Source organism: Asterias rubens, chromosome 7 (genome assembly GCF_902459465.1).
Source record: "Asterias rubens chromosome 7, eAstRub1.3, whole genome shotgun sequence".
NCBI classification, from domain to species: Eukaryota; Metazoa; Echinodermata; class Asteroidea; order Forcipulatida; family Asteriidae; genus Asterias; species Asterias rubens.
Window position 1 is genome coordinate 4,448,948 of NC_047068.1, and position 70,954 is coordinate 4,519,901.

The following is a 70,954-nucleotide window of genomic DNA, read 5'->3' on the forward strand; positions in this document are numbered from 1 at the left end:
TAGCTCAATATTTTTATTGGACCAACTAGAAATTATTTTACACAAACAGAACCAAAATGAGTTGAACAAGCACTAAGAGAAGATCTATCTCGCTTTTCCTACAAATGTATGTGTGAACGGTGTACTTCCATACCTGCCAGAATCGAAGGATATTTATCAGACTCTATTTCTTCACAATGAGGTAGTCAATTATTATTCAATTGAGAAACAGGTTTGCGGCCCTGTGTTAAAATTGAGCCCTGATGCTGTGACTGATCAGGGTTGTATCTACATGTAGACTAATTTTAGTCCACCAAAGGCGACTTTGGATAAATAAATAAAAATATGTTTAATAATTGGGCCATTATTGCTAAAGTGAAGACAAGTTTCTAAACTGTTCATGTTATGTGGCCATGCTGAAACATTGAATGGCCTTTTGACTGTGTTCTTTCTCTGTGACATTTGATATTTCTTATCATAAACTGTGTTTTAGATCAATGCACAGTGGAGAATATTTTGAAATCTGTGCTGGGTGGCAAAATTTAGTTTTCTCAGAGTGCTGGGCAAAAGTGTGAGTCCTGGGCAGGCCCGCACAGCACTGCCCACCAAAGCTACAGCACTGGATATGATACTGTGATTGTAGTTTTTTTCCTATTGCTAGATTGTGTTTGATGATGAAATGCTTTGCAAATCTTTTACCTCTATTCAATTACATTATCATTTTTCATTAAACAACGCAATGCAATCTACTGACTCACAGATCCTCCAAAATCTTTACTGTGATTCTGCCCAAAATAGATGGATAACATGGCCATGCATAGGCTGCATGGTTTCATGCATCAGATCAACATAATGGATGTACAATTTGCATCTGGGATTAAGAACATTAAATTTGGTTTAACCTTATACACCAATGTGTGTTAGCATTGTATACTCGGTATTTAACCGAGTAATACTCCTTTGATTTGTTTTCACAGAACTCGGGAAAGTACTAAATACAGTGCTAACACACATCGGTGTACACATACATGTATAAGATTAAAACCAAAATTAACAATCTTATCGAAAGTTGCCATTTATTGAAAGATTCTGAAGGATATTGGTTTATTAGGAGAGTGACTGCTGTTTTAAATAACTCTAGTATTTAATTAATTGAGTAAGCTTTAATTACCGATAGAGTAGGCCTAAATAAAGAGAACACATTGAATTGTTTCACCATGCAAAATAGTCTCTAATACAAAAAAACATCAGTAATTCGGGCATTTTTATTTTCTACCCCATTTTTGAGAGCCACAACTTTATATGATACAAATTATTCATTTGTACAATGGCACCAATCAAATGTGTAATTTGATTAAGATTTTAACATTGATTTAATTTCCAGATCAGAGCCCAACTTCATAGAGCTACTTAGGCACGAAAATAAGCTTAAAGGCAGTGGACACTATTGGTAATTACTCAAAATATTTATTATCATAAAACCTTGCTTGGTGACGAGTAATGGGGAGAGGTTGATGGTATAAATCATTGTGAGAAACGGCTCCCTCTGAAGTGCCATAGTTTTCGAGCATGAAGTAATTTTCCACGAATTTGATTTCGAGACCTCAGGTTTAGAACTTGAGGTCTCGAAATCAACCATGTGTTTTTTCTTTCATTATTATCTCGCAAGTTCGATGACCGATTGAGCTCAAATTTTCTAGGCTAGTCTTTGACAATTACCAATAGTGTCCACTGTCTTTAACACACAAAGTTATCCTAACCCTAAGATTACCACACAACATACACATGTAGCATGCCACATGTACAATCTGTTGACTGGGAACATGCTTTCTTTTGCTTAGCAGAAAAATGGTAAGCATTTCATTGTGCTACCACAGACATTTTGCGCTTACTCTGTAAAAGGAGTTGTGACTAGGGTTAGCAAAGCTGTGCTTGCCTTATATTTCACGGATGCAATGAAGGCGATTGCCTTCATGCCCCCTTGTTATTGCCTTGGTGCCCTTGAAATGCTTTAGTACAAATTTACCATTTCCCCATAGGGTGCCCTCCGTAGGAGGAAAATGTCTCGATGACCATGCCCTTTCAAAAACAAAGCATAGAGTGCTGATGCTTGGCTGGTGCTTGGCTGGTGCTTAGCAAGCTTTCATGCTTATATGGTTTTATGAAGTTTGGGCCCAAGTCAAAGAAGGCAATGGTTTGTGTTGCCAACCATTGAATGTACTAGGTTTGATTTACTTTCCTTTAAAGGTTTCCCCCAAAACGTGTGTGCATTTAATGCAAAAAAAAGTTAATAATAGAAAAGAAGTTGACGATTTGTAAATACAAAATAATCCTGTTGGAAGTTTCCCAGTTAAAACACTGGTTGATCGTAACTGTTTTTTTAAAAACAAAATTGTACTGACTTAAATTGTGTGTTGGATAGAACAAAATAAACGACAAACAATGCAATGAAATACTTGGTTAATGCTTTGTTTATTTTTCCAATACTCTTCATTAATATCAGTTACATGTATGTCTGCACACAAATCAAAATAATGTTTTTCAGAACAGAGATACATGTACATGTATGATCATTCTACATTAAGTGTCTTTGACAACTGTATGTTTAATAAACTTGGGCTCAAACTTGACACTGGACTGCTTCCCGAGGCCAGTGATTTTAGCCTATGGCCACTAAACTAATGATCAGATAAGTCCAGTGGTCTGTGTTTTTCAGTTGAGTATAAGTCACTGTGTAATAGTTTTCAATAGCAAGAAATTGTGTTCAGATGTGAGTCTGGTATTTTTACAAGAGACCGATCCATTAAGATCCCCCACCCCCATTGCAAATTGACCAATCACAACCCTGATTGCGCAACCAAAAGTCTGACATGCGTGTGCGTATATTGTCGGGTGTTACATAGTTGTGTAGAATGGCATTGGAGAGTCTCCTATGTTCTTGCTCACACGTGCACCGTGGGCGGAGCCTAATGGATCGGTGTATTCTGAAGTATATCGGAGTATAAGAATATGCTAACCTTAAAGTCACCTGGAAGTGGTATTGTTTCAAAATAAAGCTTTTGTCACTAGTATATGTGTTTTGATGAGTGGAATGTGAATAAACAGTTAACTAAGGTTAACGAGTGAGTTTGTACGTTTCAAAAAAAAAAAAATTGTTTTTTTCCGGCAATGCCTACCAGGTGTATTGCTGCTGAATGCAGAAAAACACTTTTTGAAATGTACCAACTCACGACTTGGACGAACATGTACTTTGCACGTGTGTTTACTATACGCATTGCAGGCAAAGTCTGCCTCGATTGACGTCACAAAAGGGGTAGGCGGAGTCAGCCCCCAAACAACTTTATATATTTTTTAAACATATAAATCGTGACAAACAATTACAAAAAAAATTGTTCGTAAGCATATACTCTTATGTTTGAAAGAAAAAAAATTATATTTCCAGGTGACTTTAAGACAAACAAGATCTTAATAGATGTTAAATTTGCATCGGGATAAAGAACATTTATTTTTGGTGTTTACACATACACCAATGTGTGTAAGCACTGTATACTCGGGACTTTCCCCGAGTCCTGTGAAAAAATAACACAGGCATATTTACTCGGCTTGGATTTGAACCCACGATCCTTGCAATTCTAGAGCAGTGTCTTATTTAAAAATTAAATGAGATCTTCTTTAATATTTTGTTTTTCAAATAAAAAAACAATTTACAAGTTGAACATTGTATAGAGCTCTTTCTCATAAAGATAGTCTAGTCTAGTGAAGCCAAGGAATATGTTGGGGGGGGGGGGGTCTACCTATTATGTTAATACATTTTGTTTGGGTGCCAGTCAGAATCAACTGTGTGGCATATTAAATAAATTCAGTGTTACCTTTATTGCTCTTTCAACACAAATGAGTTCTCATAAAATCATAATCAAAACATCTTATAATCTCAGGTGACTGTGGATAACACAACATCTACAAATTTGCGAGATGTAAAAAGCATTTTTGAGAGCCGTTCCTTTTTTTCTCCAGAAATGCATAACAACAACAAAAAACTCAAAAGGAAGCACAGTTAATTAATACATTTATTCATAATTTATGAATATTTTTTTAAGATTAACCAGCTACTGGCTGTACAATTAATGATGTAAAATGACTCCAATGTAAAATAAGACTTTTCTTTGCAAGGTCAAGCGGAACTTGTGTGTGTTGTGAATGTGTAAATTGATACATAAAGTATTCACTTCAGAATTGAGCAAAGACTAGCCCAACAGTTGGGCATGGCTTTAAGCATTTCGCGGACTGGTAATAACAGCGTCATAAAGCTGTCCTCTTTACTTTTTGACGATCTGTATGACGTCTTGCTGGCAGAGTGAATGCTGAAGACCAACTCGCTGTGGACTGTATTTGACACTGCTTCCCTGTAGGTCATAATGATCAGAAGACTTATTAATAAATACCTTGGACAGTGTACAGACTCTGGCAACTAGCAAATTGGTCCGAACAAATGTAGTAATTCTTATTATACACAGAATTTTGACTGGTTATCGGGTGTTTTACGGGCATCTGGCCAGTACACCACTATTAATAGGAGAGCACTGGTATCATTTGACACAGTAGAAAATTTTTACTTTTGAAAATTGTTGATTTTGTAAACTTGTGAAACACCAAGTGAATGTCCATTAGTACGTACTCTATGTTGACAACTTTTTGTTTCAGTTCTACACTTTGTACATAAGAACAATAATAATAATACACGGCTTTTACATAGTGCTTCACACTAAATGGTCTTGAAGCGTTTAACAAGAAAAATCAATACAAAATGCCAGGAATACAAATCTAATAAATTTATGAAGCATTCACATGTACAGCAGCAGAAACAATTGAGGACTAATTGAATAAATGGGTTTGCAGCAGAGATTTAACTGATTTTCCGTCTTGGCAGTTTTGATGTAGTTTGGTAATGCCTTTTCCCACAAAATATTGCATCGGAAAGCTGCAGCTCATACTTGTTAAACTTTTTCAGAATGACTTACCCAAACAAGAGCATACTTGAAGTTGCTTACTAGTGTTCTATGAATGGCATGGCACTGTAGGTAAACAACATAAATAACAACAGCATTAGAAAAACAGGTGGATTTCCTGATAAATGGGGAAGACATTTAGCATAAGCAAGCCTAACAAAAACGTGGCACCCAAAACAAAATGCCCTATGCTTTGGCTGTTGTGCCTTCTGCATCAAGGCTCCAGTACAAACCAACATTTTCCCTATAGAAGTGCGAAAAAAAAAGTATTCTGCACTAATGTCTAAAATGAAAGCCAAGTACCTGGATCTCACTAGACAAAAAGGTAAAATTTTACTCATGCGTGCATACGTCCAAAATGTAAGTTTACCAGCGACTAACTACACTACTAGTTTAATTTTGTTGGTCGATGATGCAGGGCTCGCATAGGTGCTGTGGCGTGGGTTCTTTAGGGCAAAAGTGACGTCATTAGTGCGGGGTGCTATTGCTGTGCCCCTTCAAGAGCAAAGTTCAAGGCCTGTGTTAGGGTTAAAGAGTGCATTCATCCCAAGGCAAATAAACTATTCCAAATTTAAGTTAGCACTTATATTCTCACCACATGCTCAACGGTGCAGCCTCTCCTCATAATGATGCCGTCCTCAAAATCAGGTCGCTCTGCATGAAAAAAAAAAAATCAAAGTCAAGAGAATGAGAAATTACAACGATAGATGTTGATAAAAAAGGAGTGCATCTTTCTGAGTCATCTTCTTTACCATCCAAAACATCAGTGTTGTAGCTATAGCAATTTTAGTGGTAGGCTTTAAATCCAATTAAGTCCATCAAGGGGCGAGTGGTTCAACAAGATTATTCATGTTTAGATACTGGGGCCATCATTGCTGATGTGCAGTCTGGTGGAAATATGTGCTGAGCAGCACAGTGTATTTTGCTGAGAGTGCTGGGTGAAATTGGTGTGTTTTGGACATGCCCGACCCGGTACTGCCCACCGAGGGTACAACACTGATATCTCACCTCCACGCCTCTTCGTGTAGATACAGATGAGCCCGAGGTAGTCCCACACTGTCTCCAAGAGGAAGTCTAGATTGAGCTTCAGCTCGCAGCTGAGTACGAGGCTGTTGGGTTGACGAGCGATACGATCTATCTCCTCAATAGATGTCTGATCAATCTTGTTGTATACCTACATGTAATTAGAAGCGTGGGGAGGAGGGGGATCAATGTTAGTTATAATTGGCTAATTGAACAGATTTTTCTTTTGGAGGAGTGGGGTTAAAATCACTGACTGCAATCATGAATTACCAGAAGTTGGAAAGTTACACTCGCTTCAGACAGGCGTGTCAGAGTCTAGCAGAACCAAAGAGATTAGGAGCAACTTTAGGTCGAGCTATAAAATAAATGTTTGTTTAAGACTGTAGACAGGCATTCTTAACATAACATTTACATTAGATGCATCTCATGACAAGGTCATATCTAAAACCAAAACTTTTCATGTACTTAATTCCGAATTTGGTTTGGCGCGGCTCCGGTTCGCGTCTCTGAAACAGGTGTAATACGCATCATTTATGAATGCACTTTGCATTTGTACTGAAGAATTGTAACAGTTGTAACTTTCTTTAATGCTCTGTATCAGATACTCACATAAAGACAAGGCAGATGTATTCTATTGGCTGATATTACATCTATGAACTCATCTGCAGTGCAGTCATCTCTGAACAATACCTCAGCGTTGAAAATCTCTGAAAAGAAAACTAAGGAATGATAACCACATTTTTCATACAATTCGGCAATTCTAATCAATGACCTGATAAATCCTGCATCATACCCCCTAAACCCGTTGCATACCCTTACATGCGCAAAAGTATAGTTGCGTAGCAACTTTGTAAGTTGTATTAACAAACATGGTGTTTAGGTATCAGGTAAACAAGCCAGTTCCTCCATTGCAATTTAATTTATGTGTTCTCCTTGTTTTGTTTCCACAGTCGGGATAAAAGTGTTTTATGGTATGATAAAAACATTATTAGGTTCGGTTTAGGGTGTGATATGGACTACTCTAGTATCTGAGTCTGTACTATGATCATGTGACATTAACCCTTCCCCAACGCACCCCATACCCAACAACCGTTTCTTGTGTTTGATACACAGTAATTTGCAAAGGATACTATACTCGTGAAGAATCAACTGGATAAGTTTCTCGTTGCACTTAGTGAGCGTCAACGTCGAGTTAAATGATAGCCCACCGGCTTTTTTAACCTGCAAATACAAAATGATCAAAAGGTTACACCATGGCGCAAGTCCACTGTAAGCGCTAATGCACAAAATCAACCAGAAAGCAGCTCTGTAAAATTTGCACCAAGATATGTGGATTAAGAGTAATTGGATTGTGGTTAGTAGCTCATCAATAGCATCCTTGGAATGTCAGAGGTACTACAAATCTTACCTTGAAATATATATTCGGTTTAGGTTTATTCAGTCTCAGACCAACACTTTCCAACTCTTTTGTTAACAGTTCTCTGAATAAGAAAACAAATGGAGAGATACATTTTTATGTAAACCTTTCAATAAGGGACACTTGAAAATGCATGGGGGGGGAAAACAATCAAGATGTAATGAAAATACTAAGCAAAATAATAATAACATAGAAATATATAAACATCACAAGATTATATACAGCAAAAATGCTCACATTCATTGAGGGAAGTTCTGAAAAAGTGACGCACCAAGCAATGTGCTCACAACACCCTCCCACAAATTGTTAACCTTTAATTACTTTTTACATAATTATTTTATCTCTTAATAACATCATCAAGCTATTATGAATATTCATAAAGTTACCTTTGAACATCCCCCTTATTTGCATCCAGCATCATGACAACCAGATCGGCCGTCCTAGCAACCGCGATGACCTGTCTACCTCTACCCTTTCCTTTGGACAAGAAAAGCAAACAAAGTAGTTCATGTCATGGCCGAGCGTTCAAGCACACTGGACTCAACTCTGGTGTTTCTGATCAGCAGAGTGCAATTCAAGTGTCGATCTTTTAAAGACAATGGACACCTTTGGTAATTGTCAAAGACCAGTCTTCTCACTTGGTGTATCTCAACATAAAATAACAAACCTGTGAAAATTTGAACTCAATTGGTCGCCAAAGTTGCAAGATACTAATGGAAGAAAAAACACCCTTGTCACAAAAAGTTGTGTGCTTTAGGATGCTTGATTTCAGGACCTCAAAATCTAATTCTGAGGTCTTGAAATCAATTACAAATACTTTAGTGGAAAGTTACTTCTTTCTCAAAAACTACGCTACTTCAGTGGGAGCCGTTTCTCACATTATTTTACACTATCAACAGCTCCCAACTGCTTGTTACGAAGTAAGTTTTTATGCTAACAATTATTTTGAGTAACCAATAGCGTCCAGTGCCTTGAACCGCTATTGCTTTTTAGTCCGTTGGACGGGATGTTAAAGAACCATGTTCACTTTATCGCTTATAGAACAGGTTTGTTTCCAGAACAAAACAAAACAAAAAGTATTTCACCACAACGTGCCTTACCTTGTGAAGCTCCCTCTATGATTCCAGGCAGATCAAGGAGTTGAATGTTGGCTCCGTTGTACTGGGTCGAGGCAATAAAAACAATCAAAAACACTTGGTGGTCAATAATTAGGCTTCAGTGCGCACAAAACTTGCTAATCCTAAATATTTCACTGTGCAAAATTACTTGACCAAATCGTTCCCTGAAATGTGAGATAAACTATAGGCCTGATACTTCACATAGGCAATGAAGGCGAAAGCCTCGATGCCCCCTGGTTATCTCCTTTGTTCCCCTGAAATGCTCCAGTAGAAATTTACAATCTCCTCAAAGGGTGCCCTTTACAAAAGAAAATAATGCTTTGGTGCCCTTGCCCTTTCAAAAACAATGCATACAGGCCTGCCCTGGTCATTGCCTTGGTGCCCTTGAAATACTCCAGAAGAAGTTTACAATTCCCTCTAAGGGTGCCCATCACCAAGGGGAAAATGCCTTGGTGACCTTGCCCTTTAAAAATTGAAGGAAATACAGGCCTGAAACTCACATCAATGACCCCAGGTATACAGGTCAGCGTGGTGAAAGCATAGGATGCCGACTCGCTATGCGTCTTTGTGAGGGTGTTCAGAAGTGTAGACTGTTGTAGAGAGATCAAAGACAACAATTAATCAAGTGTTAAAAACTGCATCCAAACTGATATCAATTTGGTTGACAAACATTTCTATTTAGGAGTTACAGTAAAAGACTTGAATGTCAAGACCAAATAAAGAAACGATATGATCATATACAGCCAACGGAGTACCGACTTTCCTCGTGATCTTCACCTGAGATCTGCCTTTTAGTCCATATTCAACTTCGACCTTGCATTCATATCACATGGCATTCATGGTTCTGGAGATTTACAGTTAAATCTGACATACTTGCGTAAACATATAAAGCCAGAACCTGTCTTTATCCTAAAGACAGGGGACCAGTCTATAACACACTAAATACACACTACATGTATTTACCTTTCCTACTGACGGAAAACCAATAAGAGCCACACGAGCATCTCCTGATTTCATCACATCGAACCCCTCACCCTAAAGTTGAAACAATTAAAACCAAAAAATATCATATCAGGAAGAATTATTTGAAAACAAAGGTTTAATCCATATTTTCTTTCAATTTAGATAAAATATTTTTAGTCACAGATTAAAAGCCAATTTCATTGAACATCATCATCTTCCTATACTGTGCAGAAACCTCCTCTGGAGTAAACTCGCATACAAATTTCAATCAAATTTAGGTCGCAAAAACATCTATGAAAAGAGAAACTAAAATGGGCTTAAAAAGAAGTTTCACTTAGTCCTGTTGGTTCAAGGGAATCAAGTTTCTTACCTTTGCCCCGCTTTTTGTTGTTGGTTCCAAGAGTTGTGACCTATACTTTGCAAGTTTAGCCTTCAGTAGCCCAAGATGGTATTCAGTGGCTTGGGTGAAAACAAAAATAACAATACAAACATAATTATAACTAGAGGTTAAGAGGGGTTTCGAGTTATGAAAACAGATAAAAAAAAAACTAGACATTTTAAAAAGTATTTTTGAACAACTTTTTTTGCAATTTTTTTGGCCTGAATAATTGTTTTACATTATTATCTCAGGTTGTGGTGAAGGATGCTAAATAATTGATAACCCTCTGAGCGCTGAGAAATCTGAGAAATATCAACGGTCAGCTTGTATACAAGTAGGACCCTCTTGTTCCAGAGAACTAAAATGAAGCAAGAGGGCGCTATATCTGCCACCTTTAGATGATAAACCAAGAATGGTGGATCAAAGGTCAGAACATACCGCATACATTGTAGCACTCTATACATTGTTGTGAGAGAGGACCATAGTGCTATGTGCAGTGTCTTTCACGCGTGATCACACACAGAGCATCTGAATCATCTTCAAACTGTTGAAAAATTTTTATTTTTAACTGTAAAAAAATGTGTTTTTTACCCCGATTTAGAAGTGAACGGAAATATTTGCCATGTTGTCGTTCGACGTACTTATTTCAAAGGGCCGAGTTGTATTTTTTTTAAGTTTTGGTTTGAACTTTGAGCTGCTTTTTAACTCTTTTTTTGTTAGTAACTAAGCCGCCACTCTGGAATTCGAAGTTAAAATGGGAGGTTTAAATATAATATTTTTTAAACTCCATGAGATGCACAAAAAATGGTAAATAATCATCTTGCATATTTAATCACCCCTGCGGTGTGATGGAATCGTCCAAGTACGTCAAAAGACAACATGGCGGATACTTCCGTTCGTTACTTAATTTGGGGTAAAAAAAACTTTTTTTACAGTTAAAAATACAATTTATTCAAGAGTTTGAAGGTGATTTGGGTGCATATGACTCTTGTGCATATATTTAACGGTTGACTTATGTTCAAATGTTCTGTTAGAGTGCACTTGAGGGGTCATGAGTTGTCGGTATTTAGTGCGACCCAATAGTTATATCAAAACGATGGAAGTTTGCTTTTTAATACAACTAGTTTGATGATATTTTCATGTAAAACATGCATGGGTTTCTCAATTCAAAAGATCATCGCACTTCCTAATTTGACATTTTTAGCCCCACTTCACTTTTGAATTGACACCTGTCATGCTTGTGCTTGTGTCGGCCATAAAAACCAAAGGCTAGCTGCAAATGCTAGCTGATTCAGCTATCCGTGGCCACAGCCCACACAAGTGGGGCTATTCCTGATTCTGAGGGGCTACCCTCCTAGCCCCTCAAGGAGCGGAGAGAGTTAAGCATATTGACGTTATTTCACATCCATGAGTAAAGCATAATAGGCCCTACACATCCCATTTTGTCATGTTGACCTTTTTTATATATTTTCACGAAACTGATGCAGTGTTACTTTTAATGATCCACAAAACGAATACCTTTGATTTCATGGACTCAGAGTCAGAGAAAACAAAAACCTACCCTTGTTTTTTTGAGTACGGCCAATCTCCCGCTCTATTTCCCCGATCTTCTCTAAAATCCCCATGTTTATCCGTAATTTGAGACCAATTTATCACTAAGAATTTACACACACACATGCCCCTTGGCCTCCAGCAGGTACACAGTGCGGGTCATTGATTAGCAATCCGACTTGACTATCTTGAGTACAACAATGAGGGCGGTATGGTGGCCTTCGTGAACGCGTCTGGGGGCGGGGCGCGCGTGGGCGGGGCGGGGGGGGGGTTTAGTGCAATAGTTCCATTTATTATAAATGTAATAGAAACATTAAAGTTACAAGTTTTAGTTGGGCCTACCATGGAGCTATGGAATTTAATGTATCCAAATGCTACTGTATGTACATAACACATAACAAGACACCACTCACAACAAGCCGTTCTCTCAACGGTCATAACTTGGACAACGTTATATCATAGAGTAACTCTATGGTTATATCCCATACCTATTTAGGGGTACATTTAAACAGTAACCTGACCTTGGCACAGCACATCGGCAAAGTAGCTACAAAGGGAAACCAAATTTATATTTAGGCCTCAGCTGTTCCCCACGAATAAAGGAGTGTTGTGCTAGTATCTGTTATACCCATACATGTTCAGATGGGGCAATAGATTATGTGACTACACAGAAAAGAATCGTAATATAAACAATGTGGGGTCACTGCTGAGAGAACTACAGTACTCGCCAGGGTACTCGCGGGAGGTATCTGACAAGTCACCCGGAAAACTGAACACGCCGGAAAGCTAAAACCGTTCGAACAGCGTGCTGATATGACCGACTATGTCACCCGGAAAACTGAACACGGCGGAAGACTGAAACCGCCACACCTGTACCCAACCAACAGTACATACCGATCCATTAAGCTCCGCCCCATTACGTATTGACCAATCACAACGCAACGATGGTCCGACAAATAAGGTCCGACATGCGTGCGCGTGGCAGAGTACTGCAGAAAGGCATTGGAGAGCCCCACGTGTTCTTGCTCACACGTGCGTTGTGGGCGGAGCCTACTGGATCGGTCTCCTATATGGGTGCGTTCGACCCCGGTGCGTGGAGGTTTTTTTTACCAGGACGAACGTGGGTAATTATCTGCACACGCTTGTCCTGGGGAAAAAACCGCCACACACCGGGGTCGACCCAGGTAACGCACCCAGGTCAGTATATCATGCCTTGCAAAAGGGCGCCCTCTGTTGGTGAAAAGCTATTACGGTAACAATAAACCTTCATGCGTGATTTTGTAAACATCACTTACCGGGGAGGTAAAGGTGAAGAATTGCACGTAAGTAAACAAAATAATATATGTGTTAAAACAAAACAGTGAGTTGTTTGGGGTGAGGAGAGGATTTTCTAGAAGAGCAATTGTAATTTTATTGCTTTGTTTAAATTGAGCAAGGACAATAATGAAATGAAATCATGTGAGTGAGTGATTTTGCCATTTGCGTGGGACTCGTCGTGCTGTCGTACACGGTCGTACTCCATGGTCGTACGTAGAAAGTCCCATTGACCAGTGATGATTATATCCTCCTCTTACCAGTTTTCACGGTATTTTATGCCGTTTTCTTTGAAGTGGGAAAAAAATAATGATGCAATTTATCAACCGATGCCCTAATTATCTTCATATTAAGTATGCAAACATAAATTAAAACTTGATGGACATTCCATTGAAATGTTCACACCACACACCGATCTTCGGCTCTCCCGGTCTTCATAGCCCCACTTCGTGTGGCATGGCCAACAGTTACCAACCAACATTAAACTAACACCATTTGTAAAAACAAGTCCAATCTATATCTTGACCAAATTTGTTTTGGGGAGACCCATCCCCTTCATGATTTGCCAACATTTTGAAATTGGGGGATATTTCTCACTTTCTGTTGCCACAGCAATGCATAAGTATATGCATGTCTTGTGAACTTTTGATCTGTAACTAATATTTGTTAGCGCCACTCAAATCCCATTTGGTTTTTGCTTTTTATGTGTTGCTGAGTATCATTTAATGATAAACACAGACAATTTAATGGTATATATTGGCGCGTGGATTTCTAGAGAAAACTGTCATAAGATGAAAACTGTTCCAACACCTGGTTGTCATTTAAAAAAAAATTGATGTTGGCGCACGAGGTTACGGAGGTGCGAAAACGCAGTTTATTGGTAAAATTTGAACTTTGACCTCTATTATCTCACGGCGCCAACGAGATCCCACGCACTTTGCACTTAAATTTGTTTAAGGGATGTAAGCTCTTTTATGTGAACTTGTTTAATTCATGGGATCTTATAGGCACGTTGAATTATGAGGCGTTGAAAATGGCACGAGGGCACTGTTCGTCAAAGGTTCAGGTACGCGTAACATGATGCGCCAACGAGATCCCAAATTTTTTTGTTTGCTTTTGTTATAAGCCCAACTGGAGGTTTCAAAAAATGTTTTACTTTTGTTGGGAGGAGCTTGGCGCACATTTTTGTGTTTACAGGGAATGTACTATTCGTTTCTCGAGGGTCTTTTGGCCCAAACTTTGATAACTGGTATCTCCAAAACCGAAAGCGTCAGCAAACTAAAATTTTGGATTTATTCCTTTGGTATGATGGTGTATCGCTCTAATTTTTTAGAAGAAGATCTGCGAACCCATGAATCACCCCCCCCCCCACCCCCCTAATTTGGTACATTCTTTTCTTAAGTCGTTTTAATTGTTAGTTGCAATAATGCAACCCTCCTACTGACTGTGGGAGGAGGGTTACATGTACGTATACGTTATTGCAACTATGCAGTTGTGCCATCTATCTGGGAGGGAGGGAGAGACACAATACAGCGCCCCAGTTACTGGATCTAGGGTTTCCCTAGTTGCGATAACGATAACCCTCCTCCTCCTCCCGACTCGCCATTTGGAGGGTTTCGTTACCCCCAACTAGGTTTTCCCTAAAACATGTACATTATATACACTTATGTATGTTGTTTAAAGCAACGGTGCTTTAAACTCTTGGTGAAAAAAATCACAAGCATATTTTAACTCGGCTGGGATTCAAACCCACAATCTTCTCAAATCTAGAGTATGTCTTACCAACTAGACCACTGAGACTGCTTGTAGCTACATACACTGTACATGTAGAGGCAGTTTGAATCCTATTAGCAGCAGGTATCACATAGTTGCAATAAGTACCACAATGATTTAATACATTGGAGATAAATTGGCATTGGAGATAAAGAATATTAATTGAGTTTTTTTGTTTTGAACAGGTGACTGCATATTGGGGGACAATTAATGGAGTCTGACAAAAAGGTCATCAGATTCCTCTAAACAATATCAACGCCATCATGGCAAACATCGAGCGTAAAGAAAAACAACGATCAACGGATGAAAAAGTTGACAAGCATAGAACTACCAAACGCTCTCACAGTCACAAAGATGAAAGCAGTAGAGACTCTAGAATCAAAACAGATAAGCATCATTATGACTATGAAAGAAGTTCAACATCACGATCAAGAGGATGGGATCGGGATGAGAGTGATATAAGGTCATCGTCCTCACGAGACAGAAAAGAAAAACATAGAACTTCATCTTTGTCATCTTCAAGCAAGAAAACATCACCCACAAGGGACCATAAACATGATAAAAGAAGTTCAAAGTCTTGGACTTATTATGGTTACACTGCCAACGATGTTCCAAAACCAGAACAATCAAGATCATTGGACATTTTCCCAGATATTGGGATTCATCGAAGCTCCATGAATCAGGATGATCCAATGACGTCAAAGACACAGAAGGTTAGAGAAAACGATATCAAACTTTCATCTCTGGAGAAGCCCCCTGATCGGCACCCAGTAGAGGAAGCTGTCGTACTTGATGGAGTGTTCAATTGGGAGAGACACCGGCGAGAATTAGATGCAATATTTTTCAGAGATGACGGAATAATCAAAAGGTAAGCACAGTTGATCACAGGTTTAGGTTGCAGCAGGCCTGATTGATACTTCATGGAGGCAACAAAGGCGATTGCTTCAGCCCTCACGGACATTGCCTTAGTGCCCTTGAAATTCCCCAGTAGAAATTTACAATTTCCTCATACATGTCCATGGTCATCATGTAGGTTTTAAGGCCGTTGTCTAGACTGTTCTGGGTTGGCGAGGAGTGCAAAGAGAAAATGCCCTTTTGTGAAACGAAGCCTACAGGCCTGAAGTTGGTTCCGTACAGTTTTCTGTGCTTACCCATGGTACTATTGGAAGAACCTTACGAGTAAACCACAGGATGCTGGAGTCTCAGAACGCTAACCCTTAACCTCCCATTGAGGCAATACTACGCCGGTAAATAATGGTGGCAGCCTGTCCATCCTTGTATGCCACTGTTGAACAACAACATGATAAAGGTCTGGAAGGTGCATGCCTATGTGCCAAGACTAAAATTTTACACTGAACCTGAGGCCAGTGGTTTGTGTGTTGGGCCAGTACAGACTTATGTTCCGACACGTTCGGTGGCCTTGTGTTTTTCAATTGAATAACAACACTGTGACTGTGTAATACCTTGAACAGAAACAAATCATGTTTAAATGTTAACGGCGAGTCAGAAAAAAACTTTTCAATTCTACTGAGTAATATGCGTACTTCACAAATACTCCTTGAACTATGAGGTTTGTTCTGCTATCGTCTCCCGTAAGACGATAGCGGATCGAACCTCATAGATCAAGGAGTACTTCAGAAACATTTCTGGTCCAGTAAACATGTTTAGCTACAACAAGCCCTGCGCTCTTTTGGGATTCTTCTCCCACATTCTTTTGCCCTGTGTACACGTTACCAAAATGAAATGTCCTGGGCCCAATTTCATAGAGCTGCTAAGCACAAGATTACCAAGGCAATTTCCATTTGTTGCATATTGCTTGCTACTGAACAGCTGTTGCTTGCTATAGGCCTAAATCCTGAAAATCACCTGAAAATTTGGTTGGTTATCCTGTTTTTATCAGGTACTTTTAAGGTAAAAGTTTCATGCTAAGCAAAATTTTGTGCTTAGCAGCTCTGTGAAATTGGGCCAAGGTTGATATTCAAGTCAGCAGTCCGGCTGCTAGAGGAAAATTGATGGTTCTCCGAAGTTCTGGTGTTAATAATTAAGTTTTGTTTTTCACTTTCAGAAAATCTCAGTATTATAAAGATTTCTGGAAGTTCTTTGAGCGTTACCAAACCTTCCAATTCAAGCAGAGTTCAAAGCAACTTGATAAAGGTAATGTTTGTTCACTTTTAAGTTGCGGTTTTGTAGAGATGTAACATTGAAATCACAAAGTTTGTTTCAAATAAAAGTCCAGCAAGTGGCGTGGCGTGGTCTAGTGCATTGAACAAATTTTGTATCAAAAATCTTGTTGTTTGTTACTTGTGTGACAGTAACAAACAACAAGATTTTTGATACAAAATTTGTTTAAATTTTTCCATTTGTAGGTAATGCTGAAAATGAAGCTGATAAAAAGAAGAACTCCGGGAAATCTCCAGTACTAGGACTGCCCCTGAGATATGATAAGAAACATCGCATCAATATGAAATTGGTCATCAAAGGAATTGAGGAGGCTGAGAGAAGGTCATCATGGCTTAACACTTCTAAAGGTACACTAATGACTCTTAACACATTTGGTAATTATTAAAGACCAGGGCCCAATTTCATAGAGCTGCTTGACGGTAAGCAATTTTTGTTGCTTAACGTAGCAAAAATAATTGCTTAAAACCATTCTACCTCCATGCTAAGCGCGCACCTATTTCACGAGCTTAAGCACGTAACTGTGCGCACAAGATTTTAGATCGTTTGCTTTTAAAAGCAAAAATGGAGGGCGATATAAATGCAGAGTGGCGATAATAAAAAATCATCGCCTTCTCTGTGTATATGTACTTTTTGCAATGGTTCGAAGCGCCCCTTGAAAGGTTTAAAAACTAACTTGAGAGTAAATTATAGGAAGATAATACACTGTACAACAATTCTGAAGCATTTTAGACACTAGTTTACCACTCGTTAAGCAAAAAACCTTGCTTAAGCAAGGCTATGAAATTAAAACTTTGCTAGGTGCGCCCAATAAGCACAAAATTGACCGTTACGGCATGTAGCTCTATGAAATTGGGCTCTGCGCTTAACCAGGGTTCTTAAGCATTGGGGCTTTAAGGACCCTTTTTGCTTGCTTGCTTGCTTGCTTGCTGCTTTATACAACAAAAATTTTCATAGAGCTGCTTAATGGTAAGCACATTTTTTTGCTTGACGTAGCAAAAATAATTGCTCAAAACCATTCTAACTCCATGCTAAACGTACACCTATTTCCCGAGTTTAAGCACGTAAACAATCTGCGCGCGGAGATTTTAGATCGTGTTCTTTTAAAGCAAAACAGAAGAAAGCAGTGTATGTTGCACTGTTTGCATGGCCCAATTGCATAGGGCTGCTTAACGGTAAGCAAATTTGTTGGCTTAACGTACGTAGCAACAAAAATTGCTTAAGCGTAAAACCTATTTCAAGTTGGTTTTGTAATTGTAGATGATGAAGACGACTTACCAAAGGAGAGGATAAGAGAATTCCGCAAGGTTCTGTTGTACTACATGGACTTCTGCCAAAAGCAACAGGTGAACTATAGATAAATGTACAAATTCACCCCTCAAATCCAAATCAGCAACAACTTGTGCCTAGAGAGCGTCACTGAGTGATGGATATGAGCATTATCATGAAGCTATTTTTATTTAATCTTATCATCATGCAAAGGAAAGATAATCATGAATAATATCATAATAAACCATGAATAATAATATTTATAATAAATAACATTTCAAGCTCTGGTGTTTCTGATCAGCAGAGTGTGAATTTGAATCCCGGTTATGACACTTGTGTCCTTGAGTAAGACACTTAACTATAATTGCTTCTCTCCACCCAGGCGTAATGGGTACCTTTGAGGGAAGAGATGTTTCTAAATAATGATACTTCTATGACGCTCTACAATTAACGCAGTGCCTTACAAGAAAAATGGGTGCATAAAGCGCTACATAAAAATGATCATAATTATTATTATTCGTGCCAGTAACTCTTGAGTCGGGCTACGTCATGTAGCCTCTCATTTGTCCCCCTTTTGTCTAGATGTTTCCCCAGTGCTTTTTTAATGGTGCCAAGCGCTCCAACCCCTATACAGTAAATACTACTTTCCGTTTTATTATTCATGTATTTTCCCTTTACGGCTGACTCTGTTTATATTTCATCAACAGTTTACAAAGTTGGCTAAGTTACTCCATGATAAAGCCAACCTCCCTATTGCTCGATACCAGGATATGATCGTAGATGCAGTCAGAGCCAACCAGACAGTTATTGTGGCTGGAGACACAGGGTGTGGAAAGTCAACGCAGGTGAGTTGGACAAAAGTTCTATTGATCATTTGGGCCATACAAGTGGCTACAAATTTTGATCCAACTCAAAGAAATTATGATATTATTATACAAACAATGGATGTTTATGAGTGCAATGCTGCGAATATGTTCTTGAGTTGAAAGATGGAATGTTCTATTCAACGATAAATATTTGCACTATTGCACGAATTAAAAACATTCATTATTTGTTTTATATCACATCCAAGTAGATCTTTGTCATTTCGATTGGAGGATGCTTAACTCAATTAGTTCATGATAACCGCTCCGTTTCATTTCCTTTGTGCTCATGTTGTGTCCAAATCTCCCTTGCCTACAGAATGTTGCTGTTTTGTTTAAAACTCCCTTGTTTTGTTTTTATTTTGTGTCCACAAATCCCCCCTCATGTCCATAGCTGTTTTCCCAATTCCTGTTTGTCTGTTTAACTATAGTAATATTTTTAATAATAATTATTGTTTAATCATGTAAACTTGTACATATATTTTGATGTAATTTTATTGTTAACCAAATGGCATTAGTCTATGACTTTTTATTTGGTCTTGTATTTTTATTTGAAAATAAACCAATATTGAATTGAATTGAATTGAATTGATACAGCTTTCAAAACAAACAAAGCGTAGGCCTACAATTTTTAATTGTGAAATTACCCCCGTTTCTTTTGGGTCGGCCTGTTGGATTCAACAGTGACAATGTGCATTCTGTACAGCTATTTTAAGACACGCAGTCGCCGAATGTATGTGCCTTGCAGTATTACACTGCTGCGTTACCAAAGACACACGCACGCAGTGATGTTTTTACTCAGCTTGCATTAGTACATTTCGGATGGATCGAAAAATGCATGATGAGTGACGTTGCGTGCAATAGTACTTTTATTTGCTATCACGTGACGAACAATCCTCCGATCAAATGTCAAGGATCTGTTTGGGTGTTATATAAAACAGAATAGTTACAATTTTAATGCTGAGGTGTTTTTTTTTTTCAATTTAATTCAAGTCAAGATTTATTTCATACTACTCTTCTCAAGATATAACATATACAGAATTGTTTTGTCATTGTTTCGTTCTTATTATGGTAGTCGTTGTTAAAGCTTTTACTCTTATTGTTCAACCTTTTAACATTTACTTTTATTGTCACTTGTAAAGTGTGCTGAGATAATTGTATGTGGTGCACTTTAAACAATAAATGATTAGATTATGATTATGATTATGATTAGAATGTTGAATAGTGTATGCAAAATAGTAAACACAGATGATGGAGTATGAGGCTGTCATATTAAAGGCAGTGGACGCTATTGGTAATTACTCAAAAATCACTGTTAGCATAAAAACTTACTTGGTAACGAGTAATGGGGAGCTGTTGATAGTATAAAACATTGTGACAAACTGCTCCCTCTGAATTAGCAAAGTTTTCGAAAGAAGTTAATTTCCACTAATTAGATTACAAGACCTCAGAACTAAATTTTGAGGTCCCGAAATCAAGCATCTGAAAGCACACCAACTTTGTGTGACAAGGGTGTTTTTTCTTCCATTATTATCTCGCAACTTTGACGACCAATTGAGTTCAAATTTTCACAAGTTTGGTACTTTGTGCATATATGTTCAGATACACGAAGTGAAAAGACTGGTCTTCGACAATGTACCAAAGGTGTCCAGTGTCTTTTAAGCCAAGGCTTGGTAGAAAACAGCCTAGACAGACAAACTCCAAAAAAACTCTCTGAGAAAAATAAGTATCAAGAAAACCTTTACAAAAAACAGACTGGGTTGCTATGAGAGAAGTACATGTAGTGTATCGTGTAGGGCGTCGTGGCCGAGTGGATAAGAGCACCGAACTCAAGCTCTGGTGTTTCTGTTCAGCAGAGTGTGGGTTCGAATCCCGGTCGTGACACTTGTGTCCCTGAGCAAGACACTTAACTATAATTGCTTCTCTCCACCCAGGGGTAAATGGGTACCTGTGAGGGCTGAGATGGTTCTTGTGATTGATTTAGCCGAGTAGCGCATATTAATGTTGCACAAGGCTGTATACTCCCCACCAGGGAGCTAAAATGGTTTAAGGAGTGATTTAAGGCCAAGTGACCAGGGGTAATAATGTGAAGCGCTTTGGGACGCCCTCCGGGTGTGAAAAACGCTATATAAAAATGGGTTATTATTATTATTATTATTATTATTATTATTATTATTATTATTATTATTATTATTATTATTATTATTATTATTATTATTATTATTATTATTATTATTATTATTATTATTATTATTATTATTATTATTATTATTATTATTATTATTATTAGGACTAGTCCTAAGAGATATACAAATTGCATGGATAGTCCTAAGTTAGGACGAGTAACTGGTCCTAACTCGAGATAAGACTAGTCCTAACTCTTTGTGAAATCCACCCCAGAGTGTGTCTCAGAGGGCCTATTTCAATCCAGTACTCCTGGAACATGCTTTGTGCCTGCCTTGTTTATAAACCATCAAGCTTTTGAGTGTCGAATGCAAGACTTTTAAGACACTGGCAGCAGCAGACATAACAGTCCTTTTTTTGCAGCTCTGAGCAAGCGCGCACATGCTCATTAGTATTGCGTATGTAGGTCTGAGCACGCTTTACTACTGGTGAGAACTGTGTAATAGGATGATCCAAAAATCTCCCATTGCTTGTCTGTTTCAGGTGCCACAGTATCTGATGAAAGCGGGCTTCAAGGGAATAGCCTGTACCCAGCCTCGACGCATAGCCTGTATCTCCCTGGCTAAGCGAGTTGGGTTTGAAACACTACATGAGTATGGTATGGAGGTGGGGTACCAGATTCGATTTGAGGCCAGTAAGAGTTCATCAACCAAAATCCTCTTTCTCACTGAAGGTAATAAGAAATAATAAAACTTTGTGCAACCCCCCTTCCTTAAGTCTGCCCAAGAGGGAAAGCATGTGTATTTGCTTCAATATTGCAAAGGTGGTGGGTTTGAATCCTACTTGCGTAAGGTGCCTGTGATTTTTACAGAACTCGGGAAAGTACTGAGTATACAGTGCTAACACACATCGGTGTACGGGTAAAACTAAACCTAATATGCTTCAAAACTGTCCATGTTTACTTCACTTCCAAAACAAATCTGCTTGAGAATAACCACGTAGTACGAGGGATGAGAAATTGAGCACCTTTCAGACTTTCATCTTTTGTTAGTCTACCAGGTTTAAACAGAAACTGCTGGTTTTTTTCTCAATTAGACTTCCAAATGATTTTTTTGTCAGAATCAGAATTTTTTTATTTTTTTTTATTTTTATTATTTTAAATTTTAATATAAAACAAAATTACTTGATTTGATTAGGGCTACTGTTGAGACAGCTGAGCTCTGACCCTACCCTGCAGCAGTATAACATCATCGTTCCAGATGTGGTTCATGAGCAACAAAATTTAACATTAACTTTTAAAACGCAAGAGCTATTTTTAGTTCTTTAAGCGCAAGAGATACTTTGTTTAACTTGATTTGAATTTTCTGATTTGATTTTTCTGACCATACTAGGGCTACTTTTGAGACAACTGAGCTCTGATCCTACCTTACAGCAGTATAACGTCATCGTTCTTGATGAGGTGCATGAGCGTCATCTCCATGGTGATTTCCTCTTGGGAGTCTTACGTTGCCTCCTGGAGCAAAGAGAAGACTTGAAGCTCGTCCTCATGTCAGCTACAATCAATATCGGTCTCTTCTCTGGCTACTTTGATAAGGCACCAGTCATTCAGGTACTCAAAGTTTCTTTTCATTTATTAGTCCGCCGGATTTTCAACCATGTGAGGGGGCTCTCAAAATATTATATCACACCCGGGAGTAAATTCATTCATACCCAAAAAACTATTAAAGACACTAGACACTATTGGTAATTGTCAAAGACCAGTCTTCTCACTCGGTATATCTCAATTTGAGCTCAATTGGTCGCCGAAGTTGCGAGATAATAATAAAAGAAAAAACATTTGTTTTTTATGTCAGATGATGTTCAAAATTTTGCTCTGACAGAGTATCAAATAAAATGGCATTTTACACCATTTTAGCATGAGGTTTAGAGACGAGTAATTTTCAACACTTTCTCTTTTAGGACTCAAGAAGTAGTGCATCACAACATTTATTCCAAGCTAGGAGCACCTCTTTGAAAGAAATTACATTAACTTTGAAATTCATAAATGTTGTTGGAATGTTATACTAAATTCTTAAACTTTGCCGTTTGTATTATGTTATTCAGGTTCCAGGCCGGTTGTATCCAATTACAATGGAGTATGTTCCTATCAAAATGGAGGTATGTTTAATTTTTTTTTTAATTAACTTATGGGTCTAATGGTAATAATGGAAAACATCCCTTGAAATATTTCGTCTGAAATGTCATATTTGATGAGAAATAAACTAAAACTAATTTCCTGTTTGGATTTTTATCCTTTTTTTAATCGATTTCAGGCAAATTGTTTTTCACCGACTAATCTCAAACTTCTACAAGTTTGTCAGTATATGTATATGGTGGATTGATTCTGTAGGTGGTGGTGCAACTGTTTTGTTACTTGCCAGCTTGGTGTTTATATCCCCTTGAGGAAGTTTGCCGAGTTTCCTTGTCAGGAAGATCTCCTGACGATGACTAGAGCAAGCTAGTCCAATCGTTGAGACCAATTTAAGAACTCACTCCGGTAGTGCAGTTAATAATGATCCTACATTTATAAGCTAAAGTAATAATAGTCCCAGCCAATTTTCTATACCTTCCGCCCAGGTAGTAGTTAAAAAGCAGTTCTTTTCAGAACTGAGAAGTCTCCTGAACAATCCGATAAATCTACTCTGTGGTAGTAGAATATAGAAAGACAGTTATCTAAAGAACAGCTGGCAAGTAGATACACACATGGTGTTACCGCAAACCAAATGATACATTGACACTTCACCATGCAATGCCTCAAATCATATACAGGAAGATCTTTATATATATAAAACTGAATATGGATTCTCCACCATGCCATGCCTCAAGACACATCAAATATTTCCTTTCTTCCTATTCATTAGGAGCAGAGCTCCAAGTCTGAGAAGCTTGACCCTCGACCTTATCTACGCATCATGCAGCGGATTGATAAGAAGTATCCGTCCTCGGAGAGAGGAGATCTACTCATCTTCCTGAGCGGCATGTCAGAAATATCCAGCGTGACGGAAGCTGCTAAGCTCTATGCTGAAACGACAAAGCAATGGATTGTGTTATCTCTACACAGTACACTGTCCATCACTGAACAAGATAAAGTAAGTCACATAGTTGACAAGTAGTTGATTGTAGCCAACACCTTGAAGTGGCCTCCAGGCCTTGTGTGTTTGGCGACTTAAATAAAGAGCAACAAATAATAAAAAACATTTAAAAATACATTGATTGTGTTTATCTGTGCAGGTGTTTGACATTGCCCCTGAAGGCGTCAGGAAGTGCATCGTATCAACTAATATCGCTGAGACGTCCGTTACTATAGATGGCATACGCTTCATTACTGACTCTGGAAAAGTATGTAGTTTTTTAATTTTCTTCAAAATTTGTTTCACAATTGACTCTTTTGCATCTGACTTCACAAGCCTGAAATGACCGAAGTCAAAGGAAAACTCGCTGGCTGAGAGTTGTTAGTGCTACGTACATGCGTGCACAAACCTAAATATAAATTTTTGCTTTTATTATTATATTATTATTATTTTATTTTTATTTTTTTGTTTTACCCATACACCGATATGTGTAGCACTGTATACTCAGTACTTTCCCGAGTCCTGTGAACAAAATATCACAGGCATATTATCGATGCAACTTTAACTTCTTTATTTTGTTTTGATTGGTTAGTTGATTGATTGATTGATTGATTGAATTGGTTTATTGCTATTTGTATACAAGTATACAATATAAACTGCCTCGGATCCCGTGCTTTAAAAAGACTTTAAAATAAAGAGAATATTGTTAAAACTTAAGGAATATTGACATCCTGTAGGTGAAGGAGATGAGTTACAATGCAGAAGCCAAGATGCAACAACTGCAGGAGTTTTGGATTAGCAGAGCAAGCGCTGAGCAACGTAAAGGAAGAGCAGGTAAGAGTGATAACAAATAACAGTCATGTAATTCAAAATCGCTAAGTTTTTAACCTACATGTATACTGGGTTTACTCATTACAAAGTTATCACCTAGCGTGTCACGGTCGGGCGGATAAGAACACCCAAGCTCTGGTGTTTCTGATCAGCTGAGTGTGGGTTTGAGTCTCGGTTGTGACACTTGTGTCCTTAAGGAATAATAATAATAATAAGACATTTGTAAAGCGCCTAATGCAAAAGCCTCTAAGCACATTAAGAAACAATAAAATAAACAATTAGAGAAAGATACAAGATACAAATAGGCAAATTACAAAAAAGAAGCTTTAAACAAATGAGTTTTCAACAAGGACTTAAAACATTGTAAAGTATTAGCTTGGCGAATATGCACAGGAAGACTATTCCAAAGAAACGGTGCGGCGTAAGAAAAAGATCTGTGGCCATAAAAAATGGAAGAAGCTCTAGTAGCAGAAAGCAATGACTGTTGAGATGATCGTTAAGTCCGAGTAGGGGAATAATGATGAACAAGTTCAGATAAATAAGCAGGAGATTGACATGTTTGAGGGTTGAAAGTTAACAGAAGAATTTTGAAACCTGTTCGAAACTTAACTGGGAGCCAATGCAGTTAGGAAGACACTTGTTCATTGCTTTGTTCGTCGGATGGGACGTAAAGCTGTAGGTCCGGTGTGTTGTCTAATGCATGTAAAGGAGCCCAGTGCACTTAACAAAAAGAGAAGGGGTTCGTCCCGGTGTGTTCCTGGTTTGATTGGTAGCATATTGCTCCGCAGCACCTTGTAAACCATTACATGGTGCTATGTCAAAGGAGTAGATCTCATAAATCAAATGTAGTCCCACATACCTTGCAGAAAATACTGTATGTTAAAGCACCATGAGTTTCACTGAGTGACGAATATGCGTGCTACTTGAAGCCACTATTATTTTATTACATTTCGTACTTCCAGGGCGGACCGGGCCAGGTGTATGTTTCCGTCTTTATGATGAGTCAGATTACGATGAGTTCCAGGAGTACTCAACGCCTGAGATTCACCGAGTTCCGCTGGACTCACTCATCCTACAGATGATGGCACTGGGACTCAATGATCCTAGAAAGTAGGTCATGTTTTGCTAGACAGGGGATCAGGTTGGTTCATCTCTATGGACCCCTGCATGTGGTTTTCAGTCTCTACCTTATATTTGGGTTTTAAATTAATCTGTTCAGTGACAACTTTTGCCAATGAATGCATTTAGTGAACAATGGACAAGTAATCACAGAGCGCCGCCATCGTGCATATAGTGTTTTTGTAACACGCTCGCAGTCAGCAGTCAGATCAATAACTGACTTTCAATCCAGTTGTACAAATTAATGATTTTGTTGTTGACTCAAACATTTTGTTTCAAAATGAAACAGTTCGCTTTGTGAAATATGATGATCACTATTAATTTTCAATGTTTGATTGACCTTACCAAATTATTTTCTACCCAAAATGCTGTACTTTTTTATTTCATCAATCAATCAATCAATCAACATTTATTTCCATACAAACACAATATACAAATACAAACATCTGAGTCAGGGCAGTCGTTTTGTCAACACTTCTCACGATTTAACGTAACATCTGTTGGTGAATATCGCTTAGGGACTTCCATGATCGCAACTCCAGTTTGCAGCAAACGTTTCCGCTGCTAACTTGTCTTTCTTTAGCAGTGAAACTTGATACATTGTCTGCAGATAAGACACGCAACTGACCTTGGCTGTGTAAACATCATGTTTTCCGAATTTTCAGCGCGATATTCGTGGCCTTTATTCTTTTCTCCTTGTGTTGCACGTATAGGTCTTGATATTTTCCCTCGTCTGCTGCAAAAATATTGAAGTTTTATGTTTTTCAGACCATCTACATGTATATTCATTATGACAGTTAAATCATACTCAAAAGACGGCAAAACCGACACCTTTATGATCCATTTGTAAATCAGAACAATCTGAAAACGGTTCTTACTGCCAGCCAAGTGATCGAGGTGATCATCCTCCTTCCCATTCACTGCAACAGGTGTTACCGTACGTGGTACAATGACATCATGCACAAATGTATGGGGACAAATATGTAACACGACGCAGTTACATGACAAGACAGACCACAACCAAATTTGTCGTTCCGAATAACTGGGAATTTTAATGAAGTAGAATCGCTTCGAGCTTTGACAAAAAGTAATAGGCCAACGGTACGTTTAATGATTTTGAATTCATGTTGTTGAAACTTATCTAAATTTAAGCTGAGTAATTCTTGCTTGGATCGAAAAATGAATATGTGCACATTATAGGGAAAAGTTTGTTATGAAACACAGTATTTTTTCACAAAGGTTTTGGCATACAATCTGAACAGGATTCTTGGTGCACTTCGTATAATGAATTAACCTAAATTAGCTCACATCCCTTAGACGTGAAGGTACTGCATTGTAACAACGACAGTAAATAGCCTTTGTGTTTTTGTAAACTGCAGTTACGCCTGACCAACTGCAAAAGGGCCTGCCTTACTACAAATGGGTCTGCCCGACTGCAAATAGGCTGCCCAACTTCAAATGGGCTGCCCAACTTCAAATGATCTGCCCAACTTCAAATGGGCTGCCCAACTTCAAATGGGCTGCCCAACTTCAAATGGGCGGCCCAACTTCAAATGGGCGGCCCAACTGCAAATGGACCTGCCCAACTGCAAGTGGTCCTGCCCAACTGCGCATGGTCCTGCCCAACTGCAAGTGGTCCTGCTCAGCTGTGGCACAGTTGTTAGTGTTACCATGGTGTTACATTGGCAGCCAATGATTTTCCAAAAATGGACAGAATTCGCAGAATTCGCCCTTTGAAACGGAAAACAGGATTTCAGTTTTAGAAAGAAAAAAAAGAAAAGAAAAAAAAAAAACTGAGAAAAAAAAGGTATATAAGCTTGTGTGTGTTTTGATTACAGATTCCCGTTCATTGAGCCGCCTCCTGCCTCCAGTGTAGAGAGCTCCATCATCTTCTTGAAGGAGCAAGGAGCTCTGACTCAACAGGAGAAGCTGACATCCATTGGGAGACTCCTTGCTGACCTACCTGTAGATGTAGTCATCGGAAAGATGCTTATCATGGCTACAGTCTTCAAGGTCAGTGTCAACAATGTTTTGATTTGCTGTTATCATTTAGCCTTTTTTCTCCTTTTGTTTTCTCTTTTAATAATTTTGTTTCTTTCGGTGTTTTATAATTGTCTTCTCTGTTTTATGTGTTGCTTTTACCTAATACCGTTGTTCTTTTTCTGCACTTTGAACTGAGGCCTAAATATTAGGCGTTGTAAAAATTCCTTTTCTCCAATCAGTTGTTTTGGTCATTACAGATGATAGAGCCAGTGTTATGCATTGCAGCATCTCTCAGTGTCCAATCACCATTCACAAGTAGAGCACACAGGGACTCGGAAGCTATGGCAAGTAACTCTTGAAGTTTATAGTACTTTTGGGGATGAATCTATGGAGAGTCCAAAAGTAGTCTACAGAGCTTTTTATGTCTTACTTGAGTCAAGATTCCTACTGAAGAGACCTTTAAAGACAGTGGTCACTATTGGTAATTGTCAAAGACCAGTCTTCACAGTTGGTGTATCTCAACATATGCATAAAATAACAAACCTGTGAAAATTTGAGCTCAATCGGTCGTCTAATTTGCGAGATAATAATGAAAGAAAAAAACACCCTTGTCACACGAAGTTGTGTGCTTTCTGATGCTTGATTTCGAGACCTCGAATTCTAAACTTGAGGTCTCAAAATCAAATTCGTGGAAAATTATTTCTTTCTGGAAAACTACGTCACTTCAGCGGGAGCTGTTTCTCACAATGTTTTATATTCTCCCCATTACTTCCCATTACTCCCCATTACTTCAAGAAAGATTTTATGATGATAAATACTTGGAGTAATTACCAATAGTGTCCACTGCCTTTAAAGGCACTGGACACCTTTAATAAATGTCAAAGGCCAGTATTCTCACTTGGTGTATCCAAGAACCTATAAAAAGTTGTGCTCAATTGGTCATCAAGTTGCAAGAATATAATGAGAGAAAACACACCCTTGTTCCACAAATTTGTGTGCTTTCAGGCCTGATGTCTTTAATATTTGAGTGAGAAATTGCCTTTTTCTCAAATACCACATTACTTCTAAGGGAGCCGTTTCTCACAATGTTGTATACTATCAACAGCTCTCCATTGCTTAATACCAAGTAACTTTTTATGCTAACAATCTTTTTTGAGTAACAACCAAAAATCTCCAGTGCCTTTTTTACACAGCTAATCTGACAGCTACTTTTGCCTCTCTGTGGTGTGCAGAAATAGTTAAAATCATCTTGCACCCTGCATTTATGTTAAATGTATTTTTTTTTTACAAATGGTTTTAAACTTTAAAAGAACCCACTCCTGTCAGTAATGGTAACGTTTTGTATAATAACAGTTGGTAAGACACTGCTCTAGAATTGAAAAGGTTGTGGGTTCGAGTCCTGCCCGAGTAATATGCCTGTGATTTGTTTTCACAGAGCTCGGGAAAGTACTGAGAATACAGTGCTAACAAACATCGGTGTATATGGATAAAACCAAAAATAATATTTGGTTAAATATTTGATTTTAGTATCTATCATGTTAAATTTACTTTTTTAATCATTGTAAACATTTGTTTTATTTGGTAAACAGACTGCACGGCGCCCTCTGGAGTCTGACCATGGAGATCCTTTCACATTATTGAATGCATTTGATGAATGGATTCAAGTAAGTTCAATTAACAATTTTAATAAGGGAATAAAAGGGTAGCGACGAGTTCTGCAACGTACGTTTAAAGCTGGCAGGGTCGGCGGCCGTGTGATTAAGGCCCGAGCCGAAGGCGAGGGCCTTTATCGCTAACAACGACCCTGCAAGGTTTTAAACGGACGGTGAAGAACGAGTCACTACTCTTTTATTCCCATTCATAAATGCACTTTTACTAAATAAAAAATATTTTTTCCAAAAACTTTGTGACGAGGAGCGTGGGTTGTGTGTGAGCGCGTGCTTAGATTACTCGCTGACAGCTATGATTTGGGCGTTCCGCGTGATAATCTTGTGCGCCCGACATGCGGAAGCCAGCTCAGTGTGCATAAACAGAGCTCCGGTGTGCATTAATAACAGGTTTATGCACACCCACGTGACGCGCTTCCCACCAAAAGGAGTAGAGAAACTGTCTGGGGTATTTATGAATGGTTGTTTTAATGCTGGACACCTTTGAAAGTCAGTTTTTTCACTAAAAAGTTTCCCCAGGGTAAATAAGAAATTGATAAATAAGTTACTGTCAATGAGTTTGCAATTATTTAAGGTTTTAGCTTAAACCAGAAATTTGAGAAAACGTATACTGATCGAGGCTTGACATTTTCAATATACTATTAGCTCCATTCAGACCATAGTGATGTGGCTTGTGTACCCAAGTGGCTCGTACTAAAATACCCATTGTGGCCGCAAATTACTGCAAGTTGACTCTTGTTATACTTATCCCTGAATTTACCTTGTTTGAATTTTACTCATGTGAACATAGCATCTACATTTTTCATATTTTTTTTTCAAATCTGATATATATAAGCTAAATTGAATCTGTTCTTATTATATTTGAACTTTATTTATGTCATAGTTTACCTTGAATTCTGCCCAAATTATTGGTATACAATTATTCATAAATGTATGCTCTTTATTTGGTGACCAGGGTTCGAATCCCACCTAAGTTCCTCTGTGGATGTTTTCCCAAAAAAACTCTGGAAGCAGTGCCTACTAAAAATCAGTGTAGGGTAAAACCCCAAATCTTAATTTTATTTTAGTTTATTGAATCCGACCATTGCTTTCTAACAGGTAAAGGGCAAAGGTCAACCTTCTCGAAAATGGTGCAAGAAACGAGGATTGGAAGAGCAGCGATTCTATGAGATGTCAAAACTCAAGAGACAGTTTGAAGCACTTCTCAGGGTAGGTGACCATTAAAGGGATTTGAACCCCCATGCAGGGTGTCATGGCCGAGTGGTTATAAAGAGCATTAAATTCAAGTTCTGGTGGTTAAGTCAGAGTGTGGGTTCGAGTTCCAGTCGTGACACTTGGTGTCCTAGAGTAAGATACTTTCACCCAGAGAGGGTAGAGGTTGATAGTGTGTTTGAAGAAGCCTTTGGATCGCTATGGTTGCCCAGGTTGTATACTCCCCAGGGAGCTGAGAAACATTATGGGAGGTTATTGGTTCTTTGACCAGGGCACTAATGTAAAGGGCATTGAGATGGTTATTGTAAAAAGTGCTATATAAGAATTTGTTATTATGATTAATAATGGCATTTCAATTCAATCAATTTGTTCATGTAGGATCATAACCTTGTGGAGAGATTGAGCGATCCATCTGAGAGACGCTATAGCAGCGCAGAGAGGTATAAACGGAATCTAGAAAAAAGACAACTCAGAGATCTGAAGAAAAAAGAACACAGTGGGCCTAAGAAACGCAAAGTTCTCCGATTAGGACAGGAGGTCAGTTTGTTTCTCTGTATTAGTAGGAAATTATCTTGTTTGTATTTATTTATTTATTTATTTGTATAATATATTAATTTTTGTATCAATCAATCGTAACATTTAGATGGTACCATGTTCAAGTGGTTAAGAGCACCGGATTCGAGCACTGGTGTTTGATCAGCAGGGTGTGGGTTCGGATCCTGGTCGTGACACTTGCTACATAAAATTGGGGAGGTAGTGCTCTCTGCTCTACCGGCTAGGCTTCGAATTGATGATACCCAAGCATACATTCGAATGGACTGTGAAAGGGGTAACCCTGTTTCAGCCCTAGGAGTAGGTGGCAACGGCCTCTGGACATGCTGGAAAATATAATTGTAGCCCACACCTTGAAGTGGCCTTCAGGCCTTGTGTGTCAGGCGACTTGCATAAAAAAAAAATCATTGCTCATGCAAGCTCTTGTAAAGAGTGACGTGTTAAAAGTTTGTCTTTTAGGTGATTGTCTGATGTGGTAAGGAAGCCTATCACTGATCCAGGGTCCGTGGCAGAACAGGCGCATTCACCCCAACTGTGTTTGCTTCGAGGAATGTATTTTTTTTCTTCAGTATTTAAAATATTGAGCATTGGTCAAAAGCAGTCCCTACAGTTGCAGAAGTTGCATTGGATTTAACATCTATTATATGCATTGGATTTGGTTCTACATCACCATGGTGCCTATGAAATACCATAGATGTTAATGGAAGAAATTGTTATGTTTTATCTGTGCTCATGCGATGGGGTCAGTAGACCTCCTGCATTGCAGGCAGATGTGTACCACATTGTGCAATGTGTACGGATGTGATTTCTCTGTTTTAAACTGGAAATCCATTATTTTTTAAACACACACCCCCCAAAAAAAATAATAATAATAAAAATAATAATAATAATACAAAAATCACTGTCATAATTTGTCAGAGAGCAAGACCGCCTTCACAAACCAAATTGGTAGGTGCGCATTTTGTGGGGGTGCTTTCCACTTTGTGTTTAATACTTTGTGTTTTGTTGATACTGCAGGACTTTGATGCGAGCGATGATGAAGATGATGATGGCAAGGACCTCAAGAGTCTAGAGTTCAAATTGACCCATGACCTCAACCGTCTTCAGGTAACAGAGAAAATAGTGAAAAAACCATAACACATTTGATTGCATGACATCGATTGGTAAAAAAATGGATAGAATGCTCACTGAGCAATAAACTCCAAACGGTAAATTAGTTTTATGTATTTCTCATCAAATATGACATTTGTGAAGTCATTCTTTCAAATTCTACATTGCATATCATCAATCGAAAAAATAATCTCACTGAGCAATAAACTCCAAACCGGAAATTGTTTTTCTATTTCTCATCAAATTATGACATTTCAGACTGTAATATTTCAAGGGATGTTTTCTACTATCATCATCAATAGACAGTCTAAGTTTTATGTAGTTTTTTCTTACCATTCTGTAATCCTTTAATGTGAGGTTTTATTCAAAGTATAGCTTACAAAGTATAGTTAAAAACTATTTTATAACCCTGTTGGTTTTTTTTTGGCCCCTGGCAGACCACAGCCAGCCTGAATCGTAGCTTCACTCTACGTCAGCTGAACCTTCTGAAGGTGATTCTGTGTAGCGGACTCTACCCACAGCTAGCCATCGCTGAGGATTGCAACACCTACCGCCGAGAATGTGATCAAGTATTCCATACCAAGGTATGCATTTTTCCTAAAATCAAGTTTTTTAATGATCTCTATTCACTTTACCGTCTTTTCACATGAGACAACTTTTACAGGGCAACTTATAGGCAGCCAACTGCAGTGCGTGCTACAGGACCACTTTGGTAGCACATGAGTCTTTCTTAGAACAGTGTCTTACGATCATTGAGACAATAATGTGAAAAATCAAATGTGAATGCATTTTCTTCTTAGAGATTGCCTGGAACTGTCTGTAAATTGCCTCTAGTGACATAGGCCTAGCCAAGAATACTTGTTGACGTACAATGTAATGTGGCTAAGTTTTTAAGAGGACCAGACTCAAGCAGTATAAACTTTGGCAGGGTTTGTCTATGTTATACAGTTATACCATTGAACTAACAATGATCTTGTTTATCAGGCCAAGCAATTTGTTCTTCTTCATCCCACTGGAGTATTTGCCAACAACCCATCCGTCCTTGAACCACCAGAGGAGAAAGACCAAGTAGGCCATTCTAGTTCCAGAGGGGCCTTGAGCAGTAAACATCAACTCCTTGCATACGTGTAAGATTGTTTTATCTTTAATTAACCCTAATCACCACAGCCAATCAAATTAGAACAGTTTGCTTAAAGGCAGTGGACACTATTGGTAATTGTCAAAGACTAGCCTTCACAGTTGGTGTATCTCAACAATGCATATAATAACAACCCTGTGAAAATTTGAGCTCAATCGGTCATCGAACTTGTGAGATAATAATGAAAGAAAAAAACACCTTTATCACACGAAGTTGTGTGCGTTTAGATGGTTGATTTCGAGACCTCAAGTTCTAAACTTGAGGTCTTGAAATCAAATTCGTGGAAAATTACTTCTTTCTCAAAAACTATGTCACTTCAGAGGTAGCCGTTTCCCACAATGTTTTATACCATCAACCCTCCCCATTACTCGTCACCAAGAAAGGTTTTATGCTAATACTTATTTTGAGTAATTATCAATAGTGTCCACTGCCTTTAAGCCTGGTTCATACTGACTGTGAATGCAAATGGGATACAATTTTATTATATGTTAGAATAAAAATTTACTAGCAACGGAGAGCTGTTGATAGTATAAAACATGGTGAGAAGCGACTCCCTCTGAAGTAACAAAAGTTTGGAGAAAGAGATTATTTCTCAATATTTTGAATCTGAGAAAGACTTAAGGCCTGAGGCCTTTCTCAGTAATCTTAAAGCACACAAATGCAATAAGAATAATTTTTCTTTCAATTTGACCAACATTATTTATTTTAAGCGTATGTCAGGATACACCAAGTAAGAATACTTGTCTTGACAATATACAGGACGTGTCCAGCCGTCAATTTCACCAAACTCATCATAACTTTGTATTAATCTTAGGACTTAGGACGAGTTAAGTTCCATATCCAAAGACGTAGAACGCATTGAACCCATCCTAAGTTAGGACAGGTTACTCGTCCAAACTCGAGATGGGATTAATCCTAGTGTTTTGTGAGATCGGCTGCAGTGCCTTTAAGGGATGGAGTTCAATGGGTCTATTGTCTTTTATATGAATTAAATAGTTTCACCGTTTTCTTTCAGATCTCTACTGGAAACTAACAAACCATATTTAGTAAACACAATGAGGGTACCAGCTTTACAGACTGTCATGTTGTATGCAAACTGCTTGGATACCAACCCGTCATGTACAAGGTAATTACCCAGCCTTGGCAGTAAAGGTGACATTGTCATCACATTTTTGTTTCCAAAATAGCATAAAGTAATATTTTATAACTACATTGTAAGATAACAAAACTTAAGAAAATGAAGATAAAACCATATAGATTGCAGTGTAGGTCTTTCAAAACCAAAGATAAATGTATGGAAGCAGGCTTTGCACTAAGAAGCTTTTGCGCTCTCAAGCTAATTTGCGCTCATATTTCAGGATGGTTGTTTTGACAGTCGCACCGGACATAAAAAACAAATTCTATTGAACATTATTATAACATTGTGTAAATCTCCATATTTTGCATCCAAGTTCTGGCTAGCCTATTTGTGTTTATGTTGAACTTGTTTTTCATAAGCATGAGAATTTCTGCGCTAGCTGTGTAGGCGAAGAAGCACAGGGAATATGAATGCACTTAATAAAACATTCCCTGCTAACTTTAAAGTGCAGAACTCCCTGCTTCTGTAAGAGCAGATTCTTTGCTTACTGTAAGCAAAGCCATGAAATTGGGCCAAGTTCTGTTGAATCAAGTCAGGAATCATTTAATTTTCAAGTTTGTACTTGTATTTCAGGTTGGTTGTCGATGAGTGGATTGAGTTTACCATTCCTGATGTAGATACAGCCGAGCACATCCTATCTGCTGTCATGCAGCTACGAGCTTCATGGCTTCAACTCCTTGAAATAAGACTAAAAGGTAGAAACCTTTTAAAAGTTGCTGATTTGTTATTCCAAGGACTAGTCACTTTCTATAAATCAGTGCATAACCGAACGTCACTTAACATCAATAGGCAGTCAGTAAAAGGTTTGGGTACTTTTTGTTAGACACAAAACAAATTTTCCGCAGGTTTACATTAATGATGGTAGAAAGCTTCCCTTCAAATATTACTTGCTGAGGTGCTGTAGTTTTTGAGAAATTAGTAAAACAATGTCACAAAAAAAGGTTTTGTCTCATCACAGGAGACAACAAATATTTTAGCATGTGCATCTTATTTACTTGACTCTCCTGCAAACACTGCTCTGATTTAGGGGGGGGGGGTTCTCAAAAACTTGACAACTACGTAATGAAGCTGAAACTTTTACAGGTAAATTATATTACATACATTTCCATTCACAGTGAGTAGGACTCATGTCATGGCCAAAATCCTCTACAAAAGTTATAAAAATCTGGCCCTGATTTGGAATGTTTTACTTTGTATTTGCAGACAGTCACTTGTCCGTTGAGTCTGCAGGTGGGCGTGGCAATCTGCGTGTTGTACACCAGGAGAGAGTTCTATCTATTAAACTAGCTGAGTTTCTAGATTGCCACGTTGAGTACACAATGAGGAAACTTGGCTCAACTGAACTGCACAACCTCTACACTGGCCTTCATGGTAAGTATCCATTCTTATTGGCAGAGAGGGCTTTTTTAAAAACATCTCAACGATCTTGACAACTTGCTTTATGAAGGAGTTGTGCAAACAGTCTCATCAAAAATACGTTTAAAGATTGAACATCTTGATTTAATTCCTTTTTTTTCTCGTGCGGTGTTTATTCACACAGCACGCACAGCAATCATCAGATCATGGTATAATTACACAATGTTGGGTGTTTTAGACGCTAATCGCGACTGTGGTCTTAAAAGGACTTGGGACCTGTGCTTGTTTAGAGCAGAGGTACATTTCACACCTTGTGGACTTAACGTTGTGTTTTTAGTGGACCAACCCCCCCTGCTTATTGTCTTTGTGTGCAAAAGGCCTTAAGTTTAACATAAGCAGTGAAGTGGAAATACATAAAACAGAGATTGATGTGTTGTCATTTATTAGCCTTCGAGAAAGACTCTGCTAATTCTATTTTCTAACTTTTTGTTTACCTTTTTTTGATTGAAGTCCAAGGGAAAGGAAAGCAAGAAACATTCTTCACATCACAGAGTAGGAAAGGTCACCCTCACCCTACTAAGGGAGGGACGCAGGTTAATGATTACCTAACCTATGGATGGTGAGTTCAATTTTATGGGATTTGAGGCATTGCATGGTGAAGTATCAACATATATTCAAATGATCATTTGGGTTTTACCCTCAAACTAAAATTAATATTTGTTATCCCCAACGCAAACTTAACATCTAACATATATTTGAATTGCGGTAACATAGGGGAAATCTTCTTGCCAGGTAGACTTTTTTCTTTAGAGAACTGCCTTGCTTTATATTCTACTACAGCGGAGTACATTTTTGGAAATCAGGAGACAGTAACATAGGGCTGGAAAGCTCAGTCGGTAGAGCGCTGGTATATGTTAATCTGGGGGTAGTTGGTCCTGCTCCAGTCAATTTTTCTTTGCTCAAAACCCAAATCATAAGATTTATTTTTCGAGTGATGAGTTTTTTTCAGAATGACCCATATTCAAACTCATTATATCTGTTGTTGCAGTTTGTTCAACGTTGCCAGTGATTCTTTAGGTGAATTCAGCTCGGTTTTACGTCGGCATTGGTCGTGTCCTCATTGCAACGACACACTGATTGTGACTACACTAGAAAAGATTCAACATGAGACAGAGTGTCTACAGGCATCAACAGGTCAGTATACAGTCTTCAGGGATGTGATTTCTCCGTTTTTAACTGGAAATCCGGGGGATGGGGGAGATGGGTTTAAGAAGAAGCGGGGAAAACAAAAAAGTGGAAAACAACATTTTTCAATAACAAATATCAAAATATATATTTTGGTTTTATCCATATACACTGATGTGTGTTAGCACAGTACAGTACTGTTATACTCAGTACTTTCTCAAGCTCTGTAAAACCAATCACTGGGATGTTACTTGGGTGGGGTTAGAACCCATCTCCTATGCAATACTAGAGCAGTGAAAGGAATAGGTCTTATAATTCAATCGTAGTCACACATGCCTTACTGTATTTCACAGTGCCAGGAGCGTCACTGAGTGACGGATATGAGCACTACATGTATACAAGAAGCCACTATAATAATAATAATAACAAATTCTTATATAGCGCATTTCACAATAAACCGTATCAATGCGCTTTACATTAGTCCCCTCGTCATTGGGCCAATAAACATCCCTTTAATCTTACTCAGCTCCCATTAGGGAGTATACAGCCCCGAGCTGCCGTGGCGCTCCGAAAGGTTTTCATTCACAATATCAACCTCTACCCTCGCAGGTACCCATTTATACCCCTGGGTGAAGAGAAGCAATTATAGTAAAGTATCTTGCTCAAGGACACAAGTGTCCTGACCGGGATTCGAACCCACACTCCGGTGAATTAGCACCAGAACTTGAATTCGATGCTCTTAACCACTCGGCCGTGACACTCAGGCCTTGATGTTCACTCTTGGTGCTGTTCTATGAGGAAAATGTTGATGTGTTGGAACTTTGGAAAGGGTACCAAAGCAAAAGCACAGGGTGCATGGGTTATTTAGAGGCCTGCACTATAATTAGTATTATTATTAATTATAACTATGATTAAAATTATAATTTTTTATCCTCACTTTTACAGCGTCTCAAGATGAAGCAGAACTCAAGGAGAAGGCTGAGGGTACCCAGAGCGACATGATTGGAATGGGAACGCTGAGGAGGCAATATGAATGCATCGTCTGCAACCAAGAGTTCTCCTTCACATCCACAGAGATTCTTAAACACAAGAGGATGCATGCCAAGAAAGAGTCAGCAGACTGATGATGTTGAATTAACATTTTAAATAAATAATTTGTTTGTTTTAGTAGTTGTTTTGATAATTTTCTCTATATCTTATATTTTTAATATATTTATCTGTCCAGTCACATGCAATTTGGCCCTTGGGCCACGATTTGTGGTTTTATTAAAACAAAATATTAATAGTAATGAATGTGCTGTAAAGTGCCACTGTACTTTTGAAAAGCTTAGTTTGCATCAACTTAACAGGGCTGCGAAAGTTCAAAGGGAACAGCTCTGCGCTGTAAACATAGTGCAACATTGCTGTCAAACACTATGCAAATGTTGCGGAATTATAAAATGTGCAATGGGAACATGGCTTTTGATGACAATGATACCAAAATACACATAATTTGTTAGAATCATGCATATATGCAAGAGGCTCTATATACAATACAAAACTAATTTCTATTCTAAAACTTGCAATTCCAGAAGGTCTACTTCCTAGAAGCAAATTTTTTATAGCTTTCTTCTGAAGGTCTAGCATTTTATCGAATTTGAACTCAAAATTTAAGTTATCAGGGTACTATTTTCGTGGGGACCATATAGTTGAGGTACCCTACTTTTGTGGTACGCTCTTTTCGTGCATACCCTATTTTCGAGGTACCCTGTTTGGTGGTAACCTATTTTTCGAGGTATCCTATTTTCGTGGGTACCTTGTTTTTGCGGTACCTCGAAAATAGGGTACCCACGAGAATAGGGTACCTCGAAAAAAGGGTACCCACACAATTATGGTACCCACGCAATTAGGTTAACGCAAAAATAGGGTTCCCATGAAAATAGGGTACCTCGAAAAGGCTTAAAGACAGTGGACACTATTGGTAATTGTCAAAGACCAGTCTTCTCACTTGGTGTATCTCAACATATGCATGAAACAACAAACCTGTGAAAATTTGAGCTCAATTGGTCGTCGAAGTTGCGAGATAATAATGAAAGAAAAAGCACCCTTGTCACACGAAGCTGTGTGCGTTTAGATGGTTGATTTCGAGACCTCAAGTTCTAAACTTGAGGTCTCAAAATCAAATTCGTGGAAAATTACTTCTTTCTCAAAAACTACTCCACTTCAGAGGGAGCCGTTTCTCACAATGTTTTATACTACCAACCTCTCCCCATTACTCGTTACCAAGTAAGGTTTGTGCTAATAATTATTTTGAGTAATTACCAATAGTGTCCACTGCCTTTAAGACTTAGGCGCGTTGAATGAAAATGATGTAATTTTTATAGTTCTTTCTGTCAGCACAAACACAGGCTGATGTTATTAATAGGCCTACTGAGTTGATATATTTAATGTTTTAAAATTTTGTCTAAAGAGGGGAAAATAAAGAAAAGGAGGAGGTGAAAATAATATATTAACCATACCGGTTCATACTTCCTGCGAATGCGAATGTTAAGCAGGTTTTTGACATAAGATGGCTGTTTTTGCTGTGAATGTTTAGCAGGAGTTGATCACCTGTTGCGAATTATTTTGTTGCGAATTTCTGAGTCAAAATTGTATCACATTCGCATTTGCAGGAAGACGTTACATAAGTGTAACTATTACTCTATTCAAACCATTATAATGTTACTGATAATAAAGTCACTTTACAGTGGGACAAACTACTCTTCGGTGTCTACAACTTATTTCACTTTGCTCAATAAAACGCACCTGAAAAATATACCTGGGCCCAATTTCATAGAGCTGCTGTAAGCAGAAAGTATTGCTTAAAGTTTTATTGCTCAGTAGAAATGAGCAGGATAGGCCTACTACCTGTCACATTTTGTACTTTTGACATGGCAGTTTGGCTGGTAATTCTGGTAAGCATTTTGCTGTTTGTGAATCTCTACGAAATTGGGCCCTGGTTTCTTACATTTGAAGCTTATTAGGTGTGATAACAAAAAATAAGTTTATGGGAACAGAAATGTAAAATTGTAAGCTCTTGAAACAATTGAAGTATACTTCGAAAGGTCTGGACCAACAAATCTCAACCCTCAATTTAGAACCAACATTTTCATTATGGAAGAGATTTAATCTAAATTAATGCTGTCCTTAGTTGCTTGTTGCTCACATGTTTGGTAGCTACTCAAAACAAATATTAACTTAAAAAACTGACTTGGTAACGAGCATTGGAGAGCTGTTGATAGTATAAAACATTGTTGGAAACGACTCCCTCTGAAGTAGCATAGACTTTGAAATAGAGGAAATTTCTCACTAAAATAATAAAAGACTTCTAGCTAGAAGTCTTTTATTCCTATCTGAAAGCACAAAAATTCGTCCAACAAGGGTGTTTTCTCTTTCATCATTTTCTCCCAACTCCGATGACCAATTGAGCCAAAATTTCCACAGGTTTGTTATTTTTTGCATATAATGAGATATACCAAGTGAGAACACTGGTCTTTGACAATTACCAATAGTGTACCTTCCCTTTAATCTCAAAGTATTCTTGAGAGCATTGGAAAACTTTCCATATCCAGCTTGACTCACTCATTAAAAAAAGAAGGAATATCTTAAGTGAGTAAATTAGATAACAAATAAAAAAGTGGTGTCGGGGATACAGAAAGTTTTCCGGAGCATTTTTATGTTTACAAGGGAAACCCCCGCCACGCCCCTCCCATCCCCCTCGCGCTTGAGACACTGCCCCAAACCCTTTCCCCCTTCCTCACCAGTGGCATGGTTTGATCTAGATTCACAGATTTGCCCAAGATAATTGTCCCTTCAAGTCAAGTCCGCCTCCCAAACATTCTATGTTGTGCTGGTGGACTAATACAAAAAACAGGGCTTAAAGAGAAGGTAGGACAGCACTCTCAAGTTAATGCCCAAAGTAAAAAAAACTTCTTGTTGGAAGCCTGCAGCAGTATTTCTTCTATAAATCATTTTGAGAAGTGATGTGGTTATGTTAAAAATGCATCAGATTTTATGCACCATCATTTGAATCTGAAAAGCGTTATTGTGGTAATGCTTCTCAGATTGATAAGTCTCCCGATTTTCAGCGATACTTTAAAAAATTGTGTTTTTGTTGTTTTGTTTTTGAGAGGCTGTTTGTAGCAGTGTAATGGTGGTTTGTGGATTATTTTCAAGAATGCTCAAGTCTCAAGAATGCTAGAGGTCCTCGAAGGCGAAAAATAGGCAATACCTATCTCGGGGGTAGAAATTGACCAATGCTCAAAAAACAAAAACAAAACCTTCTCTCATCTGGGTGAGAACAAAAAGTAGTGATAATCATTTGTACTACAATATTCGTCATTTAGCCAATCTTGCTTGTCTTTCCTTTTACCATTTAAACTTTCTAAATGTATATTTTTCTATACAAAATCTTATTTTTCATTATCAGTTTGCTCTTTCAAGTATTTTGTTATCACATGCAATAGTGCCTGCTCTGCAGAGAGCTCTAAGACGAAAACGAGTTACAGATGAAGACACAAGAGGGCGCACTTCAACCCATTCACTTTTTTTGCAAAAGATTTTCTGGTTTCTGCCGAGTGCTGGTGCTCGAACACGCTGCGTCTTTTTAAAGGCAAATTACACATTTTTTCATCAATCGTGTTCTCATATTGCCAACTGACAAAATGCAGAGCATTGTGGCAAACGTGGAAGGCTTAAGGTTCGATTTGGAGACGGCTTTGGAGCAGCAAATCGGGTCGCAACCTCTCCCTTTTCCAGGGATGGATAGTAAGTTAGAAACATGTTGAACCAGTTACGTGAGAAATGTTTTACCTGCCACCAATTGTTGTTAATTTTTATTAAGTGTGTTTTTGTAGATCGAGCAATAAATAAGCAATAACCATGGATATTTTTTGTGTGTTTTTGATGCACTGGTTGTAAACACATTTTTGTTTACATTCTTCCACTTATTTCAATTTAAATATTTTATTCTTGCCCTCAATTTACTTAATTAAAGTTTAATTTTAATTAAATTAATTAAAAAATTAGTCTGATTTCCTTTTTCGGAAAGTTTCCGTATCGTGCCACCACTTTTTTATTCATTTGAAAAGAAGTTTCTGTATGGCGCTACCACTTTTTCATTCGATATGAAATAATATAGTATCTATTTTACTTCAATGAGATTGAGATATCCCTTTTTGTAAAAATTAGTTAAATTTATGGAAAAGTTTCCTGTATGGCGCCACCACTTTTTCATTCGGTATGAAATAATATAGTATCTAATTTACCTCAATGAGATATCCCTTTTTGTAAAAATGAGTGAAAAAGTGGTGGCGCCATAAGGAAAGTTATCCAAATTTATAGTGGCACCATTCCTACGGAAAGTTATCAAAAAGGAATCTCAGTATTTGTCTTGTCTTGTCTCGTCTTTACTGCACAAACCGCCGCCACTGGGCTATAAATGTGCATGCATGCTACAATGTACTACTCAAATTTTATATTTTCAAGCAGGAACTTAGAATTCTAGGCGTCAGGGGTAACAAACTTTTCCGGAATATAATTCTGCCATTTCCTTAAATTTAAAATGTAATTATTAAAGTAAATGCATGATGAACCATGGACAACTTTCTGTATGGCGCCACCACTTTACCAAAAGGGATATCTCATTTAAGGTATGGCGCCACCACATTTTCATTGGATATGAAATAATATAGTATCCAATTTAAAATTAGAGTCTATATTATTTCATATTGAATGAAAAAGTGGTGGCGCCATACGGAAACTTTTCCCAAATTTCCCTGATGGCTTCCCCAAGTCTTGAAAAACTCTACTCCTACTCCTGATAACATCATTTTCAAAGATTAAAGTCGGTCCAGATATTGATGAAATTTGCACACATAAACGCTTCTTGTTATAACACCTAATCCAATGAAAAAAAGCAATTTTCTTTTGGTAAGGGGCACTTCTATGGGAAAAATTGTATGTTTATATTGGAACCTTGCAGAGGGCACTACAGAAAAACAGCTCACAGGACTCATCAAAAATGACGTTTCAGACAGAAATATTTCAAGAGATGTTTTCTACTAATCATCATCATTAGACTGTACATTTTATGTAAATCTGCAATCTTAGATGACTTTTTTTCTTACCATTTTGATTGTTTGATTCAACAGAGTCAGGCTCTGCCGTGTGCCAGTTCTACAAACAGAACAACTGCCATAAAGGGAGCATGTGTCCGTTCCGTCATGTGGGTGGAGAGAAGAGCGTTGTATGTAAACATTGGCTGAGGGGACTCTGTAAGAAAGGAGACGAGTGTGAATTTCTCCATCAGTTTGATATGACCAAGATGCCTGAATGTTTCTTCTTCACCAAGTTTGGTAAGTTCTGAATTATGAATGAAAGAGGGTCAGTGGTTGACTAGCCTTTTGCAAAGGCCTTTGTGGCTCGGACGGCTTTGTAGAGCTGACATTTCTGAAATTTGTAATGCAGCAGACAGTTTTCAAGCTATGAAATCAATACTGTGAAGCTGACATCCTTAGTTTTTGTAGAAGTTATAACTGTAAAAAGATTTTTCTTGATTAAAAAAAAAAATACGTTTTATTTTTGCAAGCATGTGTAGCAGAAGGCTTTCAAGCAATGAAATTGAAATCAATTGTGTGAAATTGGCAGCCTTTGTTTTGTAGAAAGAGTTTTCCTAAAACCTTTTTCTTTACATTTTCCCTTTGAAGGCATGTGTAGCAACAAAGAATGTCCATTTCTTCACATTGACCCAGAGAGTAAGGTCAGGGACTGCCCCTGGTACGACAGAGGCTTCTGCAAACACGGTGAGATAATCTCAAATTTATTTTTCAGTGGCTTATATAGAATGTTTTCTCTCTTTTGAACTTTGGCGTGTTTGCACAGGTCACAACAATGTAACCTTAATTTAACTTTGGCGGGAAACCTATTTTACTTAAGCATTACTTTTCTGTGCTTAGCAAGTTTTTGTGCTTACAAGCTTTTTGAAATTTAGCCCAGATCATTGGGCAAGTGTGATGTTGATTGGCAAGTGCAGTTTTCCAAAGGTTTCTGGGTTTTCATTAAGTAACCTTGCCATTATTGTTTATTTGAATGCATCTTTAAGTGCATTGCTAGTACTTTTTACATTCTTCATTTTATATCTTGTTTGCTCTTGTTTAAAAAAAATCCCATCTATTTTTCTTGTGGTTGTTTGTATTTTCACTGTTCTTGCACACTGTTCTTGCATTTTGCCATTGAACCAGTCAGTTTTGTAATTTTTCATTCAATAATTGCTCAAATAATTTGTTTATGTAGTTTTTGTAAATGTTGTACTTTTAACACTTAGTTGCCTTTTAATTTGTGATTGTTGCTATTTTTAAGACGTACACTGTACTTTGACCTTTTCAGCTTTTGCTGCTGGTCATTTTGTTGTAAATAAATACCAATGTACGTATATAATAATTAAGTACGTGTAATGTTGCTTTTTATTGTCTATTTTGCTCTGTATGTGCCATAAGTGTGCATTATAAATGTTCAGTATTATAATTATTATTAATATAACTCCTTAAGGTACGTAGTTGTTTCATGTTCTTTTTAAAGGGACCAGGGAGTAGCTTTATGAAAATAGAAATTATGTATTTTTTTCCCTGTCTGTTTTGGTTTTTTTTTCTAGTTATATTCCTCCAGTTAGGACTCCTTAGGTACTTAGTTGTTGTTTTTAAGTTGATCAATAGTTGCATAAAAAAATAACTTTTTGGCTCTGTTTAACTAGTTATTATAACGATTATTAAGATAGTGTTGTTATTGTTTTATTGGCTTCTTGTTTTATAGCTCGACCTATAATTCTCTATGGAGTGTATTTTAATTCAGAGTTTGGCTTTTTATAATTACTATTTTTCAAATGTTGTTATTATCTCCAAAGGTCCCTCGTGTAAAAACCGGCACGTTCGAAGAGTCATGTGTAAGAACTACCTCAATGGCTTTTGTCTTGAAGGATCAGAATGCAAATTCCAACAGTAAGTGGACTTACAATGTATATAAATACTTATTAGTAGTGAAATGGCATATTGGTTTAATAGGGCCTACCCAATTTGTACACCGATGTGTGTTCGCACGGTATACTCAGTACTTTCCTAAGCTCTGTGAAAACAATAACAGGCATATTACTCGGGTGGGATTCGGACCCCGCCCCTTGCAATTCTAGAGCAGTGTCCTACCAATTAATATTCTTTATCCCCGATGCACAGTTTCATCTATTGAATGAAATGTTGTGGTTGTTTTCAAGTTATAAACCATTAGGGGGCGCTGTTTGTAACGTCAATCGAGGCGCGATATTTGAAGAGAAAATATGTAGTCTGGCCCTGTACACTACGTCTGGGTACCTGATCGGTATGATGCCTACGAACAGGACTCAGTCACGGATCAGACTGCACGCACTGTATGGCTGCTGTGCAGATGGTCCATTCAGATTACCCAGCATGGTGAATCGCATGCAGTGCCAACACAGATCGTGACACTTGGTGCAAGCTAAAAACATGTCCTCAAAGTTGAAATAATACCCGATTTTTTCACGCGAGGCAAATGCTCCTTTAAATTCGTCACGTCTTTCAGGTACCATCCAAGATTTCCCACCAGGTGGAAAAATTGTTGGGATGGCGTCATGTTTCAGAAAAGAACTTTTCTCTTGATGTCAAAATGTGTGGTGTATTCCGGATTCTCAAAGCACGATGGCTTGAGTTGTTTGCTGCACAGCGCTGGAAAAGACGTCGGACCGGACCACTTTGCAAACTTACCCCATCTTTAGTTGTTTGGCTGCATCCAGCAGCAATACACGTGGTCGACATTGCCGGAAAAATCCAAGAAATAAACCTTTATTCGAAACGTACAAACTCATGACTAGGACTTGCATGTACTTGCTCTTACGTGTGTTCGATGTTCGATCGAGGCAAAGTCTGCCTCGATTGACATCACAAAAGGGGTAGATGGAGTCACCCCTCCCCCCCCCCCCCAAACAGCTTTGAGTCCAAATTTTTAAAGATGTTATTTTATGCATAAAAATGTTGGGATACACCAAATGAGAAGACTGGTCTTTGACATGTACCAATAGTGTTCAGTGCCTTTAAGCAAACTGACTAGAATCTAATGTGTCTTAATTGTATGGTGGGAAAGTGTTAGGTACAGTTTTGTACATGAAATTCTTGCACCTGTTTATTTCTTTCTTTAGCCCTAAGTTTGACCTTCCTGTGCTGGAGGTGAAGGATGGTATGAAGAAGTTGATATGTCACAATTGTAGGGAGTCTGGGCACAAGGCGGTCAACTGCCCCAAGGCACCCAACCAATGGAGCTCCTCACAACAAGGCAGACAACAAACAGACAGGGTCAGTGTAAATCGTTTTTGTTCATGCGTTATGGGAAAATATTTTCCTGACCTTGGTGCAATGACTGAAAAACCTGGGCCAGATTTCAAGGCTCTGCTTACCGCCGAATTCTGCTCTTACAATCACCATTCTCTGCTTACTGTGCAAGCGCCGAATTGCTGCTCTAGCTGTGTAAAAAAAGAATGCATAGTAACAAGGACATGGTCACGGTGGAGTACGCACAAGTAACAATTTCTTGCTAACCCAGGAAATACGCTTGACTTAAGTCATGTAAGTGCGAAGTTCCTTGCGTTTTGTAAGCGCCAATTCTTTGCTCTCAGTCAAGATTGCCAACAAGATTGCGATTGATGAGATGATATAAGAGCCCTTGTTAAAATAAGTCCAGGACAACCAGCAGATTTAGTACTGTCCAGGACAATGTTTCTTTACCAACTTTATTGTATTTGATCTCTTTTGTTATTTGTGCAGGTTCTCGGTACGGTAGACACTAACGCTGGTGGAGGAAGCAACCAGAACCCAGGGCAGCCTCAGAGCAATGGTCAACATTTCCAATCTCATCGGCCATTCAGGAATATGGACACCGTCAAGTGTTTTAAGGTCAGTTTAATATCTTTGCATCTCCCCCAAAAACTGTATTGAAAGTTTAGTATCAAAGTTGATCACATTATACTCCCCTAAAATGTCATGAACCCTTACTCCCTTAGAATTGTTGCCTTCATGAATTGTTGCCTTTATGAATTGTTGCCTTCATGAATTGTTGCCTTCTTGAATTGTTGCCTTCATGAATTGTTGCCTTTATGAATTGTTGCCTTCATGAATTGTTGCCTTCATGAATTGTTGCCTTTATGAATTGTTGCCTTCATGAATTGTTGCCTTCATGAATTGTTGCCTTCATGAATTGTTGCCTTCATGAATTGTTGCCTTTGATTCTTTTTAATGTTGTCTAATGTTCAGAATGTTTTATAGGCTTAATGTAAATAAGTAAATATTTTTTTTTAATATTTTTTTTAATGTGACCAGAGATAATATTGGAATTAAGGCCTTCGGAGTACAGTCTTTCGGTAATTTTTTTTAATTCCGGGCATACGTCCCTGGCTTTTGTTTTGTTTATGTTTGTGTTTTGTCCTTTTTTTTGCACCAAATAATTAGTATTAATAATAATAATGTGACAGCAATCCTCCAAAATTAACCTGGATTTGTTGCACCTGGTCTTGGCCTCGGTGTTCATTTATCATTGTTTATACAGTAGCACTTAGATAATAGGTCTTTAGAAACACGATTCAACCATGTTAGCTTCAAGTGTGTGGATTAAGACACAATGGGGGGATTAGTTAGGATTATAGTAAACCACTATCGCTCCCTGTGCTACACGCTAAACACAATCCAATGCATTACATTGGACGGAAGAATACAGACCGACCGACCGACCTTGTGGGTTCATGGACGCATACCTTTGGAGGGCTTCAATGGGGGAAATCAGCTAGGAGTTGGGAAATTAAGATTGTTATCACCACTAATCTGATATGTGTTTGACAAAGGTGTGAAAGCCATCGCACCTGAATCCATGTGGATTTATTTTAATGGAACACTAGGATAATGAGTGATATTATATTTAAAATAATTAGAATTGTAAAAAGTTATCAGGTTTTCTTTTTTGAATGGGTAAAATCTACAAGGAATGACAGAGAACGCTTACTTTTTTGTGTAAATTTTCTTGCCACTGGCTGCGCTGTGTGTGGGCACTAATATTTTGTGTAGATGTAAACAATTATTGAATCGGCAAATTTAAAAAGGCACATAAATATCACAATTATTCTTGACTCAATCAAAACTGCTACAGTTTTCAGACATTTCCCTAAAAAGGAATCCTTATTTAATTGAATCTTTTCCAGGATTTGAATAAACATCAGTTGTACAACACTTACTGTTGCCTACCCTATCCTTCAAGGGGGGTAAACAATAAACAGACTTAGGAAAGTTGAGATCATGCCTAAAATATCCTAGGAGGAGAAACACAGTCAATATACATGATAGTTAAGGAAATGCCCAAATCATCCTAAGAGGAAAAACACAGTTAGCACGTCTTTATTATTCGTAGAATGGTTGAGGAAAATTAAAGACCATCCTAGAAGAAAAAAAACACACAGTTAACATGTATGTTTTCTTCCTGTGATGGTTGAGGCATTTCCTTAACCATCCTATGATTAAAAACACATAGCAACTTTATTTTCCTCCTATGATGGTTGAGGCATTTCCTAAACCATCCTAGGAATAGAAAATATGTTTACTAATTTTTTTATTCCTATGATGGTTAAGGAAATGCCTCAACCATCATAGGAAGAAAAACATAAGTGAACATGTATTTTTTATTCCTAGGATGGTTAAGGAAATGCTTCAACCACCCTAGGAGGAAAAACATAAGTTAACATGTATTTTTTTATACCTAGGATAGTTAAGGAAATGCCTCAACCAGCCTATGAGGAAAACACAGTTGCCATGTATGTGTGTTTTTGTTTCCAGGACAGTAAAGGATATGCATAAACTGCATGCACATGTATGCTACAAAAAGGACTTTGATGTTTTTTTAAATCCTAGTTTTCCTGAGCAAGTAATATTGGATTATTATATTTAAACAGTGCAAGTAAATCTTAAGGTTTCAGGGCTGAAGTCTTTCTGACAGATTCAAATACTTTATAGAGCAATTACCTCTTTTCTCAAATCCTACATGACATTAGAGGGAGTCTTTTTCTCACAATGTGTTAGACCATCAACAGATCTCCATTGCTTATTACCAAGTAACTTGTTATGCTAGTATATTTAAACTAACAGCTTCGTAAGCCTAGCTTCTGGAGTGTGGAGACATCGGTAAAAGAGTGTAGGGACACCGGTCAAAAGTATGGACAGCTGGGTTGTTGGGCAAAAAAAATGTTTAAACGGTCAAGCTGTCCAAGTCCATTGATTGTAGTTGTATTTTGTCGTCCACTTTGAGGCATTCTAGACATGCTCTCAAAGCCCCGTCCCCTCTTCACCACAGCATGACATGTCAAAGGGGATTGGACCGCAATGTCTTTCCTTAACAACACTCTGAATATGTTAAAGATTAGATGACTAGGTTATGTACATATCTTATAGATTGATCAGGGCCCAATTTCATGGCTCTGCTTACAGCCGAACTCTGCGCTTATGATAACCATTCTCCGCTTACTGTGCAAGCGCTGAATTTCTACATTACAGCTGTAAGTGTCTCATAGACTTTCAGATTTTACAATGGAAGTGCCCTTAGCAAATTTAAAATGGCCTTGCCCTAAGATAAAACTCCAGGCCTGAAATATCCTCTTCTCCTATGTCACTTCACACCAACATGTTCAGACTGTGGCTATAAATGGAATTACTAACCCAGTGACAAGCACTTGTTGCTTGAGTCCTACAGCCCTCAGTCCTTTTGAATCCTTCATTTCGGCAATGGGGATATAGGATGTTTGCAATACGTGTCATTGACCGTCATCTTTGATGCAAAACAATGGAAAGTGTAACGCGCTGTGCATTACTCTCAGCCAAAGGTAGATATTCATGGGTGCCCAGTTCATCAAATATAGCAACCGATGACGCCAATTGCAGTCCATCTACAGAAGGATTTGGGACAGCAAGGGTTAACTTGGCCACCTTGCATTTAAGCTATATATTCTATTGGTGGGCATTTTTGTTTAGCTTAATATATATACTTTTATAGATTTTTTAACATGTTAATAATCTTATGTAGGCAATTTTCATATGTGTGTAGCCAGAGGTATATTAAAGTCCCTCTGGCCACAGTTTTACAAAGTTTGTTTTTAGTACAAATTTTTTGAGAATGTATGTTGATTGTTTGCTGTTTTCATGACGAATAAATAGTAATAATAATAATTTCTTTTTACTTTTTAGTGTGGAGAGATGGGCCATTTTGCCAACAGGTGTCCCAAAGGGTACAACCAGGCATTCTTAAACAACACCAATAGTGACCAAAACCATCAACCCAACAGGCAGTAGGTTTCCGTGCAAGTGAGAAAATTCCTTCTTTAACATCTTTACTGACCAGCCAACCGTTGCACTCTCATTCTGACCCCAGATCTAGCAGCGTTAACACTCAGTGCTGGAGGGGGTCTGTTGAGGAATAGGTACATGGGTCACGAGGGTTGGACTCAAACGTTGCCCTTGTGTAGTCTCACCTTTGCCTGGGTGACTTGGTTTGGACTCGAACCTTGAACAGCATTATCTGGGCCCTTAGGCTACTCGGTGCTGGAGGGGTCTGTTGAACAATAGATACATCACTTGTGTTGGACCCGAATGTTGCTCTTGCGCAGGGGGTGACTTGGGTTGGACTCGACCCTTGCCCTTGTGCAGTGTTATCGAGGCCTGGACTCTGGTATTGACTTTGTGTAGTCTCATCTTTGCCTGGACGACTTGGGTTGGACACGAGCATCAAACTTGGGCAGCATCATCTAGACCCCTAGGTCTGGACTCCTGTATTGACATTGTGGAGTATCATCTGCGTTGGCGACTTGGCTTGGACTCGAACTGTAAGCAGCGCCATCTTTGCCCTAGTGACTTCAGTTGGACTCGAACAATGGCCTTGTGCTGTCTCGTCTTTGCTTCATTGCCTGGATGACATGGCTTGGACTAGATCGTTGCTCTTGTGTAGTCCTATCTTTTCCCTGGTGCATAGGTTAGCCTTGTCTCATCTAGGCTTAGTCTCATCTCACCTCATGCTTGTCATGAGGACATATCGACTTGAGAGGGCACTCCGTTAAAAAATGGCAAGCTATTGTATTGACATGCCATTATAACTCTACAGTGGTGTGATTTTGTTCACTTGTGTGCAGGTGAACTCCTGTGGAAAATTCAACCTGCACCCCTCCACTAGGCTGGTTGATGACAAAGCCATGGGGAAAGTTTACTAATGAGGTATGGTGATCCTCCATAGATCAGGATAACAAATGAAGTAATTGAACTTTGAAACAATTTTGAGACTTGGGGCGTACTCGTCTGTTCTTAAAGGAGCAACAGTAGATTTTTTAAAGTTAAGTTTCACAACAGCTTTTTACTTTTATCAAACCACTCAGGATGCTACTTTTGTGCATCACGGTTATTTTAAGCTGGATAAAGTCATGCATTATAATTTGCTTATGCCTTTAATTTTGATTTTGCAAAAGTCCATATCACCAGAGCCCAATTTCATCGAGCTGCTTGAAGCAAAGTACATGTATTGCTTTACAATTGTCTGCTAAGCAGAAATGAGCAGACTAGTGTCAAAGTCAAAATTATATTAGGTGCGACTAGTCGATTAGTAAATTTCACTAGACGCCCAGGCTTAGTAGAAGTCATGTAATGTTTGAAGGGGTTTGACAGACAGTGCTGCTTTTCCAAGTCGCCACTCCCTCTCTGTTAATGTATTTTTAACAGCCAAAACAAATCAATGATATTTAATTATTAATTATCAAGTTTGGTATAATATAGCAGAGTCTTTCTGGAAGGCTAAAAAATCTCCCTCTTTTCTGTTAGCTATCAACAAAGACTCTGCTAGGGTCAAAACGTCAGGACAGTAACTATTTTTTGCATTAATACCATAGATCCTTATGCTTGGTAAGAAGTTAGCAACTACTTGTTCTATTATCTCTGAATAGATAGACTACAGAATATGTTGATCTCTATTTTCATCTTTAGTTTGAACAAACTGTGGATATCATTGTATCAATCCTATGTGACTTGCCTGTCAGCCTGTACGGCAAAATGAATCTGGCACGATTTCATTGCCCTGCTTACCACTGAATTCTGCGCTTGCAATCACCATTCTTTGCTTACAGGGCAAGCGCCAAATCTGTGGTTGTGTAAGCAAAGCAGGCCTAGTAAGTAGTAGCATGGCAGGCCTGTAGGCTTCATTTTTTGAAAGGGCAAGGGCACTTTGCAACACATTTTTAACCTTGGAAAAGGGCACCCTATGAGGAAATTGTAAATGTCTACTGAGGCATTTCAATGGCACCAAAGCAATGACCAGGGGCATGGAGGCAACCGCCTTTGTTGTCTCTATAAAGGATCAGGTGTGGCATGGAGTACGCACAAGCTAAAATTCCTTATTAACCTGTAAAATACAGTTGACGTAAGCACAGAAGTACATGCCTCAATAATCCCCCATTCGTTGCTAAAGTGTAGAGCCATGTTATTGTGCCAAGGTTTAATTGCCATACAGCTAAAATCGGAGCACAGGATTAACCGATAAACACAGGCACAAAAATAACTGCACACACATCATTTTAAAATTTTATAATTTAAGTTACTGTTTATTTTATTGTAAGGTACAAAATTACCATACAGAGAGTTACACCTGAAATCCCATTAAGCTCATCATTTTTGTTTTACTACAGTTTACTTTTTGTTTTAAAGGCACTGTACACGTTTGGTAATTGTCAAAGACCAGTGTTCCCGTCATAAGCATAAAATAACAAGCCTGTGAAAATTTTGGCTCAATTGGTCATCAAAGTTGTGAGAAAAATATGAACGAAAAAACACCCTTGTTGAACGAATTTGTTTGCTTTCAGATAGGAATAAAAGACTCCTAGCTAGAAGTCTTTTAATATTTTAGTGGAAAATTACTTCTTACTCAAAAACTATGTTACTTCAGAGGGAGTCGTTTCCCACAATGTTTAATACTATAAACAGCTCTCCAATGCTCTTAACCAAGTCAGTTTTTAAGTGAATTTTTGTTTTGAGTAATTACCAAACGTGTACCTTCCCTTTACAGAGTACTCTTTATTTAAGTAATGCAATATTGTTTGAGCAGGTTTGGAAAAAGAAAATTCATAATTTGTTTTCTTATTTTTACCCAAATGTTTTTGATTCACTTATGTTTTTTTCTGGGTTCAAAGTATTATACAGGATTGGTAAGAAAACAAAATATAATTCATTATCAGAACCATTTTGTCCAAAATATTTCTCTCTGAAATGAAGTCACATTCAAGAAACTGCATCTGAAAATCGCAGCTGAATTCAGTTGTTCAAAAAAAAGGTGTTTACGTGCTTAAAATTGTGCATGGTTTTTCACTCCTGTCTAACACAACGGATTTAGCCCAAATTTTCACGGACTTGTTATTATGGTTGACCACACAAAACATGAACATACATGTAGCACCGTCTGAGGCTATTATTTTTCAGCTCTACCAATCCTGCAAAAAAGCTTTGATACTTTAATTGTTTTTGATTTTTATGTTACAATCCTACATTACTTTTCACTTTTCCTTTTTCCCAACACATCTATTTTCTTTCAAAAAAGTACATTGACAATGCAAAGACAAACAACAAAATTCAATGGAAGCAAATCTTCAACCTGACAGGCATAGATCTCTTAATAAACTTCATCCCCCATGATAGTAAATTAGGTGCATATTAATGTAAATAAATTTTGTACATAAACGAAGGTTTTAATAAACCAGTTATGTAAAGTAGGATTTGTCCATGTGCTTTTATACAGTTATGTGTTGTTCAATTTGTTAGCACCAACTCCCTACCATCTTCTGCAATTCTTTGTGATAATTTGTATGATAGTTCTTTCAAATATCTTTTTTGATTCAGCCCATCTTTTGCAAAGGTTTTCATTAGAGCACATTCATTCCTTTCCATTACAGAAACCCCATTTAACCATTAACCTTTGAAAGAATTAACTATAAATAAATAGTCAACTTGCAGGCACAACCATGTATTAAATCTGTTTTGGGGGAGTGTCGTGGTCTTGACATTTTGAATAGTAAATTCTGCTTGTCAAGAGAAACCTATGACAGTTTCATCAAATTAAACTTTGGACAAAACGCATCTTGTGTACCCCTAAGTGATACATTCCTAAGTCGTAAAAGTAATTAACTAGAGTTGCAAGTGCCAAAATGCCACATTTTGCCAACAAGAATAAATCCCCATTTCATTTATCATCATCTTTTATTATAGACCTTTCTTTTGCATTGTCACAGCCAAAGCTTTTGCAAACCGGGGTTGGGAAACTATTGACCCCAACTACCCCCCAAAAATGGCTAATTTTTGTTCGACAAATATTCGCAGTGTTGAATTTGTTAGAAACAAAGCAACCAATCATGGGCAGGTATTTCAATAAGAAAATATTGAATTTGGGTAAAACATCTGTGACCAAGATTGAGTGTTCTACTAACATTCAGCCATCAACGCCAACCAGCTCAGTTTGTTTATAAACACTGGAAAGGTCTATATTTCAAGTTGTTGGAGGACCTCCCCCAGCCTTGACTTGACCCATGACCAGACCTTGAACCGACCCAAGACCCTGATTGTAGAAGCTGACACGGTGTCTATCAGTCTCTGTGGGTAAGTCCAATTAAGGTATCACATCATCCAGTATAAAGTTATTCTCATCCAGGTACTTCCTGCTTGTCCTTTTCTGAGATTGGTTGAGCTGTAGGAAATAAAGACAAATTATCAGACCTTTTTTATTCTTTGGAAATATCAGCTATTGAGTTTCCTATTCATCTTGAAACTGGTATGTTATTCTAAGTTGTGCTTTGGTTTCTGTGCTTATGAGCCAAATTTTTAAGGGAAGTCGGGTTGGCTCAGTGGTTTCTGTCCATGCCTTTTATCCTTGTGGACTCCGATTCAAGGCGAACCGGAGCCTTGCATGTGTATTGGGTTGTTCAGTTCCTAGCCTGGGTTTTCCCTATAGGGTTTTTCCTTCTTCGTCTAAAACTGAAACTTCGTCATTGTTTTCTCTACAAGTTGGTGTGATGTTTTCATTAAGGAAGTTAAAGAAGTGTTATTTTTCATCTGTCCGTTATTAAAATTGTTCGTGCAAAATGTGGCTTGAGTTACCTATGACTGGATTTTGGGTGCATTCTGGTCTGTCCACCCATAATTTGTAGTCTTTGTTGCTGACAAAGCGTTTCACTCCTCCACATTCTATGCATGTCACAACAAGGTGCTTCTGCCGTTTACCTGATGGTAAAAGAGAGCCAAAAAAGGGAATTAGTGAGGGAACTAATTTTAAAGGGGTAAAACAAAATAACCAAGTAAGATAATCATTAAGATTGTGTGAAGGCAGATTACATTATAAGCTAAGGTCTTTCATCTTTTAAAAGTTAAACTGAACCCATTAAATTGCAATTAAATGCATTTCAAAAAGGTTCAAAATAAAAATGAAACATTCATTCAAGCCCTGTTTGGTTTAACACAACAAAAAAAATGTCCATCTTCTAAAACCTGACAATCAGCTTGATCTCCTTTCTTTTGCAGAAACTAAGTGTGGCTTAAACAAAGTTTTTTTTACATGTGCCAAAATGTGGTTGGTTTGTCCATTATCTTGAAAAAGATCTAAAATTACAAAATCGAAAGGAAGTTATTTTAATTTGTTATTCTCTGACCTCTACTTCTGACTTTTGAGGTCAAGCCAGGTATTAAGAGTAGATCACATCGCTTGCAGATGGTTCTCTTGATACCGGGGTGTCTGTAAATAAGAAAAGATTTCAAACTTTAAACACTCTAAGTCATATTTGAAGCTTTGCCTGGTGTGAGGGATAAGAAAACTTGCAGGTACTGGTACAACCATGTAGTAATTCTCTTTTGAAGGAGTGCTGGCTCTGAAAAGAGCTGGTTTAGTCTTGGCCATTTTCGAACAGAATAGAGAAAGCCTTCTAAAAACTTTCTTATAGTTGCATCCTCCTCCTCTGTCAAACTTCCCCAACAAAAATTCTTTCCACTTCCAGAAATCATAATTTTGTTATCATTGGTAAGAGTTTACCGGTGGTTATAAAGCAGTTTGTTCAAAGGCCTAAAATAACTGAGTATTTTAATAAGGGGAAGTAAAACATCTGTTTACATTCTCAAGACGGATTTCTTGGCGACATTCTTCATGGTTGTGATGTAGAATCTTGCTAGGCTGGTGTTTTCTGGGTTCTGGAGTAGCATACAATGGGCAGCCTATGAAGAAAAAAAAGTAATAATAATAATTAAAATTACTGTCTAATTCAAACTAAGAAATTGTGTGCATTGTTACTTCTAAAAAACTTTAAGGCTTGTAAAAGCCTCATAGTTTCTAGAAGTACCATTTTGTTGTACTTATTTTTAGTAGAGGGTAGTAGAACTAAAAACAAATACACAACAAAATGGTAGGCTATTTTATAAAGGTTCATTCCACTATCATTGAGGTGATAGTGGAACGAACCTCAAATTGAGTAGGTCAAAACAATGTACATGTACTATGTAGGCCCCTAGTCATTATATTTATAAGTTGGACTCCCCCAATGCACTTCAGAGACAAGCATCCTACAGTGCAGTGCAAAGTGTAGAGATGCCTAGGGTTATAAATAGCAAGCGGTGTGACGGACGGGGGCGGCGGTAGGGAACAGCGCCACCACGCGGTAGTGGGATGTTACCATTAATGCTCCCACTCTGTGTGCTGGTCTGGCCCTGCCGTCCACCAAAATAGGTAAAATATTCCTTTTTATTTTTATAAAGTGATGCCTTCAATAACATCACTGAAACAAACAAGGTCTTCATTTATTATTTGTATACATTTTAAGTGAGATCATAAATATAAATGTCATAATTTCCAGGTTTAGTTTGCTAAGTAATGGCCTCGTGACTCCTCGTTAGATAACACTGCATTTATTTCGAGATAATTTAGTATATTAAATAACTAGTGCTCCGGAGTCCGTTTATCGTCCAGAGACGGACCCAGGTTCGTAAAATTCAGGTTTTAAGTGATGAGGTTTGATCTGGTAATACAGTAATGTACAGAGACAGCCATGTATGTTAAATAGAGCACCAATTCATGTACAGTATGTCCTTTTCATAAGAATATGTGTACTATGGTTGTTATAATGAATCACACTGGCCATGTCATGCACAATTTATGGAGTTTAAGTAACTTTAGTGTGGAGATTATCATTATGAAGTGTATTTGTACATGACATCTTTTAGTTTTGCCCTCAATGTAGATTACTTCATGTGTTGTCTATATTCATGCGGTAAACTTTCAATCAAGTTTAGCGAACTTGGCCTGTGCATGTATATAATGTATGTCACTTGTGCTAATTTATAATGATCACTTTTAATGTCTACATTGTACTTTGTTTTCTCCCTTTCTACTAATGTTGGTTACCATTAATGCTCCCACTCTGTGTGCTGGTCTGGCCCTGCCGTCTACCAAAATAGAGAATAAACCAATCTCGAGCTGCTAAATAAATAATTACGCCTTTAATTATTTACTACTCGCCTCCACAAAAGCAATTTCTTTGTAAATACAAATTACGTTTATAGTTTAGGTAATGGATAAATCCTTCATATTTCTTACTAAATTTCAAAACGTTTTGGGATTCCACGTTTTCTACGTCATTGAACTCACCTGATAGAGAAAATTGATTCTTTGCAATGAATCTTGATTCGGATTCATGGTTTCCAATTGAAACTTGAGCTAGTTTTTTACTAGCAGACGAATAATAGTGTTGTTGTTGTGCAATTTCTGTCCCGCTCCAAGATAAACAGCGCCCTCTCATGTGCAAACGTGAATAATTAATAATGTTACAAAATATATTGCATTTTTGTGTGTAAAATGTTCAATAAAACCGTCGTTTGGGAAGAAAGGATACCCTTTTTATAACAAAAACAAATTTTAAACATTGAAATTAATATAACTTTCCGTCCAATGTAGTAATTTTAGAAAGAAAAGTTTGTTTCAAAAGTCAATACGTTTCGCCTCACCATCTTTCGTAACGATTGATGAATTGAAAGATGGCAACTTTCATTGGAAAGACACGACCGTTCGTTTACCGGCGTTTATCAAATCTGGGAAAATGTGGTAAGCATATCGTTTTAAGTTATTTGTATTCATGAAATGTTCCGTTTGTTAATTATTTGAAACATATTGACATTTTTTGGGGTAAGTTTAGTTGTGTTTTATTATACTAGCACAGTTGGCAACAACACAGCAGATAAACATGTTATTTAAAAATTAAACTTGACTATGTGTGTAAATGTCACGTAGGCCTACAATACATGTTACTTAACCTACCTCTAGCCCCACTTGTTTTTGTGTGTCCACAAGGCTAAAATAAGGATTCAGCTAGCCTTGCCTTGGCCACACAAAAGTGGGGCTATTAATTGTCCTTGCTCTATTTGGTTGAACCTGGAGGTAATGAACTCATATTCATAAACTTGAACTGAATGAAATTTGGATTGAAGTTTTTAATATTATAAGGGAATCAATGTGTGGCGAAGAGGTTTTCAATTATGGTTTATACCCGCCGAGGCCTGGTTCTTGATAAATTTACCGAGACGAAGTTGAGGTAAATTATCAAGAACCAGGCCTCGGCGGGTTTAAACCACTAGTTGAAAACCGATTCAACACACTTTGATTCTTATTCATAAATACATTTAAGGTCGAAAGACATAAACACTTTTGGTAAAAAAGTAAAATAACTGCCAAAATTATAATTGTTTGATGATTTCTTTCAACACAACACCCCTCCAGCTATGAAATTGTAAAGCCCTCGGGTAAACAACTCCTTATTAGGAGATTGCTGTGCGCGTCGCGCGTATCGCGTGATGTGGCACAACTATTCCAGCCGTTGCTCTCGACCAATATGAATGAAGAAACTATCTTATAAGCACAGGTGCAAGCTCGCGTGTCACGACCATGTTTCAACACTTTTTACTGGTGTTATATCATCCGTTCAAACACCTCCACGTGATGCCCTCACGACCAATCAGAATGGATAAACTGTCTTGTATTTATGAATTGTTATTTAAACTACACCACTCTAGAACTACACTACAGTACTTATTTAACATTTTAAGCAAAAAAATAAAATACATAGCGTATGTTTTTATTATTTTTTTATAGATAGGGCCTACTAACAAATGAGGCAAGAACAAGTTTGTCGTTGGTCCACAGCTCGACCAGTTGGACAACTTGACGGTTGAGACAACTCAATGGTTTGGCATGTTTTGAGCCGGACAACTTAACTGATTGTCTATTCAACCGTCAGACAACTCAACGAACAGATGGCCAACAAGACAACTCAGTCAATGGCCACAGTATACTTCTTCTAGAATATACTTCACACAACCAAAACACAACCACACATTGTATTCATAATGCTTGAGTTAAATTAAAAACATCGTTAAAAAAATGCAATTTTCAATTGGTAATACTGTTGTTTTTCTGTCGCAGCGCATGTTTTTTTACTTCTCATGTTCAAAGCTTAATTTTTTTGTCACCAAGGGCTGTACCCGCAGGTAACAGTACAGTGAACAGACGAACTGCGGAGTCTTATTTTATGTATTTTTTCCTCCATATTTCTTCACTACAAATGACAGAGCTATGTCGCCTTCACAGTAGCTCGGGGTTAAGCAACCAACCAAAAGTCACAATGTCTATACACCAGTATGCATTGACAGTTCTTCCCCAGTACTCTGGATTGTTGAGTAACCTGCTACGAACCCAGTCAAGGCGCTCGGTACACCTTTGTGCTTCACTGTCGCAGAAGGTCAGCAAAAAAGATCGAGTTAAGCAGGTGAATAGTAATTAATTTTATTTTTTTTTACCAATAAAAAAATACACTGGTTTGTGTGTTAGCACTGTAACTTTCCCAAGCTCTTTGAAAATAATCAAAGGCATATTATTCAAGAGGGATTCGAACTGACGACCTTTGTAGTTCTAGACTGCTCAGTGTCTTGCCAACTTTGACCAAAGCATGTGAATTCTTAAAAAAATGTATTGCACATAAATCACAAGGAACTTGATGACCGATTGAGCCCAAATTTCCACAGATTGTTATTTTATATGCATAATGTCGGGATACACCATGTAAGAACACTGGGCTTTGACAGTTACCAAAGGTGTCCAGTGTCGTCAAAGAATGATGCAGATTTCTCCTTTATGTGGTACAATTATGAAACTGCATTAAATATATACGTGATGTGATCTGAATGCAAACTCGAACTTGCTCTAAATTAGTCCTTACAAATCGTTTAAAACAAGATCATAATAGTTTTCATGGTGTATGTTTGAGTATTAGTTTTATCTGGTGTGTACAAACTTATTCTTTAACTATGTTGTGGCCCAATTGTAGAATCAGCTTAATTATAGTTTGGCCCTGACCAACTGCAGTTAGGCCTGACCAACTGCAAATGAAACTGACCAACTGCAAAAATAGACCTGACCAACTGCAAGTGGGCCCGTCAAACTGCAAATGGACCCAACCAACTACAAATGGTCTTCTCATTTGCAAATGGGCAGACCAACTGCAAATGGGCGGCCCAACTGCAAATGGGCGGCACAGTTGTTGTTGGTGTTACATGTACATGGCACCTTTTTCATATTGTATGACATGGCATGTGACACCTTTTTCAATAATTTTTAATTTGATTTGAAACTTTGCATTGTGGAAGTAAAACTAAGAGAGGTTTGCAGTAATGTTGGTTCTGAAAAGAACCACTGGTGAATTACTCAACGTTTCTCTCAGTATGCTCCAATCGTCTTCAGGAGAATTAATATTGTTGAGACCCGGCTCATGGCTCACTTGTACAAATTCATAAAGTGCCCTTGGAAAAATCAAAATGGTCTTCATGTTTAGTCACCCAAGCCCTGAATTGACTTCCTTTCTCATTGAAGGTAACAAACAAATATGCATCGTCTGACAGGCCTCAAGCACAGCCTAGGCATACCTCAGACTACCAGCAGTCAACAATCATCCATCCTTCAGAATCGTCAGAATCTTCAACCGTCACCGATCAATCCCCTGCTGGTCTGGATCTCCACCAGCGTGTAGAGACAGCCATCCAGAGCACCCTTGACCATGTCACTCCATGCCCCATTGAGCCAAAGGATGGGAACAAGGGTGACACGGAGGAGGTTGTAGAGGTCAAAGAGGGTCAGTGGAAGGAGCAGAGTGTAGCAGTTAGTCAGCTCCCTTCACTGTATCTACAATTGTCAAAGAGCAGACTCACAGGTAAATTGTAGTGAATGATGTATACTCCCCATGTAAGTCTGTTTTGAAATATTGTATGTTAAAGCGCCTTGAGCGTCACTGAGTGAAGGATATGCGCGCTATAAAATTTTTATTTTTATTAATATTATTATTACCTTTCCTGCTCAGAAAATGCCAGCATGGGAAGACAGTAGCTGCTTGTTAAATCAGTGCATTGAATTGCAATGGTCATTTTGGTTTGGTTTATTTTATTCTCCTGCAGGTTTAGTGGTTATCTCAGCGTTAGCAGGCTATGGAATGGCTCCCGGGGTGTTTGAATTGTCAACATGCGCCCTCATGGGATTCGGGACCTTCATGACGTCCTGTTCAGCTAACACAGTCAATCAGGTCAGTGTACACACTTTGGACTTGTGGTATTATAATAATAATGAGTCATCACCATCCTTTGTTCAGACTTTGCGCTGGACTGTATAGAAACCTTGGTTGAAGTTGTTTTTCTGATATGGTAGTTGGTGCTACGAAAGCTCGTGCAGATATTTATTTATTATTTGTTAGTTATTAAAGTGCTACATTTTACTTTCCTCTTTTCAATTACCTGTTTAACACATCTACCCACCATTCATTTTCAATGATAAACTGGGCATATTTAAAGTGCCTTTAAGTTTTACCAGAGGATGCAAAGTGCTGGAAGATGAGAAAACCAGAAAAGAGGGGGCGTCTCGAGGGTAGGGAGAGGCGGACATGAGAAACCCAGATTACAAGTGTCAGAGAAAAGTGCTGTGATATCTTTGTGTAAGAGCTTTATACAAATGCCTTCACTCAATATGATTGTTATTATTGTTCGCCCTTGCAGTATTTTGAAGTACCATTTGATTCTCAGATGGCCCGGACAAGGAATAGAGTCTTGGTTAAAGGACTGCTCAGGTAATATATTTTTTTAAACATTCATTCACAATACCTGTACCAAAGGCAAACATTTGGAAGTACTCCTCATACTATACAACCTCATTTTTTAATTCCATATTCTACTTCACTGAATACTTAAATGGTGTTTGAATTGGTGGCTACAGCTAGTGCTACACTTGTTTCAAAGGCCGTCCTACACTTCAGTGCACGATGGTGCGGAAATCTAGGAGTAGCCAAAGCGGTAGTTGCTAACTCTGATTGGTCACAGTTCAAAGCCAACTAGGTGTCTTTCTACAATGGCAATTCCTTGGTTATTGTTAGGTCCCTCGCTCCCTCGTTATTTAGCCAACACTTTGATTGTCTTAATGAGGGGGGATGGCAGGCCTGCCATGTCATTTCTGAGAGGGCAAGGCCACTTACGTTTTGCTAAGGGCACCTTAAAGTCTATTGACAACTATTGAAGGGGCACCAGACCAGGTCAACAGAGGCCATGGTCTTTGTGTAACTCCAGACCTGGGCCCAATTTCAGAGCTGCTTTAGCAGAAAATATTGCTTAACGGTTGTCTGCTAAACATAAATGAGCAAGAAACCATTCACAAATTGTACATGTGACGTGGTAATCTTGTTCTGCTAAGCATAATTTCGTTATGGTTAGCTACTCTCTGTGTATTTCGTACTGGGGTTAATCATTTATTGAGTAACATTGGCTACGTGGCAGGGTTGAAGTTTCACAAACTTATTTTCCACCAAATTATTTGCATTCACCAAATTGTTTTGATGTTCTTGACAGTCCCCTCCATGCTGTTGGGTTTGCTTCAGTGGTTGGTACGGCAGGAGTAGGCATCCTGGCACTGGCTGTCAATCCATTAGCTGCAGCCATAGCCGCAAGTACCTGGGTTCTCTATGTGGGTGTGTACACCCCGCTGAAGCGGCTAAGCATCGTCAACACATGGGTTGGTGCCGTGGTCGGAGCCCTACCTCCCGCCATTGGCTGGGCAGCTAGCACTGGAGCTCTAGCACCAGGTAGGTTTCTATTAGACCCTTCCCATGAAATATGCATAAGACCCTATTGGTTGGCAAAATGCCATACAGATGTGCACTAAGCAGATGCACAATTGCGTCTGTGTCACGCAGTCATTAGACGCATTACAAAACAGTGTGATGTTCCCCAATGTTCCCTTATTTTGCTAACTAAAATAACATTTTTGCACAGATTTTGGAAGAAAATACTGAACTCAAACAAATTTCATTTTCTGCTCCCCCAATTAGGAACAGTACAAGTTTCTTTAATCGTTCCCTTTTGCAATATCACCCCTTACAAACATTCCACAAGACCTACTCTAACAAAACTCATGAATGCCAAATAATAATAAATATCATTTGTATAGCGCTGTCCATCAAAGCGCTTTAACATTGTCTGAAAATATGTGTTTTTAATTTAGGCTAGACTGAGCTGATAGAGTACGAGCCACAGTGGGGCTTAGTTGTGGTTTACAATACTTACCTTCTTGTTCGCTCCTCATTTTGTATTGCTTAAGCCACTAGGATCCTGTGTTGCTGTATTTCGTAATTTTATCATGTTTTACACACATACATTCAGGGTATTTATAGAGAGATGCAACATTTTGTGCAGTTTTAAATATGTATCAGACAACTGCTACATTTTGGTCACAATGAAGTGTAGCTACATTTTAAGGATTTAGTTTTGATTTATCATAAACTTAAAGACTGAGGTATGGCTTTTTTTTTAAGGTGCCTTGTTGATGGCTGGTTTCCTCTACTGCTGGCAGTTCCCCCACTTCAACGCCCTGAGCTGGAACCTCCGCAGTGATTACTCCAGGGGTGGCTACCGCATGATGGCCACCACAAACCCTTCTCTCTGCCGCCGTGTGGCCCTCCGACACTGCTTCGCCATGATCGGGCTGTGCACCCTGGCCCCGATGCTGGACCTCACCACATGGGCATTCGCCCTGGACTCTCTACCCCTCAACCTGTGGCTGACGTACCTGGGCTGGAGGTTTTACCAGCGGGCGGACAGCAAGTCGGCCAAGCAGCTGTTTAAGTTCACATTGCTTCACCTGCCGTTGCTGATGCTGTTGCTGTTGATAAGCAAGAAGAGTCTGTACTCTGGTGGGAGTGTAGAGGCCATCGCTGGAGCATTATGATGAGAAATTTGTCAGGTTAGGAGGGTTTCACTAGCAAGGTTTTAATCGGAGGAATTTTCAGGAGGAATTCCCTAGGAAGGTTTCCCAAGGAAGGTATCCCTAAGAGGAATTCACTAGGAAGGTTTCCAGAGGAAAGTTTCCCTAAGAGGAAATCACTAGGATGGTTTCCCAAGGAAGGTTTCCCTAGGAGGAGTTCACTAGGAAGGTTTCACAAGGAAGGTTTCCCTAAGGGGAATCCACTAAGGTTTCCCTAGTAAGGTTTTCATTTGAGGGTCTCCCTAGGACATAGGAGGAATTTCCTTAAAATGTTTCCCAAGGAATTTTTCCCTCAGAGGAATTTCCTGTGAAGATTTCCCAAAAGAGGGTTCCTAAAGGCATTTTTACTAAAGAGGGTTTGTCTGGGAATGCTAACCTTCCTAAAATGAATTCTCTAAGGGAGGTTTCCGTTGGAGATTTTCCCAAGGAGGGTTTTCCTAGGAGGATTTTTGCTGAAAATACAAAACACATGCAACCGACCATTTCACTGAAAATTTAATGCTCAATTAGAGCAATCACCCTGTAAAAAAATGTAGTTACGAAACATGTATTGTTTTTTTCCAAAAAAATTTGAACAAAACGTTTTCGTTGACTGTAACTGTGAAACTGAGTATGTAACATATTTGCCGCAGCCACCTGGGCAATTGGCTGCTAATTAAACAGTGTGAATAAGAGAATAAAATTAAGCAACGTGTTCTTAATCGGCTGTTGAAACTGCAACCTGCAAACGGGTGTTTAAGAACGAGTCACTACTCTTTCATTCCCAATCATAAATGCCATTTTGTTTGAAAGGCGTTATAAAGTCGGAAACTCTGTACGTGTGGTGTATTTTTATGAAACAGTTTTCGGATATGAATTCGTGTGCGTAAAGCATCCTTGTATCCATGAGCTAAAAAATAGTGCGACAAGATCGATCACCCGTCAGAAAGAGGTTGAGGGATAACCCGCACAAATGCTATTTGAAAACAACCAGTTATAAACAGCTCCAGCTGGTCATTATCAGTCGTTTAAACACCCCCACTTGACGTGTTTTCCACCAATAGGGGAATAGCGAAACTGTCTGGGGTATTTATGAATGCAGTATTAAGGGTGTTGGCATTGGAGTGCTTATGTGTTTAATATCTCAACTAGAAGGGTATGAGAGAGATTCCACTGTAGCGTCAATCTGTGTGTGTGTGTGTGTACACTGACCTGAGCGCACGTGTTACAACCAATTTATCTTCCAGTCTCCCCGCGACGAACAGCATGCACGTGCAAAGTTTTGAAATGTAATTTTGCACTGTCCGTATGCAGAGCGTGACGCATTTGACAATATGCAGAGTGCAATATAAAAAGTGAGAGTAGAGTATAGCTTTTTATACCACCTTCCAGTTCGAGCATCTGATTGGTGGATTAGCGCGAACTGGAAGATAAAAAGGATACATTAATTCCAACCATCTTGTTTTTCAATTTTTGTTCATTCAAACTAGACAGTCATCAGCTCATCTTACTGCAGTTTATATTTGTTTCTTTTCTTCACCAACAAGTTGCAATGAAAAGCAATTGTCAATATATTCAGTTGGTTTTTATCGACATTTCTTTTTTCAGGGTGAGTGATGATTACTTTTAAAACCCAATATTTGAATACTTGCATATTTGAATAATTAACTCTTTGCGTATCGCAAGCGTATATTATTGTCTCGACGAGATCACCCAACAACACACAGTTTTCTCTATTAAAACAATGTTATAATTAATATTTTTGCCGCAGGCAATGCAAAATGAAGGGGAATCTGTGGAATTTAACTGATAATTTTTTTTAAAGATAAGTTTATTGTCAGTGTTCAACGAAACAAGAGTCCTGTGTTCCACTTTTTGGTGGAAAACCTTGGTTTTTTGGCGAGGTTTTGGGGGAAGTTTAGTGGCTACATGTATCTACTTATTGTGCTAAGAATCATGGCATGGAGCATTATTTTCTCAACATAATTATTTCTATGAGTCTGAATAGTGGACAATAGGTGGCAGCAGACTTGGCAGTTAAATCCAGTGGTTTGAGAAAAAAAAGTATGTTCATTTAAAACAACATTAACAAAATCAAATGTGGTGTAATGACTTTCACGGTTTAAAACTTCTCTTGAAATGCTTTTGCCTGAAATGCTACTGAAGTACACAAGTTATAATTTTAAGTAAAACAATTTGTTTTGATCTAGCTTTACCAAAAAGGAAAATCCCTGTGTAAGTTTATTGCACTGGAGCAGCACATGTTTTGTGTAATGTCTTTTTTCGTTAGGAATGAACACAGTGGATGTTGTTTTTAAGGGAACCTTTACAAACTGAGTGGAATTGCCTGAGGTTGTTACATGTACGTCTTAACTACTTCATTGTGGTTTTCTGGCCAAATGCCAGTGATAATACATGTGGCTTGGACTAGCAAAACGTTGTTCAGTGAATAGACTGTGCAAGTCTATGGCATATTTGACTGTCCGGGACTAAGTTAATCCAGCAGTTTCCCATAACACTCTCTTGATGGCCAAATGCAAGTTAAAATGCCTGAGGACCAGTTAAAATTAACCCAAGTGAACTGGCTGACTAGTTCAATGTTAAAAAACTTCCCTATCCCTACTTAATATTCATTTTACACCAATGTGTTTCCCTATTTTATTTGAAACATGGACTTGTGAAAAGCTGATGGACAGGTGAAATAGCAAGTTAACTAGTCCTGTTGGCCAGCCACTGAAAAGGTTATGGGCAAACCCATGTAGTCCAAACCATATTGAGTTTTGCGTTTGAGCGGTTCTGTTTTTATCAAATACTCTGAATAATTCAAACAATATGTTGGACAATTAACATTTTATGCCGTACCATAGATCTTATTTGTGCTGAACTGGAAAGTAACAATTTTAAAATAGATTTTTCTAAAGACCTGTCCAGCTGGATTGTGAAAAGAAGATTAAATGTAAATCATAGCAAGCACTGTCATTCATGTCATTTTATTTGTCTCTTTTTATGATTTGCATTTGATTGGTAGCATTTTAAAGGCAGCGGACACTATTGGTAATTGTTAATGACCAGTCTTCTCACTTGGTATATCTCAACATATATGCATAAAATAACAAACCTGTGAAAATTTGATTTTGATTGGTTGATTGGTCACACGAATATGCCCAACTTCGAATCGGCCCAACTTCGAATTTCGAATATGCCCAACTTCGAATCGGCCCAACTTCGAATTTCAAATATTTCGAATTTCGAATATGCCCAACTTCGAATATGCCCAACTTCGAATTTCGAATATGCCCAACTTCGAATTTCCAAATCGGCCAAACTTCGAATCGGCCCAACTTCGAATTTCAAATATGCCCAACTTCGAATCGGCCCAACTTCGAATTTCGAATATTTCGAATTTCGAATATGCCCAACTTCGAATATGCCCAACTTCGAATATGCCCAACTTCGAATTTCGAATATGCCCAACTTCGAATCGGCCCAACTTCGAATTTCGAATATGCCCAACTTCGAATCGGCCCAACTTCGAATTTCGAATATTTTGAATTTCCAATATGCCCAACTTCGATTATGCCCAACTTCGAATTTCGAATATGCCCAACTTCGAATTTCCAAATCGGCCCAACTTCGAATCGGCCCAACTTCGAATTTCAAATATGCCCAACTTCGAATCGGCCCAACTTCGAATTTCGAATATTTCGAATTTCGAATATGCCCAACTTCGAATCGGCCCAACTTCGAATTTCGAATATGCCCAACTTCGAATTTCCAAATCGGCCCAACTTCGAATCGGCCCAACTTCGAATTTCGAATATGCCCAACTTCGAATCGGCCCAATTTCGAATTTCGAATATGCCCAACTTCGAATCGGCCCAACTTCGAATTTCGAATATGCCCAACTTCGAATTTCGAATATGCCCAACTTCGAATATGCCCAACTTCGAATTTCGAATATGCCCAACTTCGAATCGGCCCAACTTCGAATTTCGAATATGCCCAACTTCGAATCGGCCCAACTTCGAATTTCGAATATGCCCAACTTCGAATTTCCAAATCGGCCCAACTTCGAATTTCGAATATGCCCAACTTCGAATTTCCAAATCGGCCCAACTTCGAATTTCGAATATGCCCAACTTCGAATCGGCCCAATTTCGAATTTCGAATATGCCCAACTTCGAATCGGCCCAACTTCGAATTTCGAATATTTCGAATTTCGAATATGCCCAACTTCGAATATGCCCAACTTCGAATATGCCCAACTTCGAATTTCGAATATGCCCAACTTCGAATCGGCCCAACTTCGAATTTCGAATATGCCCAACTTCGAATCGGCCCAACTTCGAATTTCGAATATTTTGAATTTCCAATATGCCCAACTTCGATTATGCCCAACTTCGAATTTCGAATATGCCCAACTTCGAATTTCCAAATCGGCCCAACTTCGAATCGGCCCAACTTCGAATTTCAAATATGCCCAACTTCGAATCGGCCCAACTTCGAATTTCGAATATTTCGAATTTCGAATATGCCCAACTTCGAATCGGCCCAACTTCGAATTTCGAATATGCCCAACTTCGAATTTCCAAATCGGCCCAACTTCGAATCGGCCCAACTTCGAATTTCGAATATGCCCAACTTCGAATCGGCCCAATTTCGAATTTCGAATATGCCCAACTTCGAATCGGCCCAACTTCGAATTTCGAATATGCCCAACTTCGAATTTCGAATATGCCCAACTTCGAATATGCCCAACTTCGAATTTCGAATATGCCCAACTTCGAATCGGCCCAACTTCGAATTTCGAATATGCCCAACTTCGAATCGGCCCAACTTCGAATTTCGAATATGCCCAACTTCGAATCGGCCCAATTTCGAATTTCGAATATGCCCAACTTCGAATCGGCCCAACTTCGAATTTCGAATATGCCCAACTTCGAATTTCGAATATGCCCAACTTCGAATATGCCCAACTTCGAATTTCGAATATGCCCAACTTCGAATCGGCCCAACTTCGAATTTCGAATATGCCCAACTTCGAATCGGCCCAACTTCGAATTTCGAATATGCCCAACTTCGAATTTCCAAATCGGCCCAACTTCGAATTTCGAATATGCCCAACTTCGAATTTCCAAATCGGCCCAACTTCGAATTTCGAATATGCCCAACTTCGAATCGGCCCAGTTTCGAATATGCCCAACTTCGAATCGGCCCAATTTCGAATTTCGAATATGCCCAACTTCGAATCGGCCCAACTTCGAATTTCGAATATGCCCAACTTCGAATTTCGATTATGCCCAACTTCGAATTGGCCCAACTTCGAATTTTTAATATGCCCAATTTCGAATTTCGAATATGCCAAACTTCGAATATGCCCAACTTCGAATTTCGATTATGCCCAACTTCGAATATGCCCATTTTCGAATTTCGAATATGCCCAACTTCGAATTTCGAATATGCCCAACTTCGAATCGGCCCAACTTCGAATTTCGAATATGCCCAACTTCGAATTTCGAATATGCCCAACTTCGAATCGGCCCAATTTCGAATTTCGAATATGCCCAACTTCGAATCGGCCCAACTTCGAATTTCGAATATGCCCAACTTCGAATTTCGAATATGCCCAACTTCGAATTGGCCCAACTTCGAATTTTTAATATGCCCAATTTCGAATTTCGAATATGCCAAACTTCGAATATGCCCAACTTCGAATTTCGATTATGCCCAACTTCGAATATGCCCATTTTCGAATTTCGAATATGCCCAACTTCGAAAAATATGTTGGAACAAACAAATAAAACAGTTCTACAACCAAGATGCTGAGAAAACTATGAAGAATCACCATCACTCATAGGTAATTCGATTTTTTTCCTTTTTTATACCACCATATTCCCATTGTTTCTGCAGCAAACTAATTTTATTCAAGACTCAATTGATGCAGGCCTGTAACACCCATGTACCTTAGTTAAGTTTAGCCTACATAGTATTATTAATTTTCCTCATTATTATAGGCCTACCTCTAAAAAAATCTTATTAATTCAAGATTAGTTTATTTTATACAGAGCTACATGGTGATTAGCTTTCAATCTGTATTTTAAGAAAATAACGGCTTAAAATAAGATTATTTTTCAATAGATGACAAGTCAAACCCATATTTCTGGGTA

The 70,954-nt window shown here is 38.3% G+C and overlaps 5 protein-coding genes across 7 annotated transcripts; 3 read left to right on the forward strand and 2 right to left on the reverse strand.

The window, feature by feature from the left end:
* Positions 1-3,611: 3,611 nt before the first annotated feature.
* LOC117293019 (developmentally-regulated GTP-binding protein 2-like) lies at positions 3,612-11,592 on the reverse strand. Of its 2 annotated transcripts, none has more exons than XM_033775223.1 (13): positions 11,447-11,592; positions 9,877-9,965; positions 9,507-9,578; positions 9,044-9,133; positions 8,526-8,586; positions 7,812-7,902; positions 7,417-7,489; positions 7,139-7,229; positions 6,618-6,715; positions 5,994-6,159; positions 5,581-5,639; positions 4,998-5,051; positions 3,612-4,382 (listed from the first exon to the last, which is right to left on the reverse strand). In XM_033775223.1, the coding sequence occupies exons 1-13, from the start codon at positions 11,508-11,510 to the stop codon at positions 4,296-4,298; spliced, it is 1,095 nt and encodes a 364-aa protein (XP_033631114.1). In that variant the 5' UTR covers positions 11,511-11,592; the 3' UTR covers positions 3,612-4,295. The 2 variants fall into 2 exon arrangements, with proteins under 2 accessions (XP_033631114.1, XP_033631115.1); XM_033775224.1 differs by lacking the exon at positions 11,447-11,592 and adding an exon at positions 10,324-10,397.
* A 1,081-nt stretch (positions 11,593-12,673) lies between these two features.
* Positions 12,674-39,367, forward strand: LOC117292924 (probable ATP-dependent RNA helicase DHX34). 2 transcript variants are annotated; one of them, XM_033775097.1, is made up of 27 exons: positions 12,674-12,758; positions 14,709-15,391; positions 16,589-16,677; positions 16,890-17,051; positions 17,962-18,047; positions 18,678-18,815; positions 21,501-21,690; positions 22,349-22,566; positions 23,061-23,114; positions 23,858-24,085; positions 24,228-24,335; positions 24,805-24,901; positions 25,861-26,008; positions 27,856-28,030; positions 28,258-28,344; positions 29,590-29,664; positions 30,766-30,876; positions 31,258-31,416; positions 32,449-32,538; positions 32,979-33,125; positions 33,526-33,668; positions 34,695-34,805; positions 35,391-35,512; positions 36,021-36,188; positions 36,684-36,792; positions 37,222-37,367; positions 38,304-39,367. In XM_033775097.1, exons 2-27 carry the CDS (start codon positions 14,787-14,789, stop codon positions 38,480-38,482), a joined length of 3,945 nt encoding a protein of 1,314 aa, XP_033630988.1. In that variant the 5' UTR covers positions 12,674-12,758; positions 14,709-14,786; the 3' UTR covers positions 38,483-39,367. The 2 variants fall into 2 exon arrangements, with proteins under 2 accessions (XP_033630988.1, XP_033630989.1); XM_033775098.1 differs by lacking the exons at positions 12,674-12,758; positions 14,709-15,391; positions 16,589-16,677; positions 17,962-18,047 and having other exon boundaries at positions 17,022-17,051.
* A 2,578-nt stretch (positions 39,368-41,945) lies between these two features.
* LOC117292891 (cleavage and polyadenylation specificity factor subunit 4-like) lies at positions 41,946-51,960 on the forward strand. The gene is made up of 7 exons (XM_033775063.1): positions 41,946-42,143; positions 43,529-43,732; positions 44,084-44,179; positions 45,277-45,370; positions 46,579-46,732; positions 47,201-47,329; positions 50,654-51,960. Exons 1-7 carry the CDS (start codon positions 42,041-42,043, stop codon positions 50,756-50,758), a joined length of 885 nt encoding a protein of 294 aa, XP_033630954.1. The 5' UTR covers positions 41,946-42,040; the 3' UTR covers positions 50,759-51,960.
* A 2,814-nt stretch (positions 51,961-54,774) lies between these two features.
* LOC117293146 (ribonuclease P protein subunit p21-like) lies at positions 54,775-58,230 on the reverse strand. The gene is made up of 5 exons (XM_033775381.1): positions 58,116-58,230; positions 56,589-56,689; positions 56,134-56,216; positions 55,586-55,708; positions 54,775-55,175 (listed from the first exon to the last, which is right to left on the reverse strand). The coding sequence occupies exons 1-5, from the start codon at positions 58,161-58,163 to the stop codon at positions 55,132-55,134; spliced, it is 399 nt and encodes a 132-aa protein (XP_033631272.1). The 5' UTR covers positions 58,164-58,230; the 3' UTR covers positions 54,775-55,131.
* A 248-nt stretch (positions 58,231-58,478) lies between these two features.
* Positions 58,479-67,830, forward strand: LOC117292692 (protoheme IX farnesyltransferase, mitochondrial-like). The gene is made up of 7 exons (XM_033774831.1): positions 58,479-58,568; positions 60,089-60,285; positions 61,386-61,722; positions 61,964-62,088; positions 62,555-62,625; positions 63,398-63,630; positions 64,360-67,830. The coding sequence occupies exons 1-7, from the start codon at positions 58,502-58,504 to the stop codon at positions 64,770-64,772; spliced, it is 1,443 nt and encodes a 480-aa protein (XP_033630722.1). The 5' UTR covers positions 58,479-58,501; the 3' UTR covers positions 64,773-67,830.
* The last annotated feature ends 3,124 nt before the right edge of the window (positions 67,831-70,954 follow it).

Coding starts and splice junctions, on each gene's coding strand:
- LOC117292692 (XM_033774831.1), top strand. CDS start 58,502: ATGGCAACTTTCATTGGAAAGACACGACCGTTCGTTTACCGGCGTTTA. Junction 58,569..60,088: donor ATCAAATCTGGGAAAATGTG/GTAAGCATATCG, acceptor TACAAATGACAG/AGCTATGTCGCCTTCACAGT. Junction 60,286..61,385: donor AAAAAGATCGAGTTAAGCAG/GTGAATAGTAAT, acceptor TTCTCATTGAAG/GTAACAAACAAATATGCATC.
- LOC117292891 (XM_033775063.1), top strand. CDS start 42,041: ATGCAGAGCATTGTGGCAAACGTGGAAGGCTTAAGGTTCGATTTGGAG. Junction 43,733..44,083: donor TTTCTTCTTCACCAAGTTTG/GTAAGTTCTGAA, acceptor TTCCCTTTGAAG/GCATGTGTAGCAACAAAGAA. Junction 47,330..50,653: donor ACACCGTCAAGTGTTTTAAG/GTCAGTTTAATA, acceptor TTTACTTTTTAG/TGTGGAGAGATGGGCCATTT.
- LOC117293146 (XM_033775381.1), bottom strand. CDS start 58,163: ATGAATCCGAATCAAGATTCATTGCAAAGAATCAATTTTCTCTATCAG. Junction 55,709..56,133: donor CTCAAAAGTCAGAAGTAGAG/GTCAGAGAATAA, acceptor TTTTACCATCAG/GTAAACGGCAGAAGCACCTT. Junction 55,176..55,585: donor CACCCAAAATCCAGTCATAG/GTAACTCAAGCC, acceptor TATTTCCTACAG/CTCAACCAATCTCAGAAAAG.
- LOC117292924 (XM_033775097.1), top strand. CDS start 14,787: ATGGCAAACATCGAGCGTAAAGAAAAACAACGATCAACGGATGAAAAA. Junction 28,031..28,257: donor TCATGGCTACAGTCTTCAAG/GTCAGTGTCAAC, acceptor TGGTCATTACAG/ATGATAGAGCCAGTGTTATG. Junction 34,806..35,390: donor ACCAACCCGTCATGTACAAG/GTAATTACCCAG, acceptor CTTGTATTTCAG/GTTGGTTGTCGATGAGTGGA.
- LOC117293019 (XM_033775223.1), bottom strand. CDS start 11,510: ATGGGGATTTTAGAGAAGATCGGGGAAATAGAGCGGGAGATTGGCCGT. Junction 7,903..8,525: donor CATAGAGGGAGCTTCACAAG/GTAAGGCACGTT, acceptor TCTTGTCCAAAG/GAAAGGGTAGAGGTAGACAG. Junction 7,230..7,416: donor AACCGAATATATATTTCAAG/GTAAGATTTGTA, acceptor TTGTATTTGCAG/GTTAAAAAAGCCGGTGGGCT.